The sequence below is a fragment of the Benincasa hispida genome, chromosome 12, assembly GCF_009727055.1.
Source record: "Benincasa hispida cultivar B227 chromosome 12, ASM972705v1, whole genome shotgun sequence".
NCBI classification, from domain to species: domain Eukaryota; kingdom Viridiplantae; phylum Streptophyta; class Magnoliopsida; order Cucurbitales; family Cucurbitaceae; genus Benincasa; species Benincasa hispida.
In genome coordinates, this window is record NC_052360.1 from 30334326 (window position 1) to 30406414 (window position 72089).

The 72089-nt window shown below is 31.8% G+C and overlaps 1 protein-coding gene and 2 long non-coding RNA genes across 4 annotated transcripts; all 3 read right to left on the reverse strand.

Annotated features, from left to right (window-relative positions):
- Positions 1–19189: 19189 nt before the first annotated feature.
- Positions 19190–21292, reverse strand: LOC120067481. The gene is made up of 3 exons (XM_039019036.1): positions 20762–21292; positions 20332–20585; positions 19190–19695 (listed from the first exon to the last, which is right to left on the reverse strand). The coding sequence occupies exons 1-3, from the start codon at positions 21072–21074 to the stop codon at positions 19456–19458; spliced, it is 807 nt and encodes a 268-aa protein (XP_038874964.1). The 5' UTR covers positions 21075–21292; the 3' UTR covers positions 19190–19455.
- Positions 21293–28276: 6984 nt separating this feature from the next.
- LOC120067917 lies at positions 28277–30890 on the reverse strand. The gene is made up of 2 exons (XR_005479049.1): positions 30463–30890; positions 28277–28506 (listed from the first exon to the last, which is right to left on the reverse strand). It is a non-coding gene; the product is annotated as an uncharacterized LOC120067917 (long non-coding RNA).
- A 27123-nt stretch (positions 30891–58013) lies between these two features.
- LOC120068089 lies at positions 58014–60081 on the reverse strand. Of its 2 annotated transcripts, none has more exons than XR_005479083.1 (3): positions 59590–60081; positions 59352–59505; positions 58014–58077 (listed from the first exon to the last, which is right to left on the reverse strand). It is a non-coding gene; the product is annotated as an uncharacterized LOC120068089 (long non-coding RNA). The 2 variants fall into 2 exon arrangements; XR_005479084.1 differs by lacking the exon at positions 58014–58077 and adding an exon at positions 58167–58202.
- Positions 60082–72089: the final 12008 nt, after the last annotated feature.

Sequence of the window (72089 nt, forward strand, 5' to 3'; positions counted from 1 at the left end):
TATCTAAAACAATGTCAATAGTTTTACTTGATGACAGTAATCCTTTTGGTTCTTTTTAGTTTTTATGATAATTAATTATTAAGTTGGGTTTTTGAATGGAATAATCACTTCTATTTGAGTGTTTAAAAAATTGAATTCAAAATTTTGTATTCTATATATGAATACTCTGTAGAGAATTTATTATATTTCAAGAATGAAAAAGAATTGAAAGTTTTTTTTTTTTTTAATCTTAAAAAAGTTAGAAAAATGTGTTTAGTTGAAAGTTAAAATCAACAATAGCAAAAAAACAAAAAAACAAAAGACAAAATCAATTTCATTTACAAAAACGACACCAAATACCCTAACTCAACTTAACTTTGCATCCAACAGATAATAATTATCAACTCAATTAAACTCTACACACTAAATATAGACAATGTAACTCTCCAGATAATTTAACACTCCAAATAATAATTACCAACTCAACTTAACTCAACTCTCTACCTTTATTGTACATCAAACACCCGCTAAGATCTTAATCGTTTGATTAGAGTATGATGTTGTCAATGAAAACTGGAATAGTCCCAAAGTTATTTATGAAAGGAGATACAACTCTTCTAAGATTTAATACTTTATTTTGATGATTGAAGATTTGGCATGATCCAACCTTAGCTCAAGCTCAAACCTAGTCTCAATCTAAAGTCAAACTGAATTTTAACTTTAACTATGGTCTAATTCATTCATACAATTGATTAAATATGGATCTTCATTTTCAAATTTAGGTCATATTTGCATCGACCATCCTTAACAGTTAAAAAAAATAATTTTTAAATGATATTTGATTTAGGCTCCGTTTAGGATTGTTGTAGCTTTTAAAATAATTATTGGCAACTGTGCTTTCAGAAAAATCAACTATGAAAAGAAATAAAATAGTGTTTGACAAAATTTCAGCTTAAGCTTGGAAAAGTAACTTAGAGTTTTTGGTAAATAAATAAAAAAAAAAATACATCTTATTTTAGATATAATAACTAAAATAGATTTATAATCAATTTTTTTCATTTCTTTTGTAATTTAAAATTGTAAATAATTATTTAGTATGATAAATTTTGTTTGTTATAGATTACTTTTTAAATATTAAGGAAAATAGCTTTATTTTTTAAAAAAAATATAAATAATGTGGTATACTCATGAAAAAATGAAAAATATACTTGACTAGGTGAGAAATAGATAATATATAAAATAAATAAATAAATCTTCTTTTTAAAGTATAAAATTAAAACCGAAATATTAATTAAAAATTCTACCTGATTTTAGGAGAATCTAAAAGCTAGTAGAATACTGCTTTTAAAGTAACTGTGAAATTAACTGTATTTTCTAGAAGTGATTGTAAAAGCTAACGCAATGTCAATTGTAGCTTGAAAGTACTAATCCAATAATTTTAGAAAAATGGTAATGAGTCAAAAAAAATTAGGAAAATTGTTTTAAATATCAAACTACTGAAAATATTTTCAATAATAGAAAAATGTTACAGTCTATCACTGTCTATCAATATTTATTAGTGATATATAATAATAGTCTATTAGTATCTATCAACGTATCTATCACTGATCAGTGACATTTTATTATATTTATAAATATTTTGGTTCATTTTTCTATATTTGAAAATAACACAAAAAAATAATGATGTTTAAAATCTAGAAATGATTTTTTAAAATTACAAACATAGCAACAACAAAAAATTAATTCTAATTTCCTTTTTTTATTATTCTAGACCCTCATTTGTATATTAGCAGGTACATCAAATATATTTCATATATATATATGGTATATCAATAAACTGAAATACTTTATTTTTTGGTATTTCAATAAATCAATATACTCTATAAAGTATATCCTTTATGCAACTATGATTTTAATTAATTGTGTCATGGTGAAAGTTATTTTTGTTTTTCGTTTTATCTTGATATGAAGTTGTTTTCATTTCATTAGTTCGATTTCGATAGTCTGATTTAAGTTTTGACATTAGTTTTCTTGTGTTTTAAATTATTTTATCTAATTTTTTAATGATATATCTTAATTGCATTAATTTGTGTAAACTAATATCATTTTATTTGGTACATTAATTGTACAACATATATTTCGTTTTTCGTTTTTGGTTGATTAATGTACTATATTTAGATGGAAAAAAATAAAGTATATCAACGATGTTATTGATATAGCAAATATGAAGTATATCATTCAAAATGATATACTTAAAGTATATATATTTGTTATTTCAATTTTATATCATTATTAATTTAAATTGTATTTCAAGTATATCATTAATATATGAATACTATATCATCTTTCGTTCAAAATAAAATACTAAGTATTATATTAATGTATTATAAATCATTAAAAAAAAACCATTTCAAATATATCATTGGTGTATCAGTAGTATATCAACACTAATTCTAAATTCATTTTAAGTTTAACATTGGTGTATCAACAATATATATGAATTATCTAATATAAAATAGTATATCAGTTACACTTATTCTTAATTACATTCAAGTATAGTTTTGGTATATTAGTAGTCAATATCTATTTAAAGTCATTTCAAGTATGAAATTAATGTATCATTAGTATCTTTGTAGTTCTAAGAAATATATGTTTTCTACTATGGTAGATATTACCCATTCAAAATTCAACTTAATTTATAACATTGGTGTATCAATAGTTTGTCCAGGTACATAATTCATAATGCTTATTAGGGTTGTACATTGAACTGACCAAAACCGACCCGACCGATCAAAACCGACCGAATTAAGGTCAGTCGGGGTTAGAGGTCGTTTGGTTGGTCTTCAGTTTTCCTGAAAATAAATTTGAAAATCGACTGACTGACCGACGTATATATAACATGACGAATTGTACAATTGTAAGTGAATGATGATGTACTAGAAAATTGATACTTTAAAACAAATTAATATATACTCAAATTAAATCCCTAAATAATTACAAGAGAATGAGTACTTATTGACTGACAAATTTGATATAATGAATGGTAAATTTGGTAATATCAATTGTGTAAATGAACTATCTACTAAATATAAAGTATATCAGTTGACTGATATACCAACTGTAAAGTATATCAGTTAACTAATGTACCAAACATAAAACATAATAGATATACTATTGACAATTGATACATCAAAAAGGAAAATTTTGGAATAATAAAAAGCAAAAAGATGGATATAATTTTTTTTTTTTTGCTATATTTGTAAATTAAAAACAAAGTTGCTAAATTATTATTATTATTATTATTTTGTCATTTTTTGCAACAGCCCGTAAATTTTAGGTAAAAGAAGTCACAAACATGTTTCTTTAAATAATAATATTTGAAAAAAATAAATGGTGATTGTTTGGTAGGTCAATTGAAAAGGCTCCATCAATCTAGTGGGCGGATTTAAGCCCAATCAATTTTGATCCAATAAGCTATGGATAAGGCTAACTTGACTCAGCCAAGCCCAAATAGTACTTTAAGGGTCTTGCACTTGTTCAAGTCACATAATTTATTCGACCTCTTCTCTAATTTAAATTGAAAATTTTAGCCGTATATTCTAAAAACCAACCTTTATTATTGTTAATTAAAATAATTATAAAAAAAAACCAACCTTTATTTTAGACACGTCCAAAGATGTGATCTATTTCATTGAATATAACCTTAGGAACGTTTTGGATCAATAAACTAATTGTTTTTTTGTTTTTTTATTTTTTTTAAAAAAAACAATGAAATCTTATAAATAAAAAAATCTCAAAAATATTTTCACTTTATAGCAAAAAGTTTCAAAAGAACTTTGTATTTTTGAAACTTTTTGTTATAAAATGTAAATATTTTTAAATATTTTTTAATATTTAAAAATGTCCTCTAACTAATGTAGTTCTTTTCGAACATATGCATTAAAATGCTGAAATTTGTTTTAAATACCAAATTACTGAAAATATTTTCAAATATAATAAATGTTGCACAGTAATAGATATTGATAGATATATATATTAGTGTCTGATAAATGATAATAGTCTATGAATATCTCTTATTGATAGATAGTGGTATTTTATTATAATTATAAATATTTTAATTCATTAATGATATTTTATTATATTTATAAATATTTTAATTTATTCTTAACTATTTAAAAATAGTCCTTAAATTGCGACATATTTATTTCTCTTATTTGGTTAAGATTCATAGATATGAGGTATTAGAGGTATTTGTCTTTTTGCCAAAAAAAAAAAAATTATTTGTTCAAATTTGACTATTTTCCATCCTAATCGTGTTTGGTTTTGTGTATTTTCATTACCCATTTCGATTTACGTGGTGTTCTTTTTATTGCTACCAACGGTATGAACTTTAATTCTTTTTATTGCTACGAATGGTATGAACGTACACCACCTTTAACTAAGAAAAACGTATTAAATTATTAGTAATTTAAAAATGCCCCAATTGATACGGTTGTTTCTGTGTGTTCCATACTCTACTGATATGTGGAGTCCACTTTCGAATTTATAATCAAAAAAAGTAAATTGGTTAACAAGTAGGAGATGATCAATCTAATTGTATTTAAAAATTACATGAGATCCACTAGCTGATACCGTTATCGTTATCGTTACAAAGACTGTTTCTTTTACAGTATGAGAATTATGAATCTTTTACATTTTCTGTTATCATTATCATTACCATTACTATTATGGTCAAATAGTAATAGTAACAGTAACAATAAATGTGATAGATTCATGATTCTTAGTAAACGTGATAAAAAAAACAATCTAATTACATTTGCGATTGTGATCCATTATGATTCGCTTATCAATTGAATCCTATTACAATTGCAATACTTTTGATTAAGCATGGATAACTGTGGCCTTATTTATTCCTTGTATATTGTAGTGAATTACCATGGGACAAACTTTGATTCACATATTCAATGGATTAGAAATATTATGCATATGATTATCTGTATAAGATGATAGCTTGTGCAACTTATCATATCTTTACACTTATTTCATATATTTTTTAATAATTAAAATACTGTTACTTTTCAATTTGACCTCCAAGTGACAATAATGGTAAATTTATAATTTAGGGAAGAGAGAATGTGCAAAACAAAGAAAAAGGGCTCTGATGCTTAAGTTAGTAAGAGAATGGAGAAGAAGTCAGAAGTTTAACATACCTCATATGGAGCCATAAGGGGTGCAATTATAGGGAAAGTTGACCTAGGTTGTTCTCTAGGGTTACGAAATCACCTTATGATAATTAGATGACCTGTCAGGTCAAGATACGACTCTGATTTTATATTTGGCTGGGGTCGGTCTCAACCTCGACCTCGAGCAAGCATCTTGTTTGGGTCATATCTCAAGCCCAAAACAGTCTTTCAAGTCGGGACATGCAGTAGGCATTTGGCAAAGTTCGGCCTCAGCCTTGATCGAGCACACTGTTTGGGCCTGGCCCAAACCAGCCCTCTTTTCCTCGGTCCATTTTAATTCTTAGTTACCACTTTTAGCTCTTATCACTTTTCTTCTTGACCTTGTCATTTCTAAATGTCAATTATATCCTTCGGTCCAAAATCACCCATAAGATCATTTTTTTATATATATATTATCCTACTATACATGTATCACCTGCACACACCCACGTGCAACGTACACCACATTGTGCATATATGCATTATATGCTTATATCTAATTTTATTAAGATGATATCATTATTGTCATTTGTATTCTTGAGTTCAAGTCTAGTCGAAGAACGATTAGTCTATAAGTATAGACTAATCAAATTGATGGAATTTCAAAGAATGATAAATCCACAAGATTTTAATTGATAAAATATTGAAAAAACAATGATAAAATCAATAAGACTTCAAATTGATGGAATGTTGGGAGATTGAAAACTAATAAGTTTCTAAGAATGATTTAATTATTAAAGAAAAAAAAATAAAGGAGATTGATCTATATGATTTATTTATATAAATATTTTTTAAAAGATATTCTTCTAAAGAATGATAAATCTATGGATAATTTTAAAGGAGATTAAGAATATCAATTTTTCGGTTGTGGGTCTTTAAAACATTCAAAAAAATGCTTATTTACTTCTTATTTTGGGATATTTTTATTAGATTTAATTTGCTTGCTAGTGATTTTCATAGATTTATCAAGAAAACGAGCATTGAGAGCCAAAAGAATCAAATCGAGCCAAATACACAAGGTAAATAGAAGAAAGACAAGAGATAGCCCAAAACAAGGCAACGTTGAGACACTAGTGGGAGAAGACACGAGGTATATGCCCTAGTTTATTGTATTTAAATGTTTTTTCTTTCTTCAACTCAATGTGTGTGTATATATATATATATATGATCTCACTTAATTTTTAGTTTAAGTGGGAGTATATTAGGTTTTATGTCCTAAAACTCGTGGTTTGTAAACAATAAATATTTCTATATTCAATAAAGTTGTTATTAATTTAAGTGATTTGTAATATTAAATCCAATAAACTAAGAACCCTTGGCTATATCATGAATACTTGACCTTTGTGTAGAGACATAAAAATAAATCAAGTTCGAGTAAATAGCTAACAACGGTCTATAGTATAGGGACAAAACTAGGTACCTTATCCTGGAAACATTATTGGATACGACCCACTAAATCGTTCATGTAGAGACGTATAAGTGGGGGTGCCTATGCAATGAGTTTGCATAAGATCGGACCTTGAAATAGTCACTTTTACTTTATAACGTCATTTTCTGTTAAGATTGACTATTTCAATATGATGACCTACGTAACTTGATCTAAATCCTAAGCTAACTATGAACTTCTGTCTATTCGGGATTATCCTTAGATCTGCATGGATGAGAGTAGCCTAAGTTTGGCCCTCAATAAGCCCCCCATTTCAAAGATAAGACTGGGTAGATAGTTGGGAACATAGGATGCGAGATGGAATTCTCTCCTATCTGCTTCTTGGGATAGTAGAAAGGTTGTTCATTAAGTGTTGACTCTGAATCTTGAACAAGGGGCCCCACCCTCTTTTGGCCTTAGAAGGACTCGGTTTTGTGGTTAGATCACAAACCAATTGTTCATTAGAGGATCAGCGAAACTTAAGGAATGAAATTAATTATAGAGGTAAAACTGTAATTTTGACCCAGCTGTGATTATGAATGACCTGTGAAGGATCTGAAGGAACTCTTAACAAAGAGAACCAGTGAGCGGAAGCAAGATCTTTCCAAATCCATTGTGAAAGAATAAATGCATACACAAACATACAAGAGCAGTTATGCATTATAGAGAAAATTCCAGCATGCTTTCTTAATAAAACAATAGGAAATCAAGTAACATACCTTTGAAGAACTTTTCTTCACGGAATCCCTCGAACGACACTAGTTTGGCGTCCCAGCAAAATCTACACAATCACGAACGTAACAAAAACCAATGTAATCGCGAACTGTCTAATCCTCGAACAGTAACCCTCGACACTACCACTCGAATTCCTTGGTATTCTTGAAGTGAGCATCCAGGAGGTGTGGGCTTTGTGTGAATTTGGTAAAGGGAAGGAGGAAGTATACGATCGAGTAAGTGAGAGAATTTAGTCTATCGTATAGACAGTAGGTACTTGATCGTTTAGAAATCTCTCACTCTTGCTAGCAATCTCTCACTCGATCGTTTAGTCTCTCGAAACTATCGTATAGTCTCTAGTGAGTGATCGATAAGTAATAAAGCAAACTTTTCAAAAATGAAAACACTTTTTATTTTTATTCTTCAGTTATCAAAAACTAAAAATAACTTCCCACTTGCAACGGTTAAAAGAGAAAACAAATAACCAACCAAACAATTATCATATAATTGTTTGAATTATAAATAAATATAATAACTTATTTATCATATTTTATTTATAACCTATAGTTTTAATATCACATCATATGCAATACATAAACCATAGTTCTTTTCTCCTTTATTTAATATAAATTATATTTATATCGTTTTCTCCAATTAATGTATCTAATACATCAAATCAATTATATCACATATAATAGAACCAATTTAATTATATCATATATAATCAAATTCCCTCTTGTTAATTTGAACAATTCAAACTAACCCAAAAACTAATTCTCAACTTGAATCCATTGAGCTACCAATGGGACCTTATGGACCTGTAGCTTAAAGTTTCAACGGTACGTGAATAACTGACGAAACTCTTTAATCACAAGATCCACCATCTGTTAACTACCAGACACTCTACTAAAGACCGATAGCTACACTCTTCGCACTATAAATATATTTTTATGTCCATTGGATATAACCAATCAACAGTACGATAATCCTGAAACAGATCGCTCGTAAGTACAGCTAGGCCAATTTACCGTTTTGCCCCTATAGTTACATCTAACTTCTTAAGTACCACTGATTCCACTAATGAACAATACTTCATGGTCCTACCGTGAGTGGACACTTCTCGGGCCATGAGAAAGTGTGTGGCACCACATCGTTCAAGCCTCGAAATCAACCTTTAAGGGAGCAATCTATCTACTTACCCCTGCTTCGGGGAAGGAGTGAATTTCATCTTGTGTAGTTGAATTCCCAACTCCCCAATTAGACGAATCCCAAAGTGAAAGGTTTGAGTTGGTAATCTGGCCACTTGCACCCATGCAAATCAAAGAACCGTCCTCGTAGGTAGGAGTTCCTAACTCACTCAGGATTAAGGTCATGTTACCTATGGTCATCCTAGTGAAATGAAAGTCTCTGTCATGAACGGCGTTATATAACAAGACTAAACCTTTTGTGGTCCAGTCTTATACAAACTCCTTTGTATAGGATACCCCCACTCGCATGTCTCCACATGAATGATCAAGATCAGACCATCTGTAGCACTTTACAACACTTGTAACATCTACAAAGCGGGTCATATCCGTAATGTCACTAGGATAAGGTTTCCCTCTTTTATCCATATACTACAGACCATTTAGGTTATCACTTAAGGCATGATCCACTTGTATGTCTCCACATACATGCTTAAGTTACAACGATAACCAGGGATCTTAGTTTATTGGTTTGTGGTTAATGCAACTAAAATATCCCATATTTCATAAACAACAGTGAAGAAAATATCTCATATTATTACATTAAAAATGTTTGTTCATGCACGTGTTTACAAACTACAAAACCGTATGAGATTTAGGACGTCAACCCCAAAAATCTCCCATTTTTCCTAAAGTGAGTGGGTGTACAAGATAAATACAAGTACAAAACAATAAACTAGAGCACTAAGAATCATTCCCTCTGACTATCACCGAAATTTTTTCGGTGTAAGAGCTTGAGAAGGCCTTCTCCATTTCACACTACCATTTTGTCATCAACAACCTTGATATTACATTTGTTTGATGCATGAGATTGCTGAGAATTGATTTTTCATCATTTTCTTCTTACCTTTAAACTTGAAGTGCTCATTACCCGTTTAGATAGTTTCACCGCATAGTTTTTAATCGCGTGTTTTTTTACTTCACCAAAACTACTTTAGTTCTTGTTGCATACGCATTACTTTCCAACAATCTTAGTTACAAATCCATGAGTTCGACCTCGGCTCATATTGAGAAAATTCTAGTTTGTTTATGTTTGGTAAACTTTAAGAAATCTTGTGATAAGTGCATGTTTAGCTACAACTTGGCACATAATTAGTTCAACGCATAACAATTCCAATACAGTTTATACCGCATCGAACGCAACAGTAATGCATATTCGTGGTGTGTTTTCTCTTCCTCTACAACATGTCATACAACATGCCATGACATTATCTGTGACATTGTTACGTGACAGACAGAAAAATCAGCATAATATTTTATTCTTTATATGTCTGCATGATTTTCCAAATTTCATGGTCTCTACTATATTTTTCCTTTCAGAGTTGATTTATTATTTCCTTGATATTCTCAACCCTAACCAAATATAAATAAGATGATTTTGTTCAATTTTAGAGTTGGCCATTTTGAAAAATATTCAAGCCATTGTCTTGTATTTGTGCCAAAAAACACAAATGTGTCAATTTATAAGATTGTGAAGCTTTTGTCATTGTTGATCTTGAGTGTCTGTAGATTTTATTGATTCGTTCAAAATGAGTTATGTTTTTGTGGTGGTTGAACTTTGATTCAGAATCTTTGTTAATCTTTATGACCTTGTTCATTATTGAAGCATGCTTCTTGAGAAGATTGGTTGGTCTTAGGGGGAGCCTAAGAGATCATCTCTTGAGAAGAGATTCTCTAACTCAGGGGATACCTAAGTTCAAATGTAAAGTGATATTTACAAAAAGGTGGAAAAATACTAGTAGAGAAGGAATCTCACACATAGGGGGAGCATAAATGATCGGTCGTTCACTAGTATTATTATACTTAAGGGGAGCCTAAGTAAGTTGAAGTTGAAGGGATCTCACAATTAGGGAAAGCCTAAATTTCTTGAGAGAGAGTCTCACACTTAAGGGGAGCCTAAGCGATCATTCTCTAAGTTGGGTTATTATTTTTCACTGTGATGTTGTTTATTTACAGATAAGTATTTCATTTTAATTTCTTGACTTTATATTAGTGAATATATCTTTCCATCGGCACATTGCTCTCCAAACATAAGTGGTGTTGCACCGAATTGGGTTACCAAACTCTATGTTATGTTATGATTTTAGTTTTTTGCATTTGTTTATGATGTTTTTGGAAATGTTGTAACATCTTGTGTGATAAGTTTAGTCGTGTCTTAGACAACCTAAGTTTTCAATTATTAATCTTTCATTAAAATAGTTAGATTGATAGCCAAGGTTGCTAAGGACATTGCTTAATGCCTTTTTTCTTGATTTGATATCAAGAAATTAGTTATCATTTAAATTGCATGAGAATAGGTTGTTTTTTTTTTATAAAAAGTAATCTTGATTTAAGTTTCTAGACATAAACATATTTTTTATACTAAAAAACCCATGAATTTACCGAAGTAGACCTAATGAAGTAATTAATAGATTCAACACCCTAGAACACTTTTAACTCTTGGATTTTCAAAACCTTTTTACTTCTTTCCTTTATTGCTTAACTTAAATTTCAACTCAAATTCGATTTTGATTCCTTAGCTAAAATTGACGTGGTTCTAAAATAGATAAGCAAAAATTGTTGATTTGATCATAAGGACGATACTCAGCCTCTTATGTCGTTTTAACTTACTATAACGTGACCATACGTGTTTCAGTGCTTACATCAGTCTTAGTGTAATTATAGGATACACTGAGGGTGTAAGTGGAACGAAAATTGTTCACTCACCTCATTTGAAAAAATAGTAGTCGAAACAGCAAATATTTTGTATAATTTTTAAGGGGGAGTTGCAAATATAGCAACCAGATCCAAAGTATTAGCAAATGTAGCACAATGCAAAAGAATTTACAAATATAACACAATTTAGATCAAACTTTCAGAATTTTTCAGTGATATGTCATATCGCTAATAAGAGTCTATCACCAATAAATTTTGTTATATTTGTAATTTTTTTAGTAATGTTGCTATACACTTAATTATTAATACTAAAAGTATTGCTCATTGCAATTACCATTTTTTATAAGCTATACAACACAATTTCCGAATTTAATATTAGGGCGACTAAACAAATGTCTAATTTTAAAATGAAATTATATCTAAACATAGTTTCTATCCTAAAAATGTCTTAGCATAAAATGTTAATTAAAATATATGGTCATTATTTTAAAATTGTGGACAGATATACCCCTCCTAAGAATCAACATAACTACACACAATATTTAAATGAAAAAAAATCCAAAAATAATGAATCAAACCAACATCCCAAACCTTTCGAATTCATAACATTCACATTCTCCCTATCCCTATCCCCCTTCCAAAGAAGAAAAGACAAACTTGCATCTTCAATTACAAATACACATGTTTTTTTTTTTTTTGGCACTTGTAGGTGTGCGTTGCTTGTTGTTATCATGCATAGACAGTGTATTTGTCGGTGTGAAATCATCTAAAATAATTGACATAAACCAAAAGTTTTGTGAGTTTTCTTCCTAAAAGTCCTATATGAGGGTAATAGTGAAATATGAAATTAAGCATTTTTCAAAATACCTCCTCATTTTACACATTTTCTTTAATTTCTTTTTAATAGTGGTCAAAGGTGTACAAGTAATTAGGCCCACAATAAAAAGGCTTAGTCGTTAAAGCCCATATTTCTAAGTCAAGGTTAAACACACTCATTATTGGGCCCAAGTTAACAAGGCCTTGGCCCACCATATCGCACAAATCATGATCCGCTAATCTCGTCCATTGTGTGTTCTGACGTCATAAAATGTTCACTTGACGTCATTAATAACTTTTATTTTTTTAAAAAAAAACCAACAGTTGAAATCCCAAGAGTGATATATTTTTCAAACAAAATATTAAAAATTTCACCTATTTAGGGATTTGGAGACGAAGATTAAAAAAGAAAAAGAAAAAAATAATAAAGCAAAAGTAGCAGACATTCTCTCACGCATATCTAGGCTTTCATTTAATTTCCCTTTATTTTTTGTAAATAAAAATAGGTTCTCTTTTCTTTTCTCTTTTTTCTTTTTTCTCTCTTTCTTTCTTTCTTTATTTTCATTTTTTTTTTTTTTTTGCTGCTAAATTATAATAATGAAAAAGTGAAAATTGAAATTAAATGGTTGGCATGTGACACAACAGAATCCACTTTTCAAAATATAACAATCATTGGTTGAGACCAAAAATGGGACAATTTTTTAAATTATGGCTCACAATGTAACAAGAAATTGTAATGAATGAACTAGCTACATATGAAATGGATTCCACTCTTTTATTTTCTTATTTAAGATGTTTTCTAAATATATATATAATATTTTTTCAAATAAAAAAAATGAATTAATTTATTTATAAATATAACAAAATTTTACTATCGTAGTAGTCTACGACAGACATCTATTATTGTCAGTCATTATCTATCAATGATAGATCCCGATAGATGTAGACAATGACATTTTGCGATATTTGAAAATATTTTCAACAGTTTAGTATTTAAAATAATAAGTATAATTATTTTTATATTTTATTTGAAATTAAGTTTTTTTTTTTTTTTTTTTCCTTCTGAATTTATGCTTCTAAAGGGAAGTGAAGAATTTGAGTTCCCTTCAGTCTCAAGTTATACCCAAAGAAAGCAACAAAAAGATGGATTAATTGCCTTTTCATTTTAAGGTTCAAGAAGGTTCATATTCACCAGCTGGAAAGGAAGGCCTCTTCCATTTATTTGAATGACTAAAGTTTATAATAAATCCTTTTTCTTTTTTCAAAAGTAAGGTAAATTGATTTTATATATCGATCGTCATCTTTTTTTACTAATGATTATTTGAGTCGTCATTAATCATATTTCAATATTGGGTTAACAGATGAAAAAATAGTGCACAGAATATTATTTATAAAAATGTATGTGACTTGATAGTAGTAGGTTTAGCTTTCGTTTTATAACTATTTGATCAAACAAATTTTTATGTTGATTGGCTATAAAATTAAAAGTTCAAATACGTGTTTTATGCATTTGAAAATATAGGAATATATTAGATATAGAGATTATAAATTTAGATTTTGTTTGATTATTATTAACTTTTGAAAATTATGTAATTTGTTTACTCAGGAGAGATGAAAACAATTATAACGTAACAGTTTTAAATTATTCTTATCCAAATTTCAAAAACAAAATCAAATTTATTAAAACTACTTTTTTTAGTTTTCAAAACTAAATTGGACATAAATTTTGAAAATATTGTTAAAAACTAGATAACAAAATAAAGGAACTTAAAGGTAAAAGTAGTATTTGTAAGCTTAATTTTTAAAAATAAAAAACAAAAAATTTTGATCTCATTTGATAACCATATTAAGGTTTTTATTTTGGTTTATGAAAACTTTTCATGTTTTCTTTCTACTTATTTACCATTAAGTAAATATTTGAAGTCTAGGCAAAAAAAAAAAAAAATAGAAAATTTTTTTTAAAAAAATACTAGTAATAATTTGATGATCATTTATGGTAAATTTAAGCTTATATAAAAACTACTTCCACCCATAAGTTTAAGTTATATTTTTTGTTATCTACTTTCTACTCATGTTTTCAAAACCCGAGTCAAGTTTTGAAGAGTAAAAAAAAAAGTAGTTTTCAAATTTTTATTTTTGTTTTTAGAATTAAATTGACTAGTAATTCAAGTTTTTCTTTAAAAAGATGAAAATTATAATTGAATTTTGGTTAAAATAAACCTAAATTTCAAAAGTAGAAAACTAAAATGTCAAATCATTATCGTGGTCTACTTTATTTTGAAAATACATTAAAAAAAGTAGTTAACAAAAAAAAAAACAATAAGTACCAATGGTATTTATAAGCATAATTTATTATACTAAAAAACCAAAAACAAATTAGAACCAGAAGAGTTGTGAGATGTGACCTACTTTTTTTAATTTTCAAAACTTGTTGAAAAAAAACTACTAACAACAAACTCATAAGATGAAACTAATATTTGTTTGTAAATAGAGCCTAAAACACTTATCAAAAGAGGACTTTACAAATCTATAAGATATATTTCTTAATAAAGTTAAAAGCATCTAAACTTATAGATGATTCTGTTTGTTAACCATTTAGTTTTTTATTTTTTATTTTTTTGAAAATTAGGTTTATTCTATCTACATTTCTTACCATGATTTGCATCTTTCTTAAGTACAATAGTTGAATTCTTAGCTAAATTCCAAAAACAAAAATAACATTTTGAAAGTTACTTTTTTTAGTTATCAAAATTTAGCGTGGTTTTTTAAACTATTGGTGAAAAGTGAATAATAGAGGAATAAATTTAGGAATAAAAATAATGTCGATAGACTTAATTTTAAAAAATAAAATGGAAAGCAAACGAGCCTATAATGTTTGAATGATAAATTATGAAATTCAAATAGCAACTGCATATCTTGAAATTAGGAAAACCATGTATGGATTATCAAATTCATATTTCAACTTTTCATAACTTGAAGCTACGTAAATTCAAAATGTGGGTCAATTTGTGATTAATTGATCGTGAATTTTGATTCAAATAACCAAACACTTCCTACAAAAAGTCATATAAAAGTCAAAACCAGAAAGAAAGAAAAGAAAGAAAATAATAGGAAAAAAAAGTAAAAAGAGAGGGGCCATTCCCAAGTAATAAACAAAAGAATTTGAAAAATGGGCAAAACCAAATCTAAATTCATCTTTACCATAATAATAATAATAATAATAATTATAATGTTCAACTTGGTAGGTATATATTGCCTCCTCCTTATGGGATACAGCTTTCATACAAATTTACACACTAAATGTCCCATTTCTTTTAACCTTCCCACTTTGGATCTACATCATCAAAATCCCAAATCTCTATCTTTTTATATATATATATATTATTTTAAGTGCTAAATCATCATCGAATTCAAACAAATATTTGTTCTTATATCAAAGTATAATGCACACATGTATATTATTAGTCAAACTGAGCATAACTTAACTGATATATAGATGTATTAGAAATCAAGATACATGTAGTTTAAATTTTCGCACCCTAAATATTCTTTATTGTACTAAAAAAACATATATATCCTTAATCAAAGGCTTGTTTGAATTAACTTTCTAAGATCTCGTTTGCTGACCATTTTCATTTTTTGTTTTTAGTTTGTAAAATTTAAGTTTGTTTCCTCCCCATTTCTTACCGTTTGCATCTTTATTAAATAGAATGGTTGAATTCTTAGTCAAATTCCAAAAACCAAAACAAATTTTAAAAAACTACTTTTTTTTTTTAGTTTTCGAAATTTGGTTTGATTTTTTTAAATTATTGGTAAAAAGTAAATAATAAGGGAAGAAATTTGAAAGTGAAAGTAGTGTCTATAAGTTTAATTTTTTTTAAAAAAAAAAAAACCAAAAATCAAATGATTATCAAATAAGGTCTAAATATTTTTAAATAAAAAAATTAAACACCTAGAAAATCAATCCAAAACATATTTTAAAAAAATTCCCATAATTAAAAGAAAAATCACAAATGTTATAGTTAGATATTTTTTTTCCTTTTATGGAAGGAAATATTTTATATATTGTTTTAGTACATACTTCCTAATTTTCTGATAGCATATTAGATTGGATAATTTTTAACCTGGTTTATATTTTGTCGGTATAAGATTATATTTATCTCCAACCATCTGATTATGTCAAAGTCAAGGGAATGGACGGCTATGATCACGTGGGTGGGTGCAGCAACATGATAAAGGGTAAGGGCCCATGTGTTGGATATTGTCTGAAGGTTTTGAAATAAATGAAGTTTTGACCTTTGAAGAACACGACATGCAATTTGTTTTGTGAAGAATAATTTTCCCTCTGCTAATATTAAAAAACACACACCAAACTTTCGTATATTTATTATTATTTGTATAGTCCACTAATCATTGGAAGCAGTCTTTACAAATTATGAATTTTGCATACCAATTATATATATATATATAGTTTTTTCCAAAAAAAAAATGATTAATTTAATAATAATAGTGTTTTTATTGTGCAATTATATAATCCGCAGTGGGTTCTGAGTTCGATATTTCTTGGCCTTTTTATTTATTTATTTATTTTATTTTTTTATGTCAGCAACAGTCACTACTATTATTATATGGGGAAAATATGGTTGCTTTAGGTTCTATTATTATTGTATCATAAATTTCAAAAACTTTCTTTGGCAGTTGATCAGACATCAAACCAGCTCGTCTTCTTAGAGGGAAGAAACATATACATATGAACTAGTGTTTTCACTTTTCTGTTTTTTGACATTTTTATTTTTTATATTTGGAGAAAAAATCTAATTAAAGGTATACAAAATTTAGTGGAGACGTTCTCATTTTTCTTTTTTTATTTTTTAGACAATGAAAATTCATAATAAAAATGTTGTCAAACGAGATTTTTAATTTTTCTTTCTTATGAAACAAATATGTCATCATATGTAATCTATGAGAATGTAAATAAACGTGAAGTTTAATTCTCCACTCATTATCTTATAGTGTAAATGGTAAAGAAAACTAGAAATATAAACAACGTACTCTTATCAATATGAAATATATATTAAAGGAATCAATTTGTATTAACATGGTAATATTTAAGCGTAGAGTTCTAGTGGCATAAACGAGTGTCATACCCCAATTCTACAGTAGACTTCATGCATTGTCTTAAAGTTGTAGATTGGTAACAAAAATTTGGGACCATTTTTTATTTTTACGAAAAATTTGTACGAATGACCCAAAAGTTGGGCCGAAAATGTCAAATAATCCAATTTTTTTTTAAAATGTCGAATGATCCTTGGGTAACGTCAAATTCGGTGAAATTATCAAAATATACTCACGCGCACGTGGAAAAGCATTTGCTCTCGCTACTCTCATTCTTGCTCTCCCTCTCTCTCTCACTAATGATCCATTTGCAAACATCCATTGAACAATGGGTCGTCTTCTTCTCCCTCTCGCCCATCTCACTCTCTCCGGTCTTGCTTTTGTTGGTCTTGGTCTCGTCAATTTTGCTCTCACCCGTCTCACTCTCATTAGTCTCGCTCTCGCCGGTCTCGCTGATGATCCATTTGCGAATATCTATAGAATAATAGGTCTTCTTCCTCCCCCTCTCATCTGTCTTGCTCTCTCCGGTCCTACTCTCATCAGTCTCGCTCTCGCTACTATTGCTCTTTCTTTCCTCACTCACAAAATCACTCTTCTCTCTCGTTGTTATTGTTGTTCATCAAAGTTGGTCACGTTAGAACTGCTCGTGTGAACTTGTTGTGCCAGAGAAGAAGAAAATGCGTAGAGGAAAGAGATCGGAAAAGAAGAGACGACGTGCAAAGAGGGAGAAAGGAAGAGAAAAAAGAAAAAAAAAAGAAAAAAGAAAGGAGCAAGGAGTTGGAGAAGAAAGAAGAAAGAAAAAAAAAATCAAGAAATGAAGGACAATATTGTAAATTCAAAAGATCATGATATCAACAAAGGGGCATTTGATATTTTTTTTCAAAATCTAGGCCATTTGTCATTTTGGCCCTTTAAAATGAGTTTTTTTTTTTTTTTTTTTTTTTTTTTTTTGCAATTTCTCCAATTTTTATCCCCTATATTGTATCAATTCTCTCCTAAAATTTTAACTTAATTAAATTGTACGATTTATTAAATCACCGATTGACCCAAAAATTTAATTATATATCATCTAACACTCTGAATATTTATCGCGGAGGAAACAACATTGCGATCTTCTTAGACCACCTGCTTTAAAACCATTTTAAATCACCAATTGACCCAAAAGCTTAAAAGCAAATTTAATTATATATCATCTAACACAATCCTAGACTTTGCTAGATGTCGTTGTAATTTCTACCCTATTTCAATATGTGCTAATCCACCAACTAATTTTGAGAGATAAAGTAATAAAAACTCTATATAAATTCGCAAATCTCAACAATATATTTTTTTTTTCCAATTTTAAGTTTGATAAATAGACAAATTAGTTATTGAAGAACTTAGACTAAACTCACAAATTTTATCAAAAAATTTACTTATAATGTCATTTTTAAACGTAAAAATTTTGTAACATACAAATATTACTGTATAATTCACAATTTTTTTTTAATTGTAAAGAAACTGAATATCTAACTTGTAGATTATCGTACATATTTGATGTCAGTTGAGCTATATTTATGTTCACTAAAAAATTTATGGTTGATATATCTTAATAAATTTTTGAGTAATTTTTTCCTTAATCATCGATTAACGTGTAACGTATGAGTTGTCTTATCAATTGGAGACATAGGAGAAATATACATTCCTTATATTGAATATGATATATTGTCACTACATGAATTGTTATTCTCGTGATAGATATAGGCTTATAAGTCGATCAAAAGATACTTTTTAATCGTGCATATATAGTGGTCCATTATATATTGTTCTAAATAATTGAGAGACAGAGAAAGAGAGATATCACCTTCTTTTTTATTCTCTCTTTGATGTTTCTCTTCTCTCTTACCTTCGGTTCTTTGTACCCAAACATTTCTTGTTTTGGACCCTTTTTTCTCCTTTATTTCTCTTACAATTTACACGTCTTGTTCATTTTAGACCAAAAAGATTGATTCTCTGCTCATACAAATATTCATTAAATTTGGTTGCATTCCAATTTTTAGTGTATAAGAAAAATAGAGCATTAAATTAGGTGTAGTTCCTACTTTAAATAATTCTAGGCTTTAATTAAACTATGATATAAGTACAAATTCATTAACTCCTCCCTTCTCTCTCTCAATCATTATATTACATACATATTTTCCTCTCTCTCTCCCCTCTGTACAATTCAAAGAGGCAAACCCAATTGATAAAGTTGGAACAGCTTAAAGACTTTGATTGAAGTAGTAATAAATATTTGGGGTTAATATTAACCCTTGGTTCTAATAATGGTGATGGTGCCTCTTCTTCCTTGAGTATGAATTTTGGTCAAGGCCACCACGGCTTTGCCCGATAGGCCCGGTCCATCCGCCGACACGCATGGTCGACAGGCGAAATCCCCGACCGGGTGTCGAACCGGCCGGGTTGGAGGCATTAAAATCTTTTGGTTTATGTCGTTTAAGGTCATATCACCTTCTATGCCGCCTGGCTTCACTAATGCAAATGGATGACATCAAACTTCCTTTTCTTGTCTTCTTTGTTTCACTTCCACCTCTCCTGATCAATTTAAAGGGAAAAAAGAAAAAAACACAGTTAGATCGATATAATTTCTTTATAAAAAAGGCCAAAGTTTTTTTACCATATATTTTAATTTTTTTATATATATTCTTCTCATTCTCGAAATTTTAAAAAATATATGTAAATTAAAAATTATCTTGTATGTTTCGTTCCTCAATTTTAAAGTTTGTATCCATCTGGTAAATGAAATTTCAAAAAGTGCTTAATTAATGTTTGAATCTTAACTCGATTCATGAATTTTAAAAAAATTAGAATAAAATTATAATTTTTAAAATTGTAGGAACCAAATAAATTTGTAATTTAACTTAAATGGAAGAAACAAATTAAAAAATTTAACTTTTTGTATATAATTTTTTAAAACTACACATTCCCCCTTTTTTTTTCCTTTGTTTTACAGTATTATTTTTTAAACTTAACTTATAAAATTTTAAAAAATAACCCATGAAAATTATTAGAAAATCATTAGAGAGGCCCATATATATTATAATATAATGCCCCACAAAAATCGTCTATTGTTTATAATTACTTATACACAACTGCCAAAATTTCATATTTAAAAGAAAAGGAAAAAGAAAAAGAAAAAACCTGTTGAAATAGGCAGGTTGCGAGAAATGGAGAAAATTGATTCCTTATCAGCCAGAAACTCAGCTTCAGCCTCAACTTTGTGTAATTTAGAAGAATTAGATGAAGAAGAAGAATTTGGATCATAATGTTCATAGTAGTAATTTGGAGTCGAATACGTATCCACTTCTTGCGTTTTCATCATATCCATACTCGTTTCTTCACTCATTCTGCTTTTCGACGAACTGCTTATTCCCTCTTCTGCTTCAACAAAAATCCAATTAATTAAAAACCAAACCCCAAATTCAGTTTCATTCAATTTAATTTCAACTGCATGTTTGTTTGTTTGTTTGTTTTTGTTTTTTTTTTTTTTCCTTTCCAAAGTAATGACGACAATTCCATTAATTAAAATAAATAAATAAATATAGAAACCTCACCTGTAGAAACTGCATCATAATTATGATAATAATAATAATTATTATTATTATTCATATCATCAATTTGGTTGTTCCAATCGTAACCCTCGAGGGCACTCCAACAGCTTTGTGGGAATTCAAATTGAAAAAGATGGTGATCCAAACGGCGTCGTTTTGAAGTGTACTCAACTAATGCATCTTCCAAATATCCCGTCGAAATCGCCGGCGAGAAAGATGGTTCTATGACGGCGGCGGCGCCGTCCATAACTGCAAAACCCAACGGTGAGGAATTGAACAAAGATAGAGACTGAAGTTCACCACCACCACTACTCATTTTGTAATTAACTGATATTTTTAAAAACTGAATCTCCCATTTGGGTTTTTCAAAAATGGGTTTATATAAATTTTTTTTCAAAAGAGAAAATTTAAATTAAAAAAGAAAAAAAGGCAGACAGAGAAAGAGAGAGATTTTGATGATTTTAGAAGCAGTCAGTCAACGGCAAGAAAGAAGAAAAAAGTGTGGAGAGGGAGTATTGGGATTCGGAAAATGGGTAGCAACTTTTTTTTTTTTTTTTCAATATTTGAATTTAATAATTTATATATATATATATATATATTTTTTTTTTTTTTTTTTTTTTATGTGGGAGACTAAATAATTGCAAATGTGATGATTTTATGTTTGCTGCATGTAAAGCAATTGTGTGATTTGTGTATGGAAAGGACACTGACTTGGCCTCCTCAACACATACAACACACAATTCAAATTTCAGCTTTTCTTTTTCCACCTCTCACTATTTCCCCCTTTTTCCAACTTTTTAATATTATTAAATACTCCCCTTCTTACTTATGTACACTATAACATACCTTCCATGTACATAAAATTTATAGGTCAAAATTAATGAAATAATCTTTTGCCTTGTTTGAATCTAATAATTGTAACTATTTAAACATAAAAGGTAAAATAAGAATTTATGAATTTTTAAAGTATAAATTACGAGAATATATATTTAAATATATGTCTACGTCATATTGCAACGTTTCATATTTATGGTCTAAATAAAAAACTCATTTAGTGTGTAACCACTTTGATCCAAATAGTTCAATAATTGTTTGTTCAAATATATATCCAAATTGATGTTTCATATGTATGGTCTAGATCACACCCAGTAACCAGTTGATCTTGAGGATATGATTGTTTGTTCAAAGATATATATATGTTTACCGTTATATCGTGATGTTTCATATCTATAGTCTAAATCAGATCTATACATCACTTTAATATGAATAGTTGTAATAAAGGATAAAATAGGAATTATTTAAAGATAGGAAGAATAAAAGTATTATATGTAAATATATTTTTCTCTTTTAGCCTTAATGTAATATATTAAAAGACAAAAAAAAAAAACATGAGGTTTAATTAATTAACACAGTTACAATGCTATTTATGAGAGTAGCACTCAATTTTATAATTCACCTAGGTTTGTAGGATTTGTGTTGAATAATTAATTTTTGAGGGCCTAAGGTAGCTAAAGTTTTAACTTTGTTGTCTTTTTGTTAAATGGGTATAGGGGGTTAAGTGAGTTGAATATGTGTGTATGTTTTGGGTGGGACCCATGATGTGGCATGCTTGTGGGGTCCGCTTTGGTGGGTGGGGAGAAGAGGAAGATTTTCCATGTAGGGTGGTTGTGTGGGATCCACTATTTATATCTATATATTTTTATTTTTATTGTTTGTGATGATGATGGGAGTTTGAATGGTGGAGAATTTTTGTCTTGATTTGAGGACATCAAAGGGGTCATTGTATTTCGTGTGGAGATTGATTTGATGCAGAATCAAACGGCAGAGGGAGCATGGGATTTATGGTGTTCTGTGCCTGATGGACAATCAGACGGTGGGGAGACTGCCAAGTTGCTAATGGGCTTCCTGGACTGGGCCGGGCCAGAAACGTGAAAAATGAAAAATATATATTTTTAATATTTTAATATTTTATTTTAGTTTAACATCCCAAATAATGAGAACACATTTGGTTAGTAGCTCGGAATTCGTATGCAAATAGTACCAACTCAATTTATATTATAGACTCATTTAATTTTTTTAATTAAAATTATATTATAAAATATATTATACGAAAATTAGAGATGTATATGAATTGGATTGGGTTGGATTGAGGAAATTTTTCGATCGAGTTGACTACTCAAATAGGGTCTCCAACGTAATCCTTAAAATTCAGGTTAGATTGGGTTGTGTTGTCAAGTTATTTATTTATTTATTTTAATTACCTTTTTTTAACTTGAAATATTTAAATTGGTGTACATCGTATATTAATAACTAAAATTTCGTAAAACTCAAATTTTAAATATCAAGATCGAAGATATCTGTTACAAATTTCACAAACATCATAAAAATATTACAAATTATATTAGAAATTCGGGTTGGATTGGGTCAACCCAAAATTTTAAAAAGTGTAACCTGAACACAACCTAACCCAACCCTTACAATTTGGGTTGGGTAGTACCGGTTATTTGGATCATTTGAACACTTCTAACTAAAATTTTAACATAAAACTTGCACATTTATTAATAATTAATATTTAATATTTAACATAATATTTAGTGGATATCTACAACAAGTTTTATGGTTTATAAATATATTATCAAATTTATTTTAAACATTTATTTAAACTTAAATCTAATTTTGGAATCTACTACCAAACACATATCTAAAAATATTAAATATGTATAACTTTGTTTTTTTCTTAGTTCCTTGCTATCAAATTTTTGTCTACAACATATGCCTTTAATTAAATAATGAAATTTGAAAACGAGCAAAAACATAATACGATAATACTAAAACCAAATTTAGACTCTTTTTGGGATTGTTGTAGTTTTTAAAATTAATGGTTGGTAGCTATGCTTTTAAAAAAAGAAAAAAGTTAATTGTTATAGGAAGCTAATTGACATTTGGTAGATTTCAATTTTAAAAATAAAAAAGCAAGCAACAATATTTACCAAGTTCAAACCAGATTTGCTGTAATTTAGCTATAATGATCTAATTAGACATAATTAAATTATTAAATTGTTATTTTTTAGTATACTAAACTGTTGTGAGTTTTTAAATAACAAACTATATTTTACCCCCAAAAAACTACAAACTGCATCTTGTTATTTCCTTAAATTATATGATACAAATTTGAAAAAAAAAATTGTTGTATAAAATAATTATAATGAACAAATGTTACTCGAATCTAAGTACAAACAAAATGTGGGGAAAAAAATTATGTTATCTATTTAACATAAAAAACTATACAAGAAGAAAAATAATTCAAAAAAACATTTTGATGGCAAATAGGAGAAGGAAAAAGAAAATGACAATTGAAAAAAAAGAAAAGAATGATAGATGAATCAAAAGTAAAAAATAAAACCTGAATTTATAAATGTGTAGGTTACCGGCCTCAAAAATATAATTTGTTTTATCATTTTTGTAGGTGCCCTTTGAAATATTAGAAACCAAATACATTTATCTTAAAAAATTTAGGACCAAAAAAATATTTCTCCCTTCATTTTTCATTGCTTACGATTTTCTTTTTGACATATATATATAAATTATCTTTAAAATTTTCACAAGTACAAGGTATTTGTGTTATTTGTGTCATGAATGCCTTAATTTATGGAATTTGATATATAGAGTTAAACAATTATGATGTAATTATAGTTATTATACCCGTTCGTATGATATAGGATATTTTAAATATTTATTAAAATTGAGTTTTAATAATTTGTATTAGGGTATAAATTATTTTAGTTTGGATTATAATAATATGTATTTGAGGTGTAAACTATTTTAGTTTGAAAAGGAAATAGTAAATACTGTAGCAAAGAATAAAAAACCGATAAATATGAAATAGTAAGGATTGTAGTAAATAGTAAATATTGTAGTAAAGAGAGGTTTTGAAATAGTGTTTATTGTAGCAAATTGGGAGTTTTGAAATAGTATTTACTATAATAAGAGGTGGTTATTATAATCTTTGTGATAATTTTTGCCCCAAACGTTCAATTAAAATTTTTTAATCTATTTTTTTAAGGAAAAAAAATAAGGATATACCGATCACAATCTTTGATTTTTCTTTATTTAGTTAGTAAGTTATTATTTTTATTGGAGATTTCTCATTTCCATGAAGTTTCAAAATCCCTTTGACTTTCTCGAGAAAACCTCCTAATCCATTCTTCTTTTTAAATGTATTGAAATTCTTTTTTACCTTTAATGGTGGTCTCATTCTACCCTCTAAAAGTAATTGTTTGAGATTCAAGCCTTTCATTTGCTAGAGATTTTTATATACTAATGTTCTAATACATGAATTTTTATTGAATCATTGCATTTTTTTTGTGATCATTCACAAATGGCTGTTAAAGAAAGAAAAAGTTCAAATGATAAAATATAATAATCGATATATTAGAATGTGGAGAAGGACGTGATTCATGTGATAAAATTATTCAAATATTCGTATGGTAAAACTTTGAAATTTTTTAAAATCACGTACTGTATAGATAAAATGATAATTAGAGTATAATTTAGAAGTTAAAATTAGAGTTGCTCTTCTTTCACTCTAATTTCTTTTGATTTTTTTAAAAAAGCTTGAGACAAGAGTCCAATCTTTGTTTTGGAAACCCAGGCCCATAGACAGCTGGACTAAGCCCTTTTTTTCCCCATTTTTTCTATATATTAATCATTTCTTTAGAAAAAAAAAAAAAAAAAAACAATTTGAAAACACAAAAAAGAAAGTTAAGGTGCATGATTAACGCTAATAAGTGAGATAAAAGCGAGAGATATCATTTCATTTCAAACTCACATCACTTGAGCAAAAAATCTCTTTGATTTTTTTTTTTTTTTTAAAATTTAGAAGGATTCATTTCCAATTTGGTGTATACGGTGTTTTTATAGTTTTATTTATGTTTTTATATTTTTTTTCAAATAATGTGTAGATGAGAAAATTAAATCTCACTCTAACTTCGAAACAAGCATCAGTAATTTTGTTTATTTTGACATAATTTAAACTTATTTAATGAGACTTAAATTTGAATTTGGTTTTAATTATTTATTTTTGTCACATATATCATTTTTCATTTGAAACTCATTTTTTTTTTTTTTTTTGAGAAAACACCTACTTTCTTTTTTTCATATATAACTTTACTGCTATTAACTTTAACAGCAAGTAAAATTTTTTAAAAAATAACAGTTAATCTTTTCTAAAAAAAAGAAAATAAATTTTTATGTAAACAAAAAACTTATTATAGCGAAAATATGAGGACTGAATTTAAATTTGACATTAAAACAAAATATATCTTTTGATTTTAAACAATCAAGCGATTCATATGTCAAATTGAGCATAATTCAATTAATGAGTGTGTTAGTAATCACGACTATTTGAATTTTTCTACCCTCGATTATTCTTACCAAACGGTTTTTTTTTTTTCTTTGCTCTTATTTTGAAAACACCAAAGTGGTTCCTTCTCGAACTTATTTTTCTGTTGATCTATGATTTGAAATCAAATTTATGACACAACTTTTTCTCCGGCCGAAAAAAGTATATATTATTATAACTTGTTGAGATTATGCACATAAAGTAATTAATCATAAAAAGATGTCGTTTATTCTTTTTAAATCATATCATTTCAAACGTTTTTAAATTATTGTTTTTAAAAAAGTGCCTTTTTTAGAACGTAATTGATAGTTTAATAAGCTTATCTAGCTTTTTTTTTCGAAAACATATCTAAAATCCAATTTAAGTTTTTTTTTTCCAATGACAAACCTATTTTTACATTTTTGTGATGATTCAAAAGTTTATGAACAATAGGACATGACAATCATTTTTCAAATATCATTTTATTTTTTTTCATCCAAAATATCTCATATTAATTAAATATGATTGTTCTCACTTATATACTACAAATTTTCTGTTTATTTAACTAACGTGGAACTTTGGTCGTATTCTCAACATTTCTCCTCTCAAACAAGAGTACTACTTTCCCTCCCATCAAATAGTTATTCCTTATTATTATTATTTTTTACTTTTAGACATGATGACAACATTTTAACTAGGTCAACTCTTTATCAAAGCGTACTAGTTGTATGATAATCTCAACCATGAACTCACTATGACCAATTATGACTGTCGTGGTTGCAACTTTTATGTTTGGCACTTAAGGATATTTACCAACTTAGGTGGGTTAGAAAGTATAACTCTAATTTCACTCATTAGAACAACAATAACAAACAAAGGAATTATGAAGCAATAGGTGAGTTAAAAAGGGAAATAAAAAAGGAAAAAATAAACTAAAATTAGAATTATTGCCAATATGAAATAGGATAAAATTTTAAAAGGTTGTTTTTAAATATAAGAAAATGAGTCACCTTATTTATAAATAGAACAAAATGTCATTTTCTATCAGTGATAGACATCAACCCAAGAGTTAAGAATAACAAGTTCTTCATTACAAAGAATAGAATAATCACTTAGAATAACGAAATGGATTATATTTTTCAATAAGTGCAAAATGGTATGGATACGATCCTCATTGTGGATCTTGATCAATTGGATCGAATTCTTCAGAAAAATTGTGTCTTCCACAATGGAATTCAATAAGCGAAAAGGTCAGTGAAATTCTTTGTTGGCCCAATTCTTCCATTCCAGAGCTCAGAGGAAAGTCCATGCGGTCTTCCAACCGGAAGGCCTATGATATAATGGTCAGCCTTTCAAATGCCTCATTCCTGACTTTATTAGGGGTCGTTTTATTTTTTGAGAATATACAATGAGTATTCCCTCAACTCGAGAATATGAAAAATTTATATTTCAGGAAGGTATCCAAAACTATCGAGATACTCCTCCGGAATGCCTGAGAATCTCTAGATGTCAGAGCATCTTACAATACTCAAAACAAACACGATAGTCTATATGTCCACTCCATGGAAATCTAAGATGTCCGTGAAATAAACAGTCTCTTAGTTTTTATCACTAATACTGATAGACGTCTGATAAATGTTTAATAATGTCTATCAATAATAGAGAATGATAATTTCCTATATTTGAAAAATATATTCAGACACCCTAAAAAGTATAGGTTGGCAATGAGCTTATTATTATTGTTAACTTTTTTAAACAAAAAGAAAGTTTTTGAATTTTGATAATTGTATCATCTCGCAAGTTTGCAAATATGGAAAAAAAAATGGAATGATAATGCTTGCACATTTTAAAGGACAATTAATTGTGGAATGTGGAGGCCATAATGGCTTGGAACGCTATCCGAGGCATCAAAGCTATTTAAAAAGAATGATTTATTTGTCACATTCACTTTACATTTATTTTTAAAATTGACAATAAAAATAAATATTGAATCTAATAAGCAAGGCTCAAGTCTCTATTATATAAATTAATTATAAATTTATCTATTGCTAAGAAGTGCTTTTCATTTGATAGAGATGTGATTATGAACCAAACATAGCATAAAATGATAATTCTTATTTATTTAATTTCTTCATTACTAAAAAGAAAATTAAGGACTATTATTTTATTACACCCATAGAAACAAATGTAAGTCCCACAAACATTAACATTATGTAAAAGTAAAAACAACTAAAATATTAGACATTAGAGCACATTGGATATATAAAATTTATTGGGGTCAAATATCATGTGGCATAATTATAACATAACAACTTTTCTCCATGTGGCTGTGGGCTGCTGGACTTTAGTTCTCAAGGGAGAGTGTACTCTGCAAAATCAAAATAACCACATCATTTTATTTATTTTTTAAATAAAAAATTACTAAAAATATTTAGTGATAGACGTTGATAAACACAAATAGACATCTACCCGTATCTATTAGTTCTATCAGTGATAGATTCTATCATTGATAGAAATAATAGATATGATATATGTCTATTAGTGTTTATCAATACTCACTGATAGATTGTCATATTTTATTATATTTTAAAATATTTTAAAAACATCGTAAGATAAACTCGTGCTGATGAATAAAAAAAAATTGCTAAAAATATTTTCAAACGTAATAAAATGTCACAATCTATCAATGATAGATACTGATAGACACTAATAGACATCTACAAATATCTATTAGTTCTATCAGTGATAGATGATAGTAATCTATCAATGTCAGTCAGTCACTGACAAACAGTGACGTTTTGTTATATTTATAAATATTTTAATTCATTTTATTATATTTAAAAATAATCCTTATATTGAATATATACTTACTTAGAATTATTAAATCGTTTAATAGAAAGTTGAATAACAAAACATAAACTTATTTGACATATTAATCATATGGAACCCAAAACAAAAAAAAGGCATATTAATAATTATTGAAAATTTTGAATTGATTGAGCTTAATGATTACTAAAAACTTTAAATTATTTAAACAAAATAGTTAATACTATATCTAGATTAAGTAAATCAATTATTATAAATGAGACACTAAACTTTATTAATCAATTGACAATTAGAATTTATTACATCACTATTATTTTGCATTGCCGATATATTGTTTTTAATAATTATGCTATCATTTTTTTTTCTTGAAAAGAATTATGCTATTATCTTTAACTTTTATTTAATTGCAAATTCATTTAGTTATAACTTAGGAATTACAAAAAGAGTAATTTAAAATTTGATTTTATTTTTCATCTATGAATATTCAAATGTGTACGGAAATTATTATTTACAACATCTAATTTAGTTTTTGAATGTAATAATAATAATTAGAAAAAATTATTTGATTTCATGCTATTATAATTTTATCACGTAATATCCACCTAATTCAATATCTATATCAATTTGGTTCCAATTATACTCAAAGAGAATATATTTATTAATAAAAAACCCCAAGATAATAGTATATATAAAAACTAAAACAATTACATTTCCCAACTTCATAGGACTCGATAGGTGCCATTTTGAAAATTTTATGAATAAAAATCTAAATGAACTAAAAAAGGAAAAAAAAGAACCATTGTATAAATACACCAACAAAAATAAAAACAATGCCAACGATAATTTAGATATGGATTATTATATATATATTTATATATATATATATATATTATATATATCAAAAAACATAATATAATAGAAAAAAGATTAAAATTACAAATTTAATCCAGCTTTCAACTTTTTAGATTATATCTATTTGATTCCTAAACTTTTAAGTATGTCTAACAAAATATTTGAACTTTTAATTTTGTATTAGGGGATTTTAAAAAATAGAAAAATAAGGAAAAATATTTTTAAAAAATAATAATTTTAGTTATGATAGATATTGTTATCAATTTCTGTCATAAATAGATAAGTCTATCAATTTTTACCAGTGATAGAAACTAATTGAAGTCTATCATTGATACAATCAGTAATAAAAACTGATACAAGTCTATCATTAATAAGATTGATAGAAGTCTATTAATATATTTTTTTTATTATTTTTATAGATATTTTTTGGTTATTTTTGTAGATAGTTAACTGGTTCCTAAAATTATAATTTTTATATAATAAATTTGTGATATATTTGATTTTTCTTAATAATCTATCGATAATTAATTTATTAGATATAAAATTAAATTTTACGTTTAATAATAAATATAATAATACTAAAAAATGGTTAGAAAGTTCGAAGATATACGACACAAAATTAAAAGTGTGGGAGGTTAGAGCTTACTTCCACACTTCTTGCCGACGGGACGGTTTCGGATGTTACAGCGTTTAGGGATTGTAATGGCAATGCCGGGGTTTATTCCTGCCTGCTTAGCCAAAGGCGATAGAAGAATGGCGCACAAGCATTTCGGAGTACTATAAACATCGCCGCCACTTTGCCGCAGCACGCCGCCTCGTAACCTTAGCTTTTGCGTCCCTCACTGCCCCCAGGCACGGCGTCAGCCCCGCCGCTGCCGATTCTATCGGCGTCTTCCCGCACTCTCCGGCTGCCCCAACTTCCCAAGCCACAAGAATAATCACAAACGCACCCACAATCAGAGCTTTTGAAGCACTAGAGAAGGACCCCATCACCAATCCTTAATTTAATTATTAACTAATTAAATTTCGTTTTACACACTCTTGATTGGATCTTGGTTAGTGTTGCACCATTGAAACAAATTGCACGTATTTATAGCAAGTATACTATGTGTAAATTTTTTTAAAAAATGAGGGGCTTTCACTAATTTTGTGAGTAGTGGGGTGGTTGTGTGGGAAAATCTCGAAGAAATGCGTGGTTTCTTTGGGATATCCCCATTTTTCTAAGGTCCAATCATTTTATTTGGAACTTATTTTAAATTATAGATTCATTGAGCTTCAGTTAGGAATGTTTTATTTAAGGTTACTTAAATTAGATTAAATATCAATTTGTTGGGTTCATTAAGAAATTTTTAAGACCAGTTTAGTTTAACTATAATTGGGTTCGATTTCCAATCCTACAATTAAAAAAAAAAAATAGAACTTCAAATAAACAAATTCACACATATTAATCAGTTTGTTTAACTTCATGTTATACAAGAAGTTAATTGATCTTTTAGTATATTTGTGATCCAAACATATTATATTGATGTTGGTATTTTTCAAGTTTTTTTTTATTCTTAAATATACTTTTTAGAAAGAATAATATTTAGATGTATTTATCTATATGTTTCCTTTCTCATCATTCACACCATACAAAGAATTAAAGTATTTATAAAAAAAGAATTTGTAAGATAAAAAATTTTGATTTGATAACTTAGTGGGATATATAAAATAAGTGATTTTCGAGATATACCTAAGTATTTTTTATTTAGAAATAGTCTAGTTATCATTATTTGTTTATTCATTTATTTTTTTATTTCTTTTACAATGCAGTTATCATTCACTTATATCAAGACAAACCATCTTTTAATGAAGCATTTTTGTTCAAAACTTTATAAGATTTTCAAAAATAAAATTATAGGGGAAATGATGGGAATTGGATTATGCGGTGGTGAATAATGTTTCCACTAAGATGTTTGTGTGTCATTACTGTTACACGTGGTACGGTAGCATTATGAAGACTTGTTATTGGGTTGTTGATGCAGTAAAGTGGAAAAAAAAAATTAAAAAAACAATTTTTTTAAATATTAGAAAATAGGTCCAAATAGGCCTAATTCAACTAAAAATGAGTTTATATTATCGAGTTTAAAGTCACGTTGAAATCTCATATATCCTAAAAATATTAGGAAAAAAATACTTAATGCATTTTAGACCATTCTCATTTTTCTGAATCCAATTCAATCATAGTTTTTATCATATGATAAAAAAATTTTATTTTCTTAATTAAATTTTTATTTATTTTGTGTATGATTAGGTAGGACGTACAAAGATGAATACATCCATGACTCTAAATAATATTTTATTCAGTATTTTTATTTTTAATTTTGTTTATATTAGTTTACCCATTTTTTAAAAGGTTTATTTGAGTTTAATTTTAAAAAGTGACTTTTTATGTGACTACACAAAATGAATATTAATTAAAACAACAAATAATGATGAATTATNAGATAACAGATATGAAGTTGTGTAATATTTATATAGATAATAAGTATGAAGTTGCTTGGTTAATTTAGTTTTCGTTGGACATTATAAATATTGGAGGATGTATGAAAAGATGTTATTTTAGGTAATGACACGCCTTTCTCACGTTGATATTTTAAACTTTAAATATTCAGTTAGTAAGTTAAAAATAAAATATTGTGTGATTGAGAAAAGAAAATAAGAAACAAACAAAAATTAAAAAAAAAGAAAATACAATCAATTGACTTATATGAAACCATTCGTGAGTCGCGGATGTGACGTACTTCAGTCAATAATATGAATACTATGTCAGTTGAGATATATTCATGTTGACATTTTATTAGTATAATAAATAAGAGGTAGGAGAATTTAAACGTTAAACGTTAAAAGAAGTACATGATCATGATATGGTTTATGCTCACTTTAGTTAGTTTTGATGAGCTCCACAACTTTAATATCACATATTTTAATAATTAGGTCAAAATGAATTTACCATAATGATAATTTATATGGTCTTTCATCTTAGAGGTGGAAGGTTTGATCTTCCATTCCTACAATTATACTAAAAAAATACTTTTAATAATTAGAATAATAAATAAATATCTCTTCAATTTATAGACATAGATCTCACCCTTATAATTGGACTCGACTCTCTACATAAAAAAATTATTAAATGTGTATTTGTATTTAATTTATTTTATAATTTTATTACTTTTTTCTAGATAAGAGTATTGATATTACAAAGTTTTATTTAGTAATTAATTGTCTTATTTTTTTTCTAATTTTAGCATTTAAAAAATTTTTGTTAACTGAAAACTACAATATGTCTAAATATGTTTTAAAATAATTAAAAAATTACTTTTGTAATATATAAAACATAATATATGAATAACTATTGATATGCATTTATTAAAAAAAAAAAAAAACCTAATAAGAGAAATGATAAAATTTAAAGTTTCAGTTGGAAAAATGGCAAAAACGTTTCAAAATTATAAAAATAGCCAAATGAATTTAAATAATAAAAAAATAATAATTAGTAATGACCAAACTACACAAAAACAACTAAATTAAATGCAAACAAGAATTCAAAGATACAATATTTTGAAAACAATTAGAATACCACAAATACATTGCATCTAAACATTCTAGAAGCAATACTTAAAAATCACCTCATATGGTCCTTCACACTTCCGACTGTCAATAGGACGCATGCATGTGAGGGAAGCCTACGACCAGGCGGAAATGGTCGTAGAAACTTATGGATGTCCACAACGATGGACTTCCTCCATGGTGAGAGCAAGGTTGATTGTGCTAATAAAGTTGTTAGCAAGTGAGTTTTGAAGAAATTGCAATCTTTGGATGACCTGACTAGACAAAAAGAATCCGTCAAGGATAAGCTTAGAAACCTTATTAGATTTAGGATTGTGTTTGATATTAATCCCAGAACGTCATTGTTAAAAATAATGTTTAAAGTATAAACAAAAGTAAGAAACAGACGATATGATGAAATGATTGTGGTTGTCAGAAGTTAATTGAGACTATGAAATCAAATGGTTGTGGTTGTCAGAAACTAACTGAATCAATGATGATAGGCATGAGATTGAGGAGGAGATAGAGATTTAGGGAACCGAGCAACAACTAACTGAAAAAGAAATGAGATTTATGGGTTTTGTTATTTTATTTTATTTAGATTATTGAATAATATATATATATATATATATATATATCTCGTAAGATTACATTTTATATAAACTTTTTTATTGATTCAAATTCTATTAAAATTTATTCTAACGCATGAGTTTAATAAAAAACCTAATTTTTGTTTTAATTCTCTTATATATATATATACATATATACACCTTAATCCTTTTCTATATCAAATTCAAAATTTACAAATTTCAAACTTTTATAAATATAGATAAAAAAATTTCAAATCCAAAAATTTCAACTAATAAGAAAATGTATAAAAAAATTGAAAAGAATTACATGAAACTCAAATCTAGAGAAGATTATAACGTGATAATAAAATGTATAAACAAATCGAAAAAGATAAAATCAAATCAATTTTTATTAACAAAAGATATATTTGAATATATATGGAGAAAAATCAAGAAGATATAAAATTATATTATAATTTGGAATCAGAAAATTTATCGCTTATAATTTCACATTACAATTATACTGTTATAACCAAGAATTGTGAGAAATGTTAGTTAAAACCTCATAATTTTACATTACAATTACAATATATGTTGGTAAAAATCTTATAACCATGCATTATGTATTTGAAGATATTGGTTTATTTTGAATCAATTTGAGAAGTAGTTATCAAAATCTAATTTGATAATAAAATATAAATTCGAAATAGTGCTCATTTTCTGTTTTGGCAAATCTATTAGGTTATATTATGTTAACTTACGTTGGACCAATTATTTTTATCTCGATTATTAATCAATCTTTCCATTTACATTGTATTTTTATCTCGGTTATTAATACTAATGGATTTGATTTCCTACCAAATCTAAAGATATATTATAAATTAAAATCAAAATGCTTATAAATAAATTCAAGATGGCTTAATTATGAATATTTTCAATAAGTGGTAAAATCAATCAAATCTGATATGAAAACGTCAATTCAAATTTTAAAATGGGAGAAAAATAAAACATGAATCCGTTAGGTTGAAATCTCATAACCAACTATTCCAGTTACATTGAATTTCTATTGAGTTAATACACGAAGATTCCATTTACATTGTATTTCTATTGAGAATCAATTACACAATAATCTAAAAAGTTGTTATTCGACCATGCTAGCGGCAACTTGGGGATTAAAAAAGTATACGTCATGTGCACAACATGATGGAGTTAGCAACATGTAAGCGGAACTAATTAGGATCTTAAGTACTTTAATTTCATTAATTTAAGGATCAAGCATGCTAGTTCAAAACTAGAAAAACAGAGTTTCATGAACAAACCTTAGTGTAGCTCGAAATTGAAGTTGTCTTTTGATTGTTTCCGATCATGAATAATTCGTGGATCATCACAAGAGTCTTCCCCACCATGTTCCAATCTTAGAATGGATTATGAGATCCAATTTTGTGATGAATTTGAGGAAAAAAGAAATTGAGAGAGTTTTTTTATCATGAATTTTGAGAGAGAAATTTAACTTCACAAGCTAAAATTGTCCAACACTTTTTTAGCAATTATTTCTTCCTTTTAAAGAAGAATTCATGCACCATAAAACCTCCTCAAATTGACAGCAAGTTGAATCTAGTGGAATTTTGAGGCGTTAAGAGAGAAAAAATTCGAATTTTGAGGTGTTAAGAGAGAAATAATTGGAAAAGTCCAGCAACCCATTTTTTTCAAAATCCTAAACTCAAAAAATGAATTAATTCTAATTAAATAAAATTGATTTTAAATAAATTATAAATAAAATAAATTCTAATAATTAATTAAACAATATAATCAATAAAAATAATATAATATCAAATATTAAATTAATTAAAAACACCAATTCCGATCATGAATTCATGTGCTCAATATTCAAATCATATTTAAATATTTTTAACTCTCCAAATTGTTTAATTTATAATTAAGCAATAATATGTTATGTTATGTATATCGAATATAGATAATGCTTATTTCCCAAGTCGAATTTAAACAATTTAAATTCTCTTATCACACTGTTCTAATGTTTAGTCTGATATGAATTAGCAGGGGATCTAATGGACCTACACATGATGAGCTCCAATGATTCAAGATTAACCAACTAAACTCTTTAACTTAGCTAACCAACATTCGTTAACTACCAGGATACTCCACTATAGCCCAGTAGCTGCACTCTCCTCACTGTAGATATATTTTTGTTCGCTTAATATAACCATGATTAAGTGGATCATTCACAAGTTGTTCGTAATTACAATTGGGTCAAAATTATCGTTTTACCCCATTTTGTTCCTTAAATCCCACTAATTCTCTAATGAACAATTAGTTTATGGTCCATCCACCAAACCGAGTCTCTCTCGAGCCAATGAGAGGGTGAAGCCCCTTGTTCAAGATTCAGAGCCAACACTTAAGAGAACAACCTATCTACTATCCCTAGAATCAGGTAGGAGCGAATTCTATCTTGCACGACTATGTCCGCAACTATCTACCTGATCTTACCCCTAAAATGGGGGGCTTATTGAGTCGACGAACTTGTGCCACTCTCACCTATGCAGATTAAATGATAATCGAAAATAAACAGGAGTTCATAGTTAGCTCAGGATTATGATCGAGTTGTCTAGATCATCGTACTAAAATAGTCAGTCTTAACAACATATTGTCTATATATGATGCTTAAGACAGAGCTAACGTTCTGTTTTTGTGATTTTGAACGATTTGGATTCCAAGAACATATTGTGCCTCTCTCAAATATTTCATTTGGAACTGGGTTGCTAGTCATTGCTAAACGTCAGTAAAAAAATCCTACATCATTCCCAATGAGTAGGATGTCATCAACATACAATACTAGGAAGGCTATAATGGTTTTTACAATTTTCTTGTAGATACAAGGTTCGTCAATATTTTGTTCAAAGCCATAAGATTTGATCGTAGTGTCAAATCTTATATTCCAGGATTTAGATGCTTGTTTTAACCCATAAATGGATCGTTTAAGCTTGCAAACTTTTTGCTCTTAACCCTGTTCGATGAACCCCTTTAGTTGAGCCATATAGACACTCTCTTTAAGATTGCCATTTAGAAAGGCTATCTTGACATCCATTTGCCAATTCATAATCATAAAATGCGGCAATAGCCAAGAGTATTTTAATCGACTTCAGCATGACAACAAGGGAGAAGGTTTCTTCATAGTCCATCCCCCCTCTCTCTGAATATAACCCTTTACTATAAGTCGAGCCTTAAAGGTCTGTACCTTATTGGCTTGGTCTCGTTTCTTCTTTTAGATCCATTTATAACCAATAGGTTTTTTCCCATCCGGTTGATCCAAAAGTTCCTAAATTGAATTGAAGTACATAACTTCATTTTGAGGTCCGTGGTTTTGATTCACTAGCCTCGATCAACATCATTCATTGTCTATTCATAAGTCAATAGATCCTTAATGCCATCATTGGGTATGATGGCCTGAGTTTTTGTTAAACCCATGTAACAGTCAAGCTAGTGGACATCCTTCTCACTATGTTGAGACGCTCTCAACTCTTGAGAAGGAAGTGACTGACAAGAATAACTAACTTCATCAATAACTCTTGTTGAAAAATTGACTTGATCAACAACTCTTGTTGATTTATCTATAGCTTCTTTGGAAATTTCAATCAATACTAGTTTACTGCAAGGTTGATGACCTCTCATGTGGTCTTCCTCTAAGAGTGTAGCATTTGTCAAAACAAACACTTTGTTATCTTGAGGATCATAAAATAGACCACCTTTCATTTTTTTGGGTATCCTACGAATAGGTATAATTTTGAACGATGTTCCAATTTCTTTATGTTTTGTACCAATACGTGTGCAGAGCATCCTCAAATTTTGAAGTGACATAAACTTCCTTTACGCCTTCTCTATAACTCATATGGTGTTCCAGAAACACTTTTGGAAGGAACCATGTTCAAAATCTATACAACAGTCTTTATTGCATATCCCCAAAACAAATCAAGAAAAGAGCATAGCTCATCATTGAATGAACCATGTCCAACAGGGTTTTATTTCTTCTTTCTGATATACCATTCTACTGAGGCATATCGGGTGATGAAAGCTGAGACTGAATTCCATGTTCTACCAAATAGTCCTGAAATCTCAAGTCCATATACTCTTCACCTTGGTCTGATCGAAGTATTTTAATTATTTTATCTAACTGGTTCTCAACCAGCCTTATACTCCTTGAACTTTTCAAGGGCTTCAGACATGTGATGCATTAGGTAAGCATAGTCATACCTTAAATAATCATCAATAAAATTGATGAAATATTCATACCCTTCTCGCGCTTTGACATTCATCGAACCACAAAGATATGAATGCATGAATTCTAAGGGTACTTTGGCTCTAAGACCTTTTCATTTAAAAGATCTTTTGGTCATCTTACCCTCAAGACAGGATTCACATGGAGGTAAAGAGTTGTCTTACCTTGACTAGTCTTGACTAGTCTCCCAATCTTATTGAGATTAATGTGACCAAGTCTCAAGTGCCAAAGATAGGTTAGAAGAAACCTTTTGCTTTTTATTTTGAGTTTCAACTGTTTTAAACATCTCAGTATTTAAAATAGCTTTTTCCTTGGTTGGTTTCAATAAGTTGTTTCAAGTTTTGCGGAACAAATTTATATATTTCTTGAGTTAACAGACACTTCATTAGCTTCAAAAGATATTTTTGTTAGAGTAAACATGCAATATACGAAAGCTAACAGAATCATTAAGCACTCTAATTACATTAATTTAAGTAACAAGCATGCAAACTCATAGTTTCAAAACAATAGGGTTTCAAATTTACTATCTTTGTAGATTTCCACTTAATCCTTGCAAGCTTCACGAAATTGGCTTTCAATCTCTTTAGTAGACCACCAAGACTGTCTTCTCTACTAATCACAGCCTTGGATTGAGTGGTGGAACTCTTAATTGAAAGGGAATTTTAAGTGGTTTGGAGAGGGTTTTAGAGAAGAAAAAATTTCAACAAAAATTTATTTAAAAAAAAAAAATCAGTTGCATCCACTTAATTTTGATCAAATCAGAAGTATTTATTTAACTTAAATATGCAAGCACTTAGTTAATCAGCCAATTGAAACTTCAAAAGGCACTAAGAAAGTGGGCTAGGTGTTAATTTATGGAAAAATCCACTCAAATTTAAAAATTTGGGACAAATCCACTATTTAATCAACTTTCGAAATTTCATTTAATTTATTTTTTTATTTAATTAAATTAAACATAAATTCAATTTCTGAAATTGAATTTACAATTTGAAATTGGTTTAATTTAAATAACTAATTAAATAAATTTAATTAAATAAATAATAATAATTTAATATCAAATATTAAATTAATAAAACATCTAGTTCAAACGTGAATCCCTATTCATATAATCAATATATAAATTATTATTTAAATATATTGAACTCTCCAAATACGTTTAATTTCAATAAATTTAAACATTATATATATCGAAAATAATTATCCAAACCCTAAATTGAATTTGGACATTTCAAATTCACTCATTATTCTAATCCAAGGTTTATTCTTTTATGAGCAAGTAGAGGGGCTTTATGAACCAACAAATTATAAGCTTCAATGATTTGGGATTAATTGCCTAAACTCTTTAAACAGAATTAATCAATATTCGTTAACTACCGAGATATATCACTATAGCTCAGTAGTTGCACATCCTCACTGGAAATATATTTTTGTTCATTTGATTTAACCATAATCAGTAAGTTGATCCTTCACAGGTCATTCATATTTACAGCTAGGTCAAACTTATCATTTTACTCTTATAAACACATCTTGCTCCACAAGTCTCCACCGACCCTCTCTTGAACAATTGGTTTACAATCCAATTAATAAACCATATTCCTCTCTGTCATGAGAGGGCGAGACCCTTTTGTTCAAGTCTAAGAATCAGTACTTAAGGGAACAACCTATCTGCTAACCCTAAGACAGGTAGGAGTGAATTCCTTCTTGTAGGACTATGTCTCTAACTATTTATCCGATTTTATCCCAAAATGGGAGGCTTATTGAGCGGTGATGTTGAACCACTCTCACTGATGCAGATTAAAGGATAACCCCGAATAAACAAAAGTTCATAGTTAGCTCAGGATTAAGATCGAGTTACCTTAGGTCATCGATTTGAAATAGTCAATTTTAACAGTAAAAGGTTGTTATAAAGAAAAGTGACTATTTCGTGGTCCAATCTTATGCCAACGTCTTTTGCATAGGATGCCTCCACTCGCATGTCTTCACATGAAAAATTTTGGGGTCACATCATTTGTATCAATATACAAAGTGAGCTGCATCTATAGTGTCCCCAGGATGAGGTGCCTAACCTCATCCATATACTTATAGACCTTTTTGGCTATGTACTAGAACTTGATTCTCTTTTATGTCTCTACATAAAGTTTAAGTATTCATAGTATAGTCATGGGTTTGTTTATTGGATTTTATAACAGAATGCAATTTCAATAATATTTTTATTGGATGAAGTCTCAATAATATTTTTATTGTAAAATATAATATGTTTAAAAAATACGAACTGCGAGTTTTAGGACATTCCCAATAGTTTTGTACATTTGTTATAATAAAAAACATATAGATGTTAGATTCATTATCATATTAAGAACTAAAAGTACATTTTCTAGTAAAATGAATCTATCTCCAAAAAACAACTACAAGTCTTCCACTGCTTGACCTAAGACAAGATCTCCCGTTCCAACTTTGAGAGTTGTCTTGCCTTCTCTAAGCTGCCACCAGGAACTAGTTTTTTTAAAAGAAATACAAACATGGTTAGTGGCCTCCAAATTTAGTATCCAGGTGGAGTTATCATTCTCCGCTAAACATGTTTTAACAACGAGTAAATCATATTTACCTTGTTTTGTTTTAAGCAAGGTATTTTGGGCAGTTTCATTTCTAGTGCCCATCTTCGTTGCAGTGGAAATATTTTCCTTTATCTGCAGTTTTTTTCTTGCTTTTGCTGGTTGCAGGCGCCTTACCTTTTCCTTTTCGCTTCTTTTTCATTTGAATACTTTTATTCTTTAAAGTGGAAGGTCTAGACTTAGTTCCTGAGGATGATCCCTTTTGGAACTTCTTTGAGGTAGCAAAATTTGCTTCCTCTTATTGTCCCTTAGTCTTTATAAAAGACTGGTATGTCTGGAGCTCGTTTAAGAGAGTAGTCAGATTGTACTCAATCTTGTTCATCATTGTATTCTTGCAGAACTACAGGAAACTCTTCGAAAGAGATTTCATGATGAAACCAACCTGACTTTTCTCATATATGACAGCACCGTTTACCTCCACTATGTTGAAGTGGACCATCATATCTAGAACATGTTCTCTAACAGAGGTTCCTTCCTTCATGCAAGAGTTGCGAGCATCATGCCATGCCTGACAGATGAGGACGTTTGTCCAAAATTTCCTGCAACGAATTCATGGTTGCCTTAGTAGTGACCATGTTCTCGTGTTTCTTAGCTAGAACATCAGATATGCTTGCTAAGATATAGACTCAAGCCTTTTATTTTGTCCTAATCCATCTATCATAGGATTCCCAAAAATTTTGGTTTGTAGACAAGTCGGGTTCCAGAGGACATTCCTCAATTAAGATGAACTTAAAATCATCGATTACTAGTATCATGTTTAAATTCAATTTCCATGTTGCGTAGTTGTCTTCATTCAATTTTTTGGAAGCGAGTAGTTGAACTGATGAGCTAGTTATGCTGAAAATATAAACAAGTTTTTATTAGTGAATTATTATTAAATCCAATTAAGTTTTAGTAAAAGCAATAATGTACTCATATAACTCATTATTAATTTCAACGGTATTTCAGTGAGTCAGAATAACCGCTTCTAAGGGGCAGTTAATTACTTATTCACTAAACCAAAACATTCTTGACTAAATATTAATATCAGAATAACTCTTATTCCTATAACATTTAGTTATCATTTATCTGGTCAAGAACTTACTAACACTCAGTAATTCTTGTAAGTGTAACCCTCCAATTTTAGATCTCAGAGATCGACCTCATAAGCTACCAAATGGAAGACAATGCTGAGAACGGACCTAAGAAACCCTATTTATTTATGAACTTTGTGGTGTTCTGACCCCTATGTCATGACCTTTTGAATGGGTGGTCGCTCTAGGACGACACGCAGGCGGAGCATGGGAATCTCACAGTGCAACATAATGGAGGAGACCATAGAATGTGTTGACACACTTCCTTCTCCCACTTAACTTACTATGAACAACTTCCCCTATTCACCTTGTTATTGACTCATGCAAACACTTTTCGAATGGAGGTTTTGCCCAGGGCGACACGAAACCAAGCAAGGATTTTGCGGTGTGAACTTTTAGGGACGTGAGAGCTAAAAACAAATTTTCTCCCACTAAAGTGTTCTAAATGGTTTAGGTATACTTTTACTTAAGTATATTTAAATACAACCTAAGTCTAAGTGAGTATCTGAGTATAACTGTTATATTGGATTTAACCTATGATGTCTATGTGACAAACTATTTAAGACCTCATATTGCTCACACATGCTCATAAAACCGGGTTAAACATAACTCAAAAACCAGCTCAATCCCTAGGTAGCACATGTCCCGTAAACCGTCAACTTAAGTACCTCCAGCCTTAGACAGGATCTTGCTAGATGAGTTATCTTGTAACCTTAGTTTTACAAGTTATCGACCTATTTTAACTATTAAAATAGGCTATGGTTGTTAACCCTATGTGAGCATGCAATTTATCTTTGTTATAGATTTTTAAAATTTAATTCATTTTATAAAACTTGTAACTTAGACAAATTCATAACATACATCAAACATTTCATAAATTAATATAACAACTTATATTAATTCTCATTCTACACAAGCATACTATACATTATAACACTTAGAATATACTTTCAATTCATGAAACATGCTTATCCTATGGTGAGGTTTTAAATCTATATGGCATATACACAAACAAATTTAATTTAATTAAAACATATATTCATAATGCATAATTAATTAAACAAACTAAAGTGGACTGCTTTTGGCATCCTAGACTATCAAACAACTAAATTATTAAAATAATAATTAAAAAAAAACCTTGAAGCGCTCCCAAACACTTCGAACCAGCCCAAACAAGTTAAAAACAGCTTGAACCATACCTCCAAGGCTTCAAATAGAGCAGAATTGACTGGATTGAGGACGAACAAGACCGAATCGATCCAACTGCATCGTTCTTCCTTCACGCATGCGTGTCTAGAAAAAATATGAACAACATTGCAACACTGTGATGGAGCGATGCGCCTTGGGTTCTAGCTCCCTATTTTGGTTCTAATTGTGTTTTGCTCCAAATTTCTTGAAATTACAGCCTAATTCCAACTTTAGCCACCAATAACATTCATTTCATGAAAATTCACCCACCAGTGCTTAAAGTTGCTCTGATACCACTTGATGGAGTTAGCAATATGTAAGTGGAAGCAATTAAGATCTTAAGCACTCTAATTTCATTAATTTAAGGATCAAGCATGCTAGTTCTAAACTAGAAGAACATAGTTTTATGAACAAACCTTAGTGTAGCTCGAAATTGAAGCTGTCCTTTGGTTGTTTCTGATCACGAACAATTCTTGGACCACTACTAGAGTCTTTTCCGCTATTCTCCAGCCTTAGAACGAATTGTGAGATCCAATTTTGTGATGAATTTGAGGGAACAAGAGATTGAGAGAGTTTTTGGTGTAATGAAGTTTGAGAGAAAAATTTAGCTTCACAAGCTAAAATTGTTCGACCCTTTTTCAACCCTTTTTTTCTTCATTTTAAAGAAGAATTCATGCACTATAAAACCACCTCAAATTGACAGCAAATTAAGGTTGAATCTAATAGAATTTTGAGGTGTTAATAGAGGAAAAATTGAAAAATCCACTAACCCATTTTCTTGGATTTCCTAAATTCAAAAAATGAATTAATTCTAATAAAATAAAATAATTTTTTAATAAAATAAATTCTAATAATTAGTTTTAAATAATTAGTTAATCAATTTAATTAATAATAGTTTAATATCAAATATTAAATTAATCAAAAGTTGTTTTTAAATAATTAATTAAATAATTTAATATCAAATATTAAATTAATCAAAATTATTTTTAAATAATTAATTGAATAATTTAATTAATATAATTAATTTAATATCAAATATTAAATTAATTAATAACACAATCCTTATCATGAATCCCTATTTATGTGTTCAATATTTAAATCATATTTAAATATGTTCAACTCTACAAATTGTTTAATTCAGAATTAAACAATAATATGTTAAGTATATCGAATATAAATAACGCTTATTTCCTAAATTTGAACAATTAAAATTCTGGTTTAGTCCGATATGAGCTAGTAGGGAGATCTAATGGACCTACAGATCATGAGCCCAACGATCCAAGATTAATCGGCTAAACTCTTTAACCTAGCTAACCAACGTTTGTTAACTATAGGGACACTGTACTATAGCCCAATAGCTACATTCTCTCAACTATAGATATATTTCTGTCCACTTAATATAACCACGATTAGTAAGTTCATCCTTCATAAGTTGTTCGTAATTACAACTGGGTTAAAATTATCGTTTTATCTCATCTTGTTCTTTAAGTCCCACTAATCCTCTAATGAATAATTGGTTTGTGGTCCAACCACAAAACTGAGTCTCTCTCGGGCCAATGAGAGAGTGCGACCCTTTCTTCAAGACCCGAAGTCAGCACTTAAGAGCACAACCTATCTACTATCTGTAGAACCAGGTAGGAGAGGGTTCCATCTTGCAGGACTATGTCCCCAGCTATCTACTTTGTCTTACCCCTAAAATGGGGGGCTTATTGAGTCAGCAAACTCGTGTCACTCTCATCCATGCAGATTAAAGGATAATCCCAAATAAGCAGGAGTTCATAGTTAGCTTAGAATTAAGATTAAGTTATCTAGGTCATCGTATTGAAACAGTCAGTTTTAACAGTAAATAACGTTATAAAGTAAAAGTGACTATCTCGCGGCTCGGTCTTATGCAAACTCATTTCATAAGAAACTTCTACTCGCAAGTCCTCACATGAACGATTTAGGATCACAACGTTTGTATCAAATACAAAGTAGACTGCATCCATAATGTCCATAAGATAAAATACCCATCCTTATCCTTATACTATAGACCGTTTTATCTATTTACTCGAAATTGATCCACTTTTATGTCTCCACATATAGTTCAAGCATTCATGCTGTAGCCAACAATTCTTAGTTTATTGGATTTAGAGTTTTTAAGTTAAATTCACATATGCAATAACATCTTTACTGAATAAATCTCAATAACAATTTTATTGTAAAATAGAATATGTTCATTGTTTAAAAACCACAAGTTTTAGGACATAAAACCCAACAAAAGTAGGACATAAAATCCAACGCAACATATTTTTGTCAAAAATCTTATTAATTCCAATTTTTTTTGACAAAAATCAGGAGCACCCCTCCAATTTTACTATTTCTTCCAATTTTCTCAAAATATATATATATATATATATATATTGGTTGATCTAGTGATAAGTCTATTGGGCCAGCTGAAAAGAACATATCCAACTATGGCCCAAACTAGCCAACTCGATTATCAAAATTGTTATCCATATCTAATTCATTGAATGAATAGATTGGAACAACCAAATGTTGACTTTAAGTTAAAATTAGATCAAACTTAGACTAGGCTTAAATCGATCTTTCGGCTTTGAATCTATTGATGAGGCTGACATATGACCTTAATTTTTTTTTTTTAAATGCAATATTACCATTACTAGTCTTTATTGAAAAAGATGAAATAAGAATTGCTGATAATTTAGCATGATCGTATTCCTCATTGCAATTATAAAAAGCAAACCCAATTAAATTTAGTCAAACGCCAAAGTGAAGAGTTACCGGAAAGAAACAAAAATCTTCCCCTCCACCACCCCATTTGCTTTGGTTTCTTGGACTTCGTCAATCTCTCATCTTCTCTTTCGTTTTTCAATTTTTTTTTTTGCTTTATAGAGTTTATATATAATTCCTAAAAAATAGCCTCTGCCTCATGCCGACCCCATAGATCCTATTAAAGGGCAAGTCTAAAAAAACTATACATTAAATTACTATTTTACTATATAAAATTTGAGATTTATATCTATTTAAAAGCAATTGCAATAGATAACTTTTTTAAACTTAATAATTAAGTGTGTACCAATATTATAAAATAATTTTAAATTTAACAAAATCAGTAATAAATTATATCACTAATAGACTCCTATTAATGTATTAATGGTATGATCTATCTAGATAGACTTTGAAAACTAGATCTACATTTTACTATATTTGTAAATTCTTTTACATTGTGCTATATCTACAAATATTTTGAGCTTGTTTGCTATATTTGTAATTGCCCCTTTATTTAGTCTATGATTTTTCAATTTTTTGAGTTCTCAAATCTAATGGTCACAAAAGTGAAGATCCATTAAACATAAAATTAGGATTTATTGTTATATGGATAGTAGTATCACCAAAAATTAGAAAATATAGGACTTGGTATACCGAAAAGAATCTGAGCCCAACGACTTCACATTGTCTCCTTAAGACAATTTTACTCCCTCTAGTGCCTGAGTTTCTTGAGTAATTGTCTCCCAGGATAAAACATATTAACTTTCTTATGGAAGTAGCACCCAGTCCATAAGATCTAATGAACTACACTTTGTTGAAATAAATCGAACTTGCATAAATTTATAAAAAGGGAGGAAAGTTTTATGAGAGAAAAATGCTTATGGAAAAAATTGTTAAATCAATTTGAAGAAGAGACATATTTATAGACTTTTCGTAGTCATTTGAATAGTCGTGTCTCTTCTTCAAGTTGGTTATTTTCAAAGGACATGTTCATTCATAAACAATGCAATTCTACACGAAAGGTCACTAGCATTTATTTCAACAACCCCAATAAATGGTAAATTGACAATGCATTATAAAAGGAAAAAGGAAACAATCAGTATTTCCCAATGAAGAATCTGCATCGAGATAAGTAGTAAACATTTTGAACTTTTCCTAGTGAATGTCAATCGAGTTTACTTGGTTGATTAGTGGACTTGATGCCTTAAACTATCAACCGTTCTAGAGTAAACTAAGACAATTGAAGTCACATAGTTTCTTATTATAACAAAGTTTATTCTCATAACTGTATTCATTTTGACCTTGAACACCGTCTGGTCTCATGAGTGTTTTAGAGAATTCACCTTAAAATTCTCATAGAAGCAGCCATTTCACACTCACCTAGGTGATTCCTATAAAGAACATCATATATTCTCTTTTAATAAATAATTATTCAATACTTATATAAATCATTAAAAGCACAATGCTTACCTAAAACCACACTTACATTGTCTCATCATCCTTAGAATGGGTAAGAAGATTTTTTTTTTTTTTTTTTTTTTAAAAAAATCAACACAGTGCTCACTAAGTTTTTCTAAGGTCGGTTTGCCCGTTGAACCTAGATCTTGGGATCTCCAGTCAACTAGGTTGGGTTGCCTCTCTAATTAACTTTTTAAAATTAAAGACTTTAATCTCATTCTCCTTGATGAACTTTCAACCAACTCTCTAGTTAGGTCTTTTACAAGCGGATCCGCAATATTATCTTTTGACCCTACAAAGTCAGCTATGATAATTTCACTAGAAAGCAATTGTCTAATTGTATTATGTCTTCGTCATATATGTCAAGACATATTTTTATTCACTAAAGAGGTATTGGTTGTATTCACTTTAGGAATACTATACAAATATTTTGTAGCCAACTCAAACATGTCCCAACCTTTTTTTAAAATTATTATCCAATATTCTAAAACTTGGATTATCGATTGGGAATAGTCACTTTTCCCTAATACCCCCACATTTACATAAAACTTTCAAAAGGTTTCGACTTTTCCACATGTCCCAAGGAATTTTCTATGTTTTTGTATATAAGATTCACTAGAAAACATAATTGACCTTCAAACGGTGATACATATACACCGGATAAGTTCTATCATTGTTTTGAAATCCATTCATTTTATAGAACATAAAATTTTCAACCAAATATCATTCTTATGGCATTTTCTATCTTACATATATTATTTTCCTTTAATGATTGTCATAGATTTTCACAAAATTTACCACTATAAACATTATATAGTGTGTTATCTAGTCCATTCAAAACGTAGATGCATAACTATTTTACATGTCTCTATGCCTCAAGTACATGCAAGCAATTTTCATTTGTCGGCTTCTCCTTCAGACATTACAACAACATCTTCTTTCACAAATCTTGTCAGATATTGAAAATTGTGAGGCAAAATAGAATTGCTTCTTGCCATCATTTGAATCAGCACTTGAAATTCTCATAAAATTTCTCCATGATTTCCACCAATATGTGATGAACAATTTGGTATTGTTGATGACAATTATGTAAAATAGATCACCAAATATTTGTGAAACAAAGTAAAATAACTTTACTAAATAAGTTCGCACAAAATAAAATTAATACGCCAACAAATAAACTTGAGACATTATTCATTATGCTTGAACCATACAATGGCATGAGAAGATTATGTTTAATATCCATTATGAATAATACCAAAATAAGCCAATATTATGAAAAATAGTACAATATTTTGCGACTGAAATCACTACTGTCATGCATACGCAAACATGCATATCCATTTATATCTAACAAATCAATTGATTTTTAAATTTTTTGAATATATCAAGAACTTATTAGATATAAAATTGAATATTTAGGACGTAATTGGAGAAAATAGATTTGTGAGGTCTAAAAGTTGTGAAATTTTGAGAGTTGTGAAAGTTCAGACCCACAATTTGAATTAACAAGTCGTAAGGCCTACGAACTTCTTGAACCAAATAATGAATCTCCTCTCAATTCTAACTCGGATCAAACAACCCCAAGCTACTTATTAGATATAATTTAGAAACACATGGTGGGCTACATGGGCCTTTGACATGGTTGTAGTTTGAGAAAGGGTTATTGGGACTAATGGCAATATCGGAAATATTTTTGGACTATAAGAGAAAGAGTAGATTTTAATTCATTTAGAAAAATGACAAAATAATTATTCTCTTGTAAATGATAAAACGAATTAAAAATAAGGGTTGACAAGAGAAATAGCAAATTTTAAAGTTTCATTTGAAAAAAACGACAAAAAGGTTTCAAAATTATAAAAATAATAAAATAAATTTATATAATAGAAAATACTAATTTGAAAATGAAAAAACTACTCTAAAAAAAAGAAATTAAGTACAAAAGAGAATACAAAGATATACTACTTCAAAAACAACTTAATACCACAAATACATTCTATCTAAACATTCTAGAATCACAAATACATAGTATCTAAACATTCCAGAAGCAAAAATTAAAAATCACCCAATATGGTTCTTAACGCTTCCAGCTGCCTGTAGAATGCGTGTATGCGAGAGAAGATGACGACAAGGCAGTGAGGGTCATTAGAAACTTAAAGATGTCTACCTCGATGGACTTCCTCGAAGGTGAGAAAGAGCAAAGTTGATTGTACCAGTGAAGTTCTTGTTAGCACATGTATTTGAAGTAATTGCAACTTCAGAATGATGTGACTATTAGAAGTATGATTGCGTTTGACACCAGATCAGTTGTAGAGAGTTTCACCGCTTTTATTTTATGTGACCATTTTGCTCATAGGATATTGAAAGACAACTTTAAACACTATCAATCCTAGAACGTCATTGTTGAAAATGATGTTCAAATTAGAAACAAAATTAGGAAATACGTGTGCGAGCGAAAAAGGTCGACGACCTAGTGAGGATAATCGTCAAAAGCTAGCTAAGACGACGGAATTCAAGAAACGGTTGTTGAACCAACAATCGCAACAACAACAACAACAACAACAATAATAATAATATCAATAATAATAATAATAATATGAAAATTGAAAACATTGAAAATATGAAATAATGAAGATCAAACTAATTTGATAGCAATATATATAAAATAATAATAAAAAATTTAGATACAATTGAATTTGTAACAAATATTTAAACAAATCAAATGTTAGATAAAATTGGATTTGATAATAAAAGATAATTTCAAATATAAATTGGAGAGAAAAATCTTGAAGTTTTTGTTTATTATGGTTAATTCGATAAGTAGTATTGGAACGGTACCAGCACGCAGTGGAAGCGACGAGGATTGATAAGCTCTCTAATTGATTAATTTTTGCACAAAAGAAAACATGCTCAAACAGAATTTAATGGCTTTCAAGACATGCCTTTGAAGAACCATTGAAATCTCGATTTCCAACTCCTAACTCCTCCAAATCTTTGTGTAGACCACCACAAGATCCTCCCTACTATTTTCTTGGTGCTCTAGATTGAGTTGTGGGACTCAAAATAAGCTAGAATCAAAGGGAACTTGGAGAATGCTCACTACAACAACCCAATGAAGAACGCCTTCTTCAACCTAAATTTTCTGCTAAAATTCTATCGATTGCCATCATTCGACTTCACTCCAATCTCTTAATATATTGCAGACTATCATGCAAAGAGATTTGTTGCATGGGATGCAGCTCATGCTTGGAGTAATTGAAGGTTAAAGATAATGGGTTCTTTGTGAGCTAGTTGAAGATAAGTTGAAAAATCCAATTTTTAATTTTTGTGTATTTCGATTTCCAAAATCAAAAATTGATTTCAAAATTATATTTATTATATTTTATTTCTAAAATCAAATTTTTTTAATTTTACAAATTAATTTCATAAATAAATTTTCTAATAAAATCAATAAATAATTATTTAAACAATTTAAATAATTCTAATTAATTTAATATCCAATATTAAATTAATTTTACACAAATTCATCTTCATATATTTAAATATATATTCCCCAATTTCGTTTGATTCTAATTTGAATGTTTTAAATTAACTTATCACGCTACTCTAGAGCTAATCCATTTCCAAGCTAGTAGGGGGACCTTGTAGACCTATAGATCATGGGCTCCAACGATCCGAGATTAATCGGCTAAATTCATTAGACCGATCTAACCCTCATTCATTAACTAATAGTTCACTCCACTAAAGCTCATAGTTGAACTCCCTAGATATATTATGTCCACTTGATATAACCATGATTAGTAAGCTAACCCTTCACAGGTTGTTCATAATAATGGCTGGGGTCAAATCTCTATTTTACCCCCGAAATTATCTCTTGTTCCTTAAGTCCCCACTGATCTCTCAATGAACAACTGTTTTGTGATCCAATCAACAAAATCGAGTCCCTCTCGGACCAGTGAGAGGGCGAGGCCCCTTGTTCAAAACCCAAAATCAGCACTTAAGGGAATAACCTCTCTACTATTCCTAAAAGCGGGTAGGAGTGAATTTCGTCTTGCACTCCATGTCCCCAGCTATCTATCCGATCTTACCCTTGAAATGGGAGGTTTATTGAGCCGACGCTGTTGAGCCAACCCTCACCTATGAAAATCTAAGGATAATTCAAAATAAACAGGAGTTCATAGTTAGCTAAGGATAAAGGTCAAGTTACCTAGGTCATCGCTTTGAAATAGTTAGTCTTAAACAATAAACAACGTTATAAAGTAAGAATGACTAATTTCGTGGTCCGATCTTGTACAAACCCTTTTGCACAAGGACACTCCCACTCTTCATGTCCCAACATAAATGAATTAGAAGCACTTCGTTTGTAACACTTTACAACTACAGAGCAGGTTGTATCCAATAGTGTTACCAGAATAAGGTACCCAACCTTATTCATATACTATATATCATTTTGACTATTTACTCAAACCTGATCCACCTTTATGTCTCCACATAAAGTTCAAGTACTCATCCAATAGTCAAGGGACTTTCAGGTTTATTGGATTTCTATTAAGCAAAACGTCTATTCAATAACAGCTTATTGAATTTTCAGAATAAGTTCCATTGTTTACAAACCACGAGTTTTAGGACATAAAACCCAACAAATAGTTAGATAAAATCTAATTTGATAATAAAATATAAATTCAAATATAATTCGGAGGAGAAAAATCAAGAAGGGAGCTCGTTTGTTTACAATTACATTGTATTTATAATTTCATTTTCATTTAAGCTTCAACAATTATTTTTTATTTATAACTCCATCAACCACAAAACCTACAAAAGAAGTCTAACTTGTTGTAGAGGCAGGAAAAGGTCTTAGAGCTAAAGAACCCTTTGAGCTAGTACATTCAGATCTCTGTGGTTCGATGAATGTTAAAGCAAGATGAGAGTTTGAATATTTCACCAACTTTATCGATGATTATTCTAAATATGGCCACATTTACCTAATGCATCATAAGTCAAAAATCCTTGAAAAGTTCAAGGAATATAAGGCAGAGGTTGAGAATCAATTAGGTAAAAAGATTAAAACATTTCGATCAGATCAAAGTGGTGAGTATTTGGACTTAAAATTCCAGAACTATTTAATAAAACATGAAATTCAATCCCAACTCATAGCACACGGTAGAACATGGAATTCAGTCCCAACTCACAGCACATGGTACACTCAACAGAATGGAGTAGTGGAAAGTAGAAATAGAACCCTATTCGACATGGTTCGTTCGATGATAAGTTATGCTCATTTGCCAAATTATTTTTAGGGACATGCAGTAAAGACTGTTGTATATATTTTGAACATGGTTCCCTCGAAAAGTGTTTCAGAAACACCTTACGAGTTATGGAGAGGATGTAAAGGTAGTTTATGTCACTTCAGTATTTAGGGATGTCTAGCACATGTGTTGGTGCAAAACTTGAAGAAAATGGAATGTCAATCAAATGTATGTCTATTTGTAGGCTATCTTAAAGAGACAAAAGGTGTTTTTTTCTATGATTCCCAGGAAGATAAAGTATTTGTATCAACAAATGCAACATTCCTAGAGGAGAACCACATAAAGAATCATCAATGTCGCAGTAAGTTAGTATTAAATGAAATGTCCATAAAAGCTACAGATAAATCAACAAGAGTTATTGATCAAGTTGGTCCTTCAACAAGAGTTGTTAATGAAACTGGTACTTCACATCCTTCTCAAGAGTTGAGAATGCCTCGATGTGGTGGGAGGATTGTTCAACATCCTGACCGTTACATAGGTTTAACAGAAACTCAGGTCGTCAAACCTGATGATGGCTTAGAGGATCCATTGACTTTTAAACAAGCAATGGAAGATGTGAATAGAGGCCAATGGATAAAAGCCATGGACCTGAAAGTGGAGTCGATATACTTCAATTTAGTCTGGGAACTTGTAGATTAACCAAAAGGGGTAAAACCTATTGGTTGCAAATGGGTCTACAAGAGAAAATGAGACCAAGCTATTAAAGTACAAACCTACGAAGCATGACTCGTGGCAAAATAGTTTACCCAAAGAGATGGGGTAGACTACAAAGAAACCTTCTCTCCGGTTGTCATGATTAAGTCTATTAGAATACTCTTCTCCTTTGTTTCCTTTTATGATTATGAAATATGGAAAATGGACGTCAAGACAGCTTTTCTGAATGACTATCTTGAAGAGTGTATCTATATGTCTCAACCAGAGGGGTTTATAGAACAGGGTCAAGAGCAAAAAGTTTGCAAGCTTAAAAGATCCATTTATGGGCTAAAACAAGCATCTAGATCATGGAATATGAGATTTGACATTGCGATCAACTCTTATAGCTTTGAATAGAACACTGAGAACCTTGTGTTTACAAGAAGATTGTCAACAAAACTGTAGCTTTTCTGGTTTTATATGTTGATGATATTCTACTCATTGGAAATGAAGTAGAATTCCTAGTTGACGTTGAGAGATGGCTAGCATCGCAATTCCAAATGAAGGATTTGGAAAATGCACAATATGTTCTTGGGATCCAAATAGTTCAGAACCATGAGAACAAAACGCAAGCATTATCTCAGGCATCTTATATAGACAAAATATTGTTTAGATATAAAATGCAAAATTCCAAAAGAGGTATGATACTTTTCAGGCATGGAATTCATTTGTCTAAGAAAACAATATTCTAAGACACTTTAAGAGGTTGAGGTTATGAAACGAATTTCTTATACATCAACAGTTAGAAGTCTGATGTATGCCATGTTGTGTACATGCCCCAACATATGCTATATGCTCGAGTATGAGGCTAAGGATCTGATCCTTATAGGATACACTGATTCTGATTTTCAAACCGACGTGGATTCTAGGAAATCAACTTAAGGATCAATATTCACTCTTAATGGAGAAGCTATAGTATGGAAGAGTATAAAGCAAAGTTGTATTGTTGACTCCACCATAGAAGCAAAGTATGGAGCTGTGTACGAGGCAGCCAAGGAAGTGGTATGGCTTAGAAGGTTCTTGACATAGTTGGAAGTCGTTCCAAATATGCATCTGTCTATCACTCTCTATTGTGATAACAATGGATCAGTTGCAAATTCTAGAGAACCTAAAAGTCATAAGCATGGTAAGCACATTGAGTACAAGTACCATCTAATCATGGAGATAGTACACCGAGGAGACATGATCGCCATGCAAATCGCCTCAGAGGACAACTTAGCCGATCCATTTACAAAGGCCCTCCCAGCTAAAAGGTTCAAGGGTCATCTAGTGGGACTAAGACTACGAGAAAGATAAATCTAGGGCAAGTGAGAGAATTACTGGGTACCTAATGCCCTAGTTTATTGTATTTATTCTCTCATACCCAACATTGTATATATTTGTATATATATATAAACCCACTAGAGTTTTAGTCCAACTGGGAGTTTGTTGGATTGTATGTCCTTAAAACTCGTAGTTTATAGGATTAAACATATTTTATTTTCAATAAAGATGTTAATGAGGTTTTGTTCAATAAAATTATTATTAAATATGTGTATTGCATTAAATCCTATAAACTAAGATCCATGGCTATAACATGATTACTTAGACTTTATGTGGAGACATAAGAGTATATCAAGTTGGAGTAGATAAACAAAATGGTCTATAGATATACAGATAAGGCTGGGTAACTTATTCTGAAACACTATTGGATGCGGTTCACTTTGTACTTTGTACAAATGATGTGATTCTGAATCGTTCATGTGGAGACATGCGAGTGGGGGCGTCCTATGCAAAGAGTTTGTATAAGACCGGACCATAAAATAGGTCATTCTTACTTTATAACATTGTTTAGTGTTTAAGACTAACTATTTCAAAGCTATGATCTAGGTAACTTGACCTTAATGTGAGATAACTATGAACTTCTGTTTATTCGGGATTATCCTTAGATTTGTATGAGTGAGAGTTGGCGCAACAGCACCAGCTCAATAAGCCTCCCATTTCAAGTGTAAGACTAGGTAGATTAGCTGGGGACATAGGGTGCAAGATGGAATTCACTCCTACTCATTTTTATGGATAATAGAGAGGTTGTTCTCTTAAGTACTGACTCCGAGTCTTGAATAAGGCGCTCTACCCTCTCATTGGTCCAAGAGGGACTTTGTTTGGTGATTTGATCACAAACCAATTGTTCATTAGAGGATCAGTGGGACTTAAGGAGTAAGATGTAATCTCAAGGGTAAAACTGCTTTTGACCCAGCCGTTATTACGAACAACCTATGAAGGGCCAACTTTCTGATTATGGTTAAATCAAGTGGACATAAATATATCTACAGTGAGAGGAGTGCAACTACTGAGCTTTAGTGGAGTGACTCGGTAGTTAACGAATGTTGATTAATACATTTTAAAGAGTTTACCCAATTGATCTCGGATCGTTTGAGCCCATGATCTGTAGGTCCATTAGATCCCCTACTAGCTCACAAATGGACTAAACCTTATAATAGCGTGATGAGTAAATTTTGAGCGTTCAAATACGAATTAAGGGAATTAGTAATTATATACGATATAATTACACGTTTAATTCTTGAATTAAAAAAATTGAAAAATTGGATATTTAAATTTGATCTAAATATTGATTACATGAATAGGGAATCATATTGGAAAATGATGTTTAATTAATTTAATATTAAATTAGTTTAATAAATTAAAGTTGTTTAATTAATTGTTAGAATTAATTTTGTTAAAATTAATTATTAAATATTAACTTTTAATTAATATTATTATTTTTCTATTTTATCTTTTTGAAATTTGATTTCAAAATAAAAATTGAATTTTAATTTAAAATTGAATTGAAAATGGGAAAATACCATAAGTGGGATTTTTCCACTTTAAACACTCATTTTTCCATTCAAATTAATTGGGATTTGTGTCAAACTCCTAGGAAATGAAATTGCATGTTAAAGGAGAATAAAATAGAAAAAGCATCTACTGAGAAAGTGATGCAATTGAAGGTTGGAAGACCAATGATACAAAATCTGGAAAATTTCTCCAAAATCCCTTCTTGATTAAACTCATTTTGGATCCCACAATCTAATCTAAGGTCCTGGAGAATAGTAGGGAAGATTAAGTGGTGGTCTACAAGAGGTTTCTGAGAAGATTCGAGCTGAAATTTGAAGATTTGAAGAGTTCAACAAAGGTATATCTTCAAAACCATACTTTAATTAATGTACTTGCGTGTTTCTATGCTAAAACTAATGAAATTATAGTGCTTAAGATCCTAATTTCTTTTGCTAATTGCATACTAATTCCTTCAGCAAAAATGTGTTGGGGTTGATGCACTGAAGTTTCGTGTCCTGTAGTTTGTAAACAATTTGTACGAACTCTTGTGATGTATAATATATGATATTTTACTTCACATTTTGATTTTGCTCAGTTAATTGTTTTATTTGCTTTACCACAAACCAATAAACTAAAATCCCTGGTTGTTTGTATGTAACTTAAGCATGTATGTGGTGACATACAAGTGGATCATGTCTTAAGGGATAACCAAAATGGTCTGTAGTAAATGAATATAGGAGAAAAACCTTGTCCTAACGCTATGGATGCGGCCCGCTTTGTGGAATGGTCACAATTGTTGTGACTTGTCACAGATGGTCTGATCCTGATCATTTGTGTAAGGGACATGCGAGCGGGGTCGTCGTATACAAAGAGTTTGTATAAGAGCTGACCATAAAGTGTTAAGGTCTCCGTCTCGTTATATAACACCGTTTATGACAGAGATTTCACTTCACTAGGATGATGATGGCATAAAATTAAGGGGAAACGCAATTATGCGATGCATGTCTTAGGTTATGCGTTTATACTCATACGTCGGTGGTCATGCGTTGGAATGAAAATATGCGTTACTCTTATATACGATGACCATGCGTTCCTGTCATAAGTTTTCTTGTGCTCTCGCCAAGTATAACGAGAACGCAAGTTTCTCGGGTGATCCGAGGTCAAACTCAGGGACTTGTAGCTAAATGCTATGCGGTGATGTGCTTGCAGCGGATGAATAAAAGAATGATGGGGTTTGAAGCTACAACTACTCATACTCCTAACTAACAGATTAAACGATGAGAATATGAATGAGAGGTAGAGACACGACAACTGTTGACGAGTAGTAAAATGCATGGAAAAATAGATAAAATGTGAGGATGTCTTCATCGCAACCTTTAAGATTGACCGTAAGGACAACCCCAGCTAATGCAAGCTATGCGATCATGCTACACACACTTGTGCCTAATTGTAGGACGCATACGATGTGTTTGCGAAGTGTCGAGAGGCCTTCTTCCTAAGTCTTTATTCTTGCTCATGTGCTCCCACACAAACAAGATGACCACATGTAACGACCCGACCCCTTAGGACTTAGGTTAGGCCGTTACTAAAATAAATGCATGCCTAGGATTTGAAACGACGCTCAGTTATGTTGAAATAAATGCTAAATAGACAAGAGGAGTTCAAAAGCTATTTATTAAATGCAATTGTTAAAAAAATAATAGGGTACCCATAATTTGTAAATACTATTAAAAGTATAAAAAAATAATCCTTAATAATAAGTTTTTAACAGTAAAACTAAACATTAAGGGAAAAATAAGGACTCTAAATTTCATGATGCGGAAGTGTAAAAACTAGTCCCAGTGGCACGATCATGAATTCCGCTGCGCCATCGCCGGTGCATCTCTACCCTTACCTGAAACAACAACATAAGAAAGAATGAGTATGAAATACTCAATAAGTAACCCCTGTCTCTTATACACATCTAGATGTGTATAAGAGACAGCCGCTGCGCCATCGCCGGTGCATCTCTACCCTTACCTGAAACAACAACATAAGAAAGAATGAGTATGAAATACTCAATAAGTAACCCCACTATTGGGGTCAGGCTAGGCATCTATGTCCTCTTGATGTCTGCCCCTAGTGGAACATATAAACTGCTCTAGTCCTCATGGAACACATATATACATGAAAAACTTATTTCTATCCTACTGAAGTTAAGTATGTCCACTACCTCTAGTAAGTTCCGTAGGACCCACAAACTCTGATGAATCCCAAAGGAAACACAATCTCTTACATACGCATGGTTATGTATACACCTCTTTTGTATACACATAAACCCACTTAATGTGTACCTCTTTCGCACACATGGTTACATATACACCTCTTTCGTATACACACAACCCACTAAAGGTGTACCTCTTTCGCACACCTAGTTAAGTATACACCTCTTTCGTATACACCTAATTTACTAAGTATGTACCTCTTTCGTACATCTAATTATGTATACACCTCTTTCGTATACACATAATCCACTGAGTATGTACCTCTTTCGTACACACCAGACCCTCTCTAAAATGTAGGGATGCGTATCTCTTTCGTACACATGGTTACGCATACACAAAATCCACTGAGTATGTACCTCTTTTGTATACCCCAGTACCCTCTAAGTATGTATCACTTTCATACACACCAGCCTTAATACATCTCTTTCATGTATTAGCGTCCTTGGACGTGCATTACTTTCATGCAGTCACATAGTCTGGAATGGAAAGGAGATTTTATCTAACTTCATATTACATATAACATTCACCTAATCAAAAATCCTCTAAAATCTTCTCATCGTCAACCTCACGTTAATTAACCTCAACATGCATATTTAATCTAGTTTTAAATGAATCAACTGTAGCACATCACTTTCATGCACTAAATCATGTAAACAATGTAGTATTCGGGATTTCGTAATATATATCATACGGTCTACACATTCTCATAACTAAAATTCCAAATCGAGCTTAAACGTAATGATATTCCGATATATTACCACATGCTCATATATCCTTTCTAAGCAGTTCATCTAACCTCGAAACAATCAAAATTATTCAAAGAAAAACTGCTACAGGAACCTCAATGTTAAATCTATAGTGTATCGCCGGGCACAAAAGCGATTCCAGTAGTAAAATTACTTACCTCAAAGTAAATCCAAATTAGTTTAAGCAAGCCTATTTCTCCTTGCCAAGCAAAGCCTTGAAGCCCCTTAACAAATTGCACCCTTCCTCCCCCCCAAATTGGTCTTAAACTTCAAACCTTGTGGACCACCTCAAAATCCTCCCAAATCTTGATTCTAGAATCCCAACATTAGGAGTTAATCAAACCATACCAAAATCTTAGTTAACAATAAATCTTCGAACTTCGGAAAAACACTTACCCAACCAGTCTCAACACTCAAAATCGACAAAACGGTGGCGAACGAAAGAGAGGTCTGGCGGCGCGTGGTCTCCGACGGCAGTGCGATGAGCAATGACCGGAAGAAGCCTGCGTGGCTGGTGGCTAGGCGTCGAATCTGCTGCTGCACCACAGATCTGGCGGCTGGAAGACGATCGACAGCTATACGGATGAAGGACAGGCGTGGAAGGGACGACGTGACGGCGAGTAGCGGCGACCCACGGGCGTACGAGTGGTACTCCGATTGTGACGACGAGCGGCAGCGACCCACGGGCGTGAGCGACACTTCGATAGTGACGACGAGCGGCGACGATCCACGGGCGAACAAGTGGCAGTGACTACAAGCGGCGACGATCCATGGGCGAACAAGCGACGGTGACGGAGGTGGCGGCGAGGTCGTTCTGGGCAGTGAGGATGGCGGCGGCGGCAGGAGGAAGAAGTATGGGAAAAAGGGTTTTTTTTTTAAAAAAAAAATTCTTTTGTGTGGGGAGAAGGGAGAGGCTTCTTTTTACTTTAAATAATAATAATAATAATAACTAAAAAGGTAATTACATTTAAATCATTTCCTTAATCCACTTTATACTATTTATTTCAAAATTCCTGTCATTAATTTTCAAATGGAATTTCAAAATTGAATAATTTTCACGTCAACACTTAAATTCCCACACTTATATTTCAAATCTAAAATTCCAAAAATGTCCTCCAATAACAAAATTATCGAAATCATATAAAAAGTGAAAATTCGTGGTGGTACATTCTTCCCCCCTTAAAGAACTTTCGTCCTTGAAAGTTCATTTCTGGAAAAAAAAAAAAAAAAAAACTTCTCTCAAATAAACCTAGAGTGTCAAGGTCTAAAATGTAAATTTATCCATCATTACAGTGTCTGACCTCCCCACCTTATGTCAGGTTGTGGCACTGTTCTTTTCCATTGCTGTTGTCCACATTTGAACCCACCTGAATCTTGACCCGAAGGGTGGTCCCTACCATTTGTAGTGCTCCTACTAGGGCACTCATATGCCATATGCCCTTTCTATCCACAACGATAACACACCCTTGCTCCAGCCAAGCAACGACCCTAGTGACGCTTTTCGCATGAGTTACAGATCGGCTTTTCCTCTTTCATAGTTACAGTTTTCTTTTGCTGAGATTCAGAAGTCTTTTGGTCTGCTTTCCTTTTCTGACCTGCGGAGGTCCCAATCCTGCGCGACCTCCTGTAATACTCTCCCACCTGGGAGTCAGCATCAATCCTCACGCCGGCCCGCAGTGCCGCAGCATACGTCTTGAGGTCCAAGGCATGCACCATGCCTCACAGTCGGCTCCTCAGACCCTGGATGAATCTCTCAGTCCTCGCTGCCTCGGTGGCTACTATTTTAGGATCAAAGTGGGACGACTTATCAAATTCCTATTCATACTACTCCACTGACATAACTCCCTGTTTCAAGTTCAAGAATCTTGCCTGCTTGTTGTACTAGTATTGGCCGAAAAATACTTCTCATAAAAGCGCTCCTTGAACTGCTCCCAGGTTGCAAGCTTCCCACCGATATCAATCATCTTCTCTGCTGAACACCACCAGATTTTCGCTTTACCAGTCAACATGAAAACTACGCATTGAAGCTTGTATTCTTTCGAACACCTCATAAAACGGAATATCGTCTCAATAGATGACAACCACATCTCTGCCTTGGTGGGGTCCCCAGATGTTTAGCCTCAAGAGACAGGCCTTACATGTCTCTATTTTGCGGTAGGGTCTGCTGTAATTGCTCGGGTGGCACTGGTTCCTTCTGAGCCTGGGTCTGGGCAATCTGTCCTGCCATCGCGCTACGGATTAACTCTTGCAGTTTCCCCATTAGGGAGGATGCAACAGCTTTACTAATTCTGGCTTCCATTGCCTTCTCATCGACTTGGGCCATAGGTGGATTTAGAGCTGTTAGGACAGTCTGGCTACTCTCAGCTCCCTCTTCCTGCACTCCTTCTCTAACTGTCTTTCTTTTTCTTTTGGGAAGAAGGGTTTTTTTTTTCTTTTAGGAAGAAGGGAGGTGGCGGCGAGGTCGGTCTTTACAGTGAGGGTGGCGGCGACGGTAGGAGGAAGAAGTTTGGGAAGAAGGGTTTTTTTTTTTTTTTTGTGGGGAGAAGGGAGGGGCTTATTTTTATTTTAAATAATAATAATAATAATAATAATAGTAATAACTAAAAAGGAAATAATATAATTACATTTAAATCATTTCCTTAATCCACTTTATACTATTTATTTCCTTTCCTTTTCAAAAGGAATTAGAATTCCTGTAATTAATTTTAAAATTGAATTTCAAAATTGAATAATTTTCACATCCACACTTAAATTCCCACACTTATACTTCAAATGTAAAATTCCAAAAATTTCCTCCAATAACAAAATTATTGAAATTATATAAAAAGTGAAAATTTGGAGTGTTACACCATATACCACCGTATCCTACTTCTTAGATGCATGCAATATCCTCTCCGTAGGGTGCACACGTTGTGTAATAGCAAACGGAGCTTATCTCTAAGTTCCTCATTCTTGATTATGCGATCCGATCTGCTCTCTCGAGTCTTAGATATGGTTTTTAGACTACTGATAATGGGCAGAAATGCACGTTATCATAGTGCTAAGTTCTTAAACAATGAGGGATTGCATTGATGAAATATGTTAAATTGCGTCCATTAAGCATAAATTCTATAATATTGTGGTCGCATGCGTCCAACGCATTAGAACAGTTGATCTTTATATTTTTGTGCAGAATATGCGTTAAAGCAATACAAAGATTGCGATCATAGGAATTCATTGGTCGAGCGCAACTTCACCGCAAGGCTTTGCGTTGATTGTGGTCGCACACATTCGCCCGAGAAAGATCGTCGCAACTTTGTCAATGCAACATGGTGGACGCATCCGAGTGAAAGGATAATTAAGAGTGATGGGATAGAAAGCTGATGACAGTCGCCCTATTTATTAAGAGCGAAGGATCGTCGCACTATTTATTATTAACACATCGCATGCATCTTAGTGATAAAGTATGATTGTATGCGGACACCTTGCTTTCATGCATTTGCATCAACGCATAGGACAAAAGTAGAGAGTTAGGGATAAGCTCTATAGACACTTTGCATTCAACACATGCATCCTAGACTTAGGAGCATCGCATTTACATTGGGAAATGACTTGTTGTGCATGGTTGTAACATGATCGCATAGTCTGACGCATTCCCGAGTAACGCTAGCTAAATATCTTCTCAACTCGATCGTCGCATGCTCATTGCATTTATCATCGCAACTGTCTTTCGCAAATCCGGCGCATTTATTTATTTCTTTTTCATCAACGCTAATAACAAACCCAATACTTTATTTATTTACCTGGTTATCGCAAAGTTTTCATCAAAATTACCAACACAATCTATTTTCACAAGTCCCTGTGTTCGACCCTGGACATACCAGGAAACTCAGGGCAATTTACACTTAAATTCCACTGGGGAAACTTGAGTGCACAACGCAATCCATCAACGCATATCATCCGTATTTCCATTGGATAAAATAACGCATCAAGTTTTTGGCGTCGGTTCCGAGGACTTCGGCAAAATAGTTTGTTAATGGTAATTTTTGTGATTTCTTTGCAGAACTCTCAATCTCTTGCGAACTATGACCCGGAGATTGAGAGAATGTTTTGAAGGAGACAACGAGACCGCCAACAGCAACCACAATCAGACAAAGAAGAGATGGCGGAGCAGCCTGGAAATGGAACACCAAATGATAACAATGTCATGGCGAATTTGATTCTGTTGGCAAACGATCGCAATAGACCCATTAGGGATTATACATCGCCAAACCTCTATGATTTCTCTTTGGGAATCATGATGCCTACCCTCGATGGAAGCAGATTCGAAATGAAACCGGTGATACTGTAGATGATCCGGACTGCAGGTCAATTCGGAGAAAGGAGTGGTGAGGATCCGCACGCCCACCTCCGAAGTTTTATTGAAATCTACAATACTTTTGTGTTCCCGAACATCTCTACTGAAGAAGTTTGACTAACGTTGTTCCCATTTTCTTTCTGTAATCAGGCTAAGAAATGGGCTTATTCGCTCGAACCAAGAGAGATCACTTCTTGGGAGTAAGTGGTGGAGAAGTTTATGAAGAAGTATTTTCCACCTACCGAGAACGCAAGACGAAATAAGCTTATTACTAATTTTGAACAAGACATGGATTGTTCGCATACAATCATATCCCAACGATGCTTGGGCGAGGTTTAAAAGGTTGGTCCAGGATTGTTCGTATAATGGGTTACCAGACTGCTTGCAAATGGAAATTTTCTATCATGGTTTGAATCCTGCTTCGAAGACCGCTGCCAATGCGGCAGCCACTGGTGGTCTATTTGACAAAACTTACGACGGGGTGAAGAACATTCTAGACCGCATCTCCAAGAACCATGAAGATTGGAGAGAGAGTGACCAGAGATTAAGACTTAAAAATTCTGATGCAAATAACGGTGCCATTGTTTCATTACAAGACCAAATGACCGCAATGATGAATTTGATCCAAGGAATGGCGATTAGCAACCCAACACCACAAGGTGGGCAAATGAACGCAATAAGTCAAAACACCGCAAGGTGTACGACTTACGATGATGGGCATGAGATGGAAGATTGCCCGCAAAATCCACAGTCTGTATATTTTGAAAAGAATAATCCCTTTTCGAACACTTACAACCCCAAGTGGAGTATCAACAATTGTGCCTGGAGGAATCAACAACAAAATTTTCAGTCTGTGGCGTAAAAAGAAGGGCCACCAGGATTCTTCCAACGGTCAACCAAGAAACCAAGTAGGTAGCTCATAACAACCACCGCAATCCTCTTCTTTGGAGAGCCTATTGAAGCAATACATAGAGAAAAACGAGACAGTGCTTCAAAATCAGGCTACGTCCATCCACAACCTCGAATTGAAAATGGGCCAGATTGTGAGTGAGCTGAAAAGTAGACTGCAAGGGGCGTTGCCAAGTTCAACCGAACTTCCACAAAACCTAAGGGGATCAGGTAAGGAGAAATATTAGGTTGTGACATTGCGCAATGGAAAAACTGTGGAAGGGGGAAAAAAAGAGCATAGTAGAACAACTTCCGTTGCAATGGAGCTTGAGATTGCGGTAACGCAAGAAGAAGAAAGAGAAAATGAAGCAGTGGAACCTGAGATTGTGTCATCCTCGAAGTCAAAATGAAATGGTAACCGTGAAAGTTCAGTTACCACCTTTTCCACACAGACTAAAGAAGAAAAAAATCGAAGAGGTATAGTACCAATGCTTCTTATCTATGTTAAAGCAATTACATGTTAACATTCCTTTCAGTGAAGCAATTGAGGAAATGTCTGCCTATGCCAAGTTTCTGAAGGACATGGTAACTAAGAAGAGGGGCACTGGCAAATTTGCCACGATGGCATTAACGCAAAGTTCCAAATCTATTATCCTACAAAAGATGAGCGATCCTGAGAGTTTCACTATTCCTTGCTCCATAGGAGGACTCTATATTGGGCAAGCCTTGTGTGATTTGGGGGCCAGCATAAATTTGATGCCTCTGTCAATTTTCAGACAATTAAATGTGAGGCAACTTGTGCCGACATCAATAACTCTCCAATTGGCCGACAAATCTCTTGTTCATCCAGAAGATAAGGTGAAGGATGTGCTGATCACGATTGATAAATTTATTTTGCCAGCTGACTTCATCATTCTAGACTATGAGACCGATAAAGATGTGCCCATCATTTTGGGGCGAACTCTTTTTGTCAACGGGTCGTGCTCAAATTGATGTGCATAGGGGAGAAATCACTTTGAGTATAAATGGACAGAAGCTCAAATTTAATGCCAATGCATCTGTTGCTGCCTACAATGTGATCGTAGCAAAACCAAACAAAGAAGAAGAAATGATCACAACGCAAGAAGTAGAACCAAAAGAAGAATGAAAAACAACGCAATCTTCCCTGGTAGAACCATCAACACTTGAACTGAAGACCCTACCAACCCATTTGAAGTACGCATTTCTGAGGTAGAATGAGAAACTGCCAGTGTTAATTTCCTCTACACTCAACAAAGAACAGGAGAATACGTTAATGAGCCTTCTCAAGAAACATGTGCGAGCAATTGGCTGGACGCTCGCTGACATCAGAGGAATCAATAAACCAATGTTAAGGTGGTTAAGCGTCCCCGTCTCGTTATAGGTTAGTGTTTAATTATAATGGTTATTATTAAGAATGCCTTTGAGGTGATTTTTGTTGTGGAGCAGGATGAAGTAATGTTTCATTTTCATTTTTTCATCAGAGGATTTTGTGGTTATTGATTGGTGCTATAGAAAATCTTAAGTTAGGGAAACGCTAATTATGCGATGCCATGGTCCTTAGAGGTTTGCCGTTTATACTCATACGTCGGTGGGTCAATTGCCGCGTTGGAATGAAAATAATGCGTTACTCTTTATATACGATTGACATAAGGCGTTCCTGTCATAAGTATTCTTGTGCTCCTCGCCAAGTATAACGAGAACGCAAGTTTCCGGGTGATCCGAGTCAAACTCAGGGACTTGTAGCTAAATGGCTATGCGGTGATGTGCTTGGGGCAAACGGAAAAATAAAAAATGGGAAAATAGAAAAGAATGGATGGGGTTCTTGAGCTCAACTAACTCATACTCCCTAACTAAACAGTATTTAACACGATGAGAATATGAAATGAAGGTTAGAAGACACGACAACTGTTGATCGAGTAAGTAAAGATGCATGGAAAAATAGATAAAATGTGAGGATGTCTTTCAATCGCAACCTTTAAGATTGACGTAAGGACAACCCAAGCTATGCAGCTATGCGATCATGCTACATCAACACTGTGCCTAATTGTAGGACGCATACGATGGTGTTTTGCGAAGTGTCCGAGAGGCCCTTCTCCTAAGTCCCTTTATTCTTGCTCATGTGCTCCCACACAAACAAGATGACCACATTAAACGAACCGCGACCCCTTAAGGCACTTAGGTTAGGTCCGTTACTAAAAAATAAATGCATGCCTAGGATCTTGAAAACGACATCTGCTCCAAGTTATGTTGAAATAAATGCTAAATAGACCAAGAAGGAGTTCAAAAGGCTATTTAATTAAATGCCAATTGTAAAAAAGAATAATTAGGGTACCTCATATATTTGTAAATCTAATTAAAAGTATAAAAAAATAATCCTTAATAATAAGTTTTTTTATACAGTAAAAACTAACATTAAGGAAAAATAAGAATCTAAATTTCAAATGGATGCCGGAAAGTGGTAAAAACTAGTCCCAGTGGCCAGATATGAAATTCCGCTGGCTCCAATCGCCGGTGCATCTCTACCCTTACGCTGAAAAACAAAACAACATAAGAAAGAATGAGTATGAAAATACTCAATAGTAACCCCACTATTTGGGGTCAGGCTAGGCAATCTATGTTCCCCTCTGATGTCTGCCCCTAGTGGAACATATAACTGCTCTACGTGCCTCATGGAAACACAATATATAGATGAATAAACTTTATTTCTATCCTAGCGAAGTTAAGTATGTCAACTACCTCTAGTAAGTTCCGTAGGACCACAAACTCCTGATGAAAATCCCCAAAGGAAAACACAAATCTCTTTACATACGCAATGGTTATGTATACACCTCTTTGTATAGCAACATAAACCCATTTTCTTAATGTGTAACCTCTTCGCACACAGGTTACATATACCAACCTCTTTCGTATCACACACAACCACTAAAGGTGTACCTCTTTAGCACACCTAAGTTAAGTATATCACCTGCTTTTCGTATACACCTAATTTACTAAGTATGTACCTCTTCGTACATCTAATTATGTATACACCTCTTTCGTACACATAATCCACTGAGTATTACCATCCTTTCGTACACACCAGACCCTTCTCTAAAATGTAGGGATGCTTTTATCTCTTTCGTACACATGGTTTACGCATACAACAAAAATCCACTGAGTATGTACCTCTTTGTATACCCCAGTAGCCTTAAGTATGTATCACTTCAACACACCAGCCTTAAATACATCTCTTTCATGTATTAGCGGTCCTTGGACGTGCATTAACTTTCATGCAGTCACATAGTCGGAATGGAAAAGGAAGTATTTTATCAACTTTCATATTACATATACTTCACCTAATCAAAAAATCCTCTAAAATCTTCTCAAATCGTCAAAACCTCACGTTAATTAACCTCAAACATGCATAATTAATCAGTTTATAATGAATCAACTGTAGCACATCACTTTCCATGCAACTAAATCATGTAAACAATGTAGTATTAGGGATTTCGTAAATATAGTCATACGGTCTATCACCATTCTCATACTAAAATTCAAATCGAGCTTAAACGTAATGATATTCCGATTATTAACCACATGCTTCATATATCCCTTTCTAAGCCAGTTCATCTAACCCCGAAACAATCCAAATTATTCAAGAAAACTGCTACAGGAACTAATGTTAAAATCTATAGTGTAACGCCGGGCACAAAAGCGATTCCGTAGTAAAATTACTTACCGTCAAAGTAATCCAGAATTATTTTAAGCAAGCCTATCTTTCTCCCTTGCCAACAGCAAAAGCTTGAAGCCCCTAACAAAAATTGCACCCTTCCTCCCCCAATTGGTCTTAAACTTCAAACCTTGTGGAACCACCTCAAAATCCTCCCAATCTTGATTCTAGAATCCCAACATTAGGAGTTTATCAAGACCATATCCAAAATCTTAGTTAACAATAACATCTTCGAAACTTCGGAAAAAACACTTACCCAACCAGCCCTTCAACACTCATAATCGACAATACGGGTGGCGAACAGGAAAGAGAGGTCTTGGCGGCGCGTGGTCCTCCGACGGCAGTGCGATTGACAATGATCCGGAAAGAAAGCCTGCGTGGCTGGTGGCCTAGGCGTCGAATCTGCTGCGCACCCACGATCTGGCGGCTGGAAGACGATCGACACTATACGGATGGAAGGACAGGCGTGGGAGGGAAGACGTGACGGCGAGTAAGCGGCGACCCACGGGCGTACGAGTGGACTGCCGGATGTGACGACGAGGCGGCAGCGACCCACGCGTGAGCGACACTTCGATAGTGCGAGACGAGACGGCGAGCGATCCACGGGCGAACAAGTTGGCAGTGACGTACAAGCGGCGAGATCCATGGGCGAAACACAGCGACGGTGAACGGCAGGTAGCGCGAGGTTCGTTCTGGGCAGTGAGGATGGCGGGCGGCGGCAGGCAGAAGAAAGTATGGGAAAAAGGGTTTTTGTTTTTAAAAAAAAATTCTTTGTTGGGAGAAGGGAGAGGCTTCTTTTTACTTTAAATAATAATAATAATTAATTAACTAAAGGTAATTACATTTGAAATCATTTCCTAAATTCCACTTTATACTATTATTTCAAAAATTCCCTGTCAATTAATTTTCAAAATGGAATTTCAAATTGAATAATTTTCACGTCACAACCTTAAATTCCCACACTTATATTTTCAAATCTAAAATTCCAAAATGTCCTCCAATACCAAAATTATCGAAATCATATAGAAAAGTGAAAATTCGTGGTGGTACACGTTCTTCCCCCCTTAAGAACTTTCGTCCTTGAAAGTTCATTTCTGGAAAAAAAAAAAAAAAAAAACTCTTGCAGTAGGGATAACGAACATGCATGTTCTCTTATGAACTAACTAAGCATAGAAGAAGATAGCAGCAAACATAGCTCGAAACAAACGCTAGAGTGTCAAGGTCTAAAGATGTAAATTTATCCATCATTGACAAGTGTCTGACCTCGCCCACCTTATGTAGGTTGTGCACTGTTCTTGTTCCATTGCTGTTTTGTCCCACCTTGAACCCACTGATCTGTGACCCGAAGGGTGGTCCCCTCCAATTTGTAGGCTCCTGAACTAGGCATCATATGCCATATGCCCTTTCTATCCACAACCGATAAAACACACCCTTTGCTTTCCAGCCAAGGCAACAAGACCCTAGTGACGCTTTTTCGCGAATGAGTTCAGATCGGGCTTTTTCCTCTTTCATGTTACAGTCTTTCTTTTTGCTGAGATTCGAAAGTCTTTTTGGGTCTGCTTTCTTTTCCTGACCTGCGGAGGTCCCAAATCCTGCGCGACCTCCTGTAATACTCTCCGCACCTGGGAGTCAGCACAAATCCTCACGCCGGCCGCAAGTGCCGCAGCATACGTCTTGAGGTCCAAGGGCATGCACGCATGCCTCCAACAGTCGGCCTCTCGAGACCCTGTGATGAATCATCTCAAGTCCTTCGCTGCCAGTTCGGTGGCTACTATTTAGATCAAAGTGGGTTACGACTTATCAATTCCTACTTCATCTACTCCACTGAACATAAACACCCCTGTTTTAAAGTTCAAGAATATTGCCCTGCTGTTGTACTTAAGTATTCGGCCGAGAAAAATACTTCTCATAAAGCGGCTCCTGAACGCTTCCCAGGTTGCAAGCTTCCCCACCGATATCAAATCATTCTTCTCTGCTGAACACCCACCAGATTTTCGCTTTTACCAGTCAACACTGAAAACTACGCATTGGAAGCTTGTTATTCTTTCGAACACCTGCATAAAACGGAAATATCGTCTCAATAGATGACAACCCATCTCTGCCTTGGTGGGGTCCCCAGATGTTTAGCCTCAAGAGAACAGGCCTTAACAATGTCCTATTTTGCGGTAGGGTCCTGCTGTAATTGCTCGGGTGGACACTGGTTCCTTCTGAGCCTGGGTTCTGGGCAATCTGTCCATGCCATCGCGCTAATACGATTAACTCTTGCAGTTTCCCATTAGGCGAGGTGCAAAAGCTTTAACTAAAATTCTGGCTTCCATTGCCTTCTCAATCGACTTGGGCCATAGGTGGATTTAGAGCTGTTAGGACAGCTGGGCTACTCTCAGCTCCCCTTCCCTGCACTGCCCTTCTCTAAACTGTCTTTTCATTTTTCTTTTTGGGAAGAAAGGGTTTATTTTTTTTCTTATTTAGGAAGAAGGGAGGTGGCGGCGAGGTCGGTCTTTAACATGTGAGGGTGGCGGCGACGGTAGGAGGAAGACAGTTGTGGGAAGAAGGGTTTTTTTTTTTTTTTTGTGGGGAGAAGGGAGGGGCCTTATTTTATTTTTAAAATAATAATAATAAATCAATAATAATAAATGAATAACTAAAAAGAAAGTAATATAATTACATTTAAATCATTTCCTTAATCCACTTTATAATCTAATTTTATTTCCCTTCTTTTCAAAAGGAATTTAGAATTCTGTAATTAAATTTTAAAATTGGAATTTCAAATGAATAATTTTCACATCCACACTTAAAATTCCCCACACTCTATACTCAAATGTAAAATTCCCAAAAATTCCTCCAATAAAAATTATTGAAATTATATAAAAAGTGAAAATTTGGAGTGTTAACATCCATATACCACACCGTATGCTACTTAATTAGATTGCATGCAATATCCTCTCCGTAGGGTGCACAACGTTGTTTGTATAAGCAAACGGAGCTTATCTCTAAGTTCACCTCATTCTTGATTTATCGATCCGATCTCTCTCTCGAGTCTTAGAATAATGTTTTTAGAACTATCTGAATAATGGGGCCAGAAATGCACGTTTCCATAGTCTAAGTTTCTTAAAAACAATGAAGGGATTGCAAATTGATGAAATATGTTAAATTGCGGGTCCATTAAGCATAAATTCTATAATATTGTGGTCGCATGCGTCCCAAACGCATTAGAACGTTGATCTTTATATTTTTGGGGTGCAGAATATGCGTTAAAGCAATACAAAATTGCGATCATAAAGAATTCCATTGGTCGAGCGCAACTTCACGCAAGGCTTTGCGTTGATTGTGGTCGCACACATTCGCTATCCGAGAGAGATCGTCGCAACTTTGTCAAATGCAACATGGTGGACGCTCGAGTGAAGGATAATTCAAAAAGTGATGGATAGAAAGCTGATGACAAGTCGCCTATTTTATTAAAGCGAAGGAATGTCGCACTAATTTCTTTGATTAAACACAATCGCATGCATCTTAAGTGATAAAGTATGATTGTGATGCGGATCACCTTGCTTGTGCATGCCATTTGCATACAAACATGAGTATGGACAAGAAGTAGAGACGTTGGGGATAACGCTCTATGAGAACTTGCATTCAGCCACATGCATCCTAGACTTAGGAGCATCGATTTGACAATGGGAATTGACTTGTCTGTGCATTGGTTGTAACATGATCGCATAGTCTGACGCATTCCCCGAGGAACGTTACTAAATATCTTCGTCAACTCGATTCGATCGCATGACTATTGCATCTAATCATCGCAACGTCTTTCGCAATCCGGACGCATTTATTTATTTTTTTTCCATCTAACGCAAACCAGCTAGACAACGCAAATACTTGCATTTATTTACCTGGTTACCACAAAAAGTTTTCATCAAAAATTACCAACACAATCATATTTTCTAC

Coding starts and splice junctions, on each gene's coding strand:
- LOC120067481 (XM_039019036.1), bottom strand. CDS start 21,074: ATGAGTAGTGGTGGTGGTGAACTTCAGTCTCTATCTTTGTTCAATTCC. Junction 20,586..20,761: donor TTATGATGCAGTTTCTACAG/GTGAGGTTTCTA, acceptor TTGTTGAAGCAG/AAGAGGGAATAAGCAGTTCG. Junction 19,696..20,331: donor CAGGTTTTTTCTTTTTCTTT/TTCCTTTTCTTT, acceptor GAAGTTTGATGT/CATCCATTTGCATTAGTGAA.